Below are 62,778 nucleotides of genomic sequence, written 5' to 3' on the forward strand. Positions count from 1 at the left end.
AAGGAAGTATTGTGGATGAAGTTGAATAGTCTCGAGTTAAAAACTCTTAGAAAATTAGAAAATCAACATATTTTAAATGCTAGAAAGATTGAAATGTGATAATGGTGAAAATATCTAAATTTGGAGAGTAATCCAATGTTTTAATCATTTTCATCTAAATTATAGTTTGAATTAATTTTGGAAAAAAAGGAAAGAAACACTAGCCTACTTATTTCTGAATAGAAATGTATCTTTTATGGATATTAAGTTCTCAGGAGGTCCTCTTTTGGGTAGGTTCATTGATTCAAGATTCAATCCCTCCTCATCTTTCAATTAGTTCTTGCATTCTAATTACCTACATTTAAGTTATCAGATTTACCTACATTTCATATTTCCAATGAGCAGAATATTAAACTATTAAACTGAGTATGTCCGGTAGGCTCCACATGAGTTAGAGTCCATCACTTCCCAAAGAAGGAAAGCATGGAGAGGTAAATTTAAACTTTGGGGCTGGCCATCCCATTAATATTTGGTGACCATGAAATTTTGTGATCTTTGATTAGTGAGTGCATTTCCGCCTTATAGCTATGGAACACATACCATATATTCCACTTACATATGGATTCACTGAGTCACATGGGGTCAACCTGAATGATTTGGTTTCCACTTGCCCATTAAGCACAATCCACCCCATTCCTGAGATCTAGTAGCATGCATCACAACTTATGATTCACTCAGTAAATCATGCAAGACCCAGTTTACTTAAAACAGATATAAATAAATCTTCAACACACACATACACATGTCGTAAATGAAATAAAAATATTTTCATATATTAAATACTAAAAATCTATAAATTTATAAATATAGAAAAAACATCTTCACTCAAGGAAAATCTTGGATGACTCTTAAGACTCATTTTGTTCTAATGGTTTATTTTTTATTATCTAAAATATTAAAAAATAAGAAACATATTGCACATGCTTGAATATTATACATATTAAGATAACATGAGATCATATTTAACTCCTCTCTCTCTCTCTTATGCATACAATGATGGTTTAAGACATAGGATAGATCTGCACATTATCATTCCCAAAACTAACTCAATGCTAGTTCCAAGTCAAAATATCTAGATTTACAAAAAGGATTGATATCCCACTATCTGGGACAGATTTTTTTACTTGTTCCAAACTATAAATAAATATAAATATTTATAATTGGAAGCCTTTGCCTCGATCAAAATTTGATATTTTTTAACAGTGGCCAGCCACGTTAGTCTATAAGAACTTGAATTCATTTCATTTTAAGTCAAACTATTGACTTAAAAATTCAGTTGCAAAATATTGCCTAGATATGTATTAGAATAAAGGACACGGGCCATTGAAAAAAAACAAGGTCAGTTTGATCATAGTTTTTATCCAAAAAATAAACTGCAAAAATATGACTCCTAAAATATTTGAATTTGGACTGGTTCGATTAAAGTATTAAGTCATTATGGATAATCATAGAGACATTGAAAATGATATTTTCCCTTGTGAGGCACATAATCAAGCCCAATTTTTCAAATGGGCCCAATTATTCTACCTCTAACTCTCATTTTCCTTCTATATGTCTCTTGCTCGTTCACTTTGTCTCTCTCTCTACCATAACTCTTTGTCCTCACCACATAAACATGAAACCCTCCATTTCATAATGTGGCAAGGAGATGTTCTAGTTTTACTATTGAAAAGAACAAACAATAATTAGATGTGAAAATGAAAGATAAAGTTGTGACAACAAGGAGCATAAGACAATTTTTTACAAGTATTGTAAAAACCAGCCTAATCACTAAAAATATTTGGAAATTGGATTGGCAAAATCATTTGTTCCCATCAAGTAGGCGAATCCCTGTACTAAACTGATGTAGAGGAAATTTTTAGAACTTGAAGAAAGCACCGTGGTTGAAAAAATTCATACCGAGTTCGTCATTCTTCCTTTCATCTCAAATGAAAGATCAACAATCTTATCAGAAGTCGAATCAAGTTCTAAGGATAATTCACTTTATTAGGGAGAATATTTTTTGAGGTGATATTTTAATGAAAAGCACTAGATCAATCAACAACATAGCAGACCTGCTAACCAAGCCCCTTGCTCACGATTTTTGTGATCATCAATACAAACAATTTGGGTGCTGACTAAGGTTGATTAGCTTTAATCGAAGTGGGAGATTAATGAATATTATGTGGTCCTCAAGCCAATCACACTAAAAGTATTTTATTTAGGTTCTTTAAATAGATATATATATTTTTTTATTCTTGTGTGATGTTTATAGTAAGTCCTTAAATGCACTTAATGACTTTGTGAATTATGACGATATCATAATACTGTGATCGGTAGTCTTGAAGCATATATTCTAGATACTCCTACTTGTTGGATACTCAAGATGGACATTGAGTTATATGGATAGAATAACACTATCGGATATTATTAATATGATAAGTATGGCTGGTCCTATGGTCATTAATGTGGAGACACTAAGGATATACAATGTGTGCTCTAAAGGGAAAGAGTTCCATGAAGTAATACATATGAATAACTTACTTCATAAATAAATTAAGGTATTCAATATTATTCAGGTATTCCAATGGATCAATTAAGTGATCTTAATTTATTTTAAACACTCTCCCGAGGAGCTAGTCAAAGGTGAAAATTTTACTATCATAGGATCAAAAGATTAGTTGTTTAGAAATCATTTAGGAATCAATTTCATCTTCCGCTGCATGAAAATTAATTTCAAGATTCTATGCATACCCCAAGAATCCAACAATGATTTTATCCTCCATTAGTCCACTTCAAAAACTAGAGGATTTATTAAATATTTAGATTTATGAACATGTGCATATTGTGTACGAGAGAGGTATGTGCAAAAAAATCGCTAGAGAGGAAAGATTGTGGCACAAGATCTAGGTTAAAAAGATTTATATGACAATTCCAATCAATTCTTTCATTAGATTTCATGCCCATGGACATTGAGCCAATGGTCTGCTATTGTGTCTACGGTGTCAAGATTATCATTTTTTTTTGTCTTTGAATTTTATGGCTATGAGACTTTTTTATCATTTGTGCCCATGCTAGCTTGCATGATGCATCTTCTTGATAAGTGAAAGGATAAATATTTTTTGAAAATGGGAGGCACACAAATTGAAGAAGAAGGAAGACATATCAAACGATTCAGAGCACTAAGTCAATAATAGAGCCAAAAGAAGAATTTTTCATGTATTGCATCATATATTTAAGGTTTATGATAAGCCAAAAATAAGGGTGAAATTATCCAATTAAAATTCCTTGTCGTTGTTAATCTTAGCTTAAAAAATACAACTTATAAAACTCTAACCTAAGATTTATAGTGATAAGTATAGGTATCGTTCAAGGGAAGCTAGTAACGAATTCAATTAGTGCTCTACTTGAATAATTTGAACCTAATTAGTGTTAATTTAATCTTAAATGAAGATCAGATCACCCTAATTGGATGAAGAATTTAAAGAGGAGGGTAGAGGAGATGGGAAGAATAGAAGAAGGAGCTCTAGATTGACTTCTTTGATCTGATAAAAGGATCAAAGGAGTCAAGTAGACGGGTTCGAAAGGAGATTTGATTTTATCTTGTTTTTGGGGGAATTGGGTATTCAAATTTTCTAACTACTATCTCATAAACACAATCTAATCTTTCTAGAAATGAAACTTTTTTATAACTTATTTGTTCATAATTTGCAATTGGAATAGTTAGATCAATTCAATGCTCACTCCTAATCCTAGTAAGAACATGGACATTCCGCTCAAGCCTACAAATTTAGAAATTCAGACCAAGATCAAGAAGAATAATCAAAAAAATTTCACAAACACTTAATCGAAATTACACTAAAATCCAAATACAATGAAGTAAAAAGTACCAAGTACAGTTGATCCAGGCTAGTTCTCCTCTCTGTCTTTCAGCTGTGAAAGAGCCCCTTCCAGAATGATCTCCTCAACTCAAATTTCTGCTTTTATATTTAGGTTAAATTGTAAAAATTACCATTTTACCCCCAATAGGTAATTAATTTTTATCCATTGATGTAGGCTTTACCTGAATGATCAAACCATACATGTAGAAAGAGGAGTTTGAGAAGAACAAATCCATACAATTTTGAGCTCAATCCAACTGCAGTATTAAAAGTTATTAATAAGTGAATATTGACCAATCAAAGCCATTGGATTTAATTTAAATATCTTATTACACTCAATGGCATGTCGATCCCTGATTGGTTGATGAATTTTAAAGGCATTTGGTGCCTCCTCTCTTGCACGCCACGTAGCACTCGGCTGAAATAAGAAAAAATGAAAAAAAACCAAAAATACAGTTTAAAACGCACTTACCTATGTGTTACTAGCGCCGCCCAATGAGAAGCTGTCACGTCATCTCCTGTGTATGTGCTTTGTATGCACAGCACGGACGGTGTACATACCGCCCAAGAGAGATATTTCTCCTGACGTTTTCAATCCGATGGATTCTTTTCCAACAGACGAGATTGTGCTACGTGTCCCATCGAAATCAAGGTCTTGGAGTTTTGCGCAAAAGTCCCTGCACGCACGCAAATTGACGCCGCCCAGAAGTAATTGTAAATATGCCCCTCCGTTTTCTCTCTTCTCTATTTTCCCTAAAAACATACAAAAATCCCAATTAATTCAACAAAACCCTGTAAATATTTTAATTGGATCTTTACACCTGCAATGGGTGACCAAAAGCTGTTTTAAGGGCATTTTGTAATCGGAAAAGTCCCTCCACCTTTAGAAATTAATTTAAAATACTATTTTCTTTATAATTGTATGTTTTCCATTTCAAAAATCATTTATTCTTCGAATAAATTCCCAGAAAATCAATTAAATTCCATTAAAAAATCTATAAAATTCAGGAATTCAGCCCCACTTTAATTAGCATTAAAATTAATTTTTAGACCTACCCTTTCCATTAAATAAAGTTATTCCATAAAATTCATAAATTAACAGAAAAATAAGGGAAAATCAGAATTTACTTGAAAAATTAATTAACATGTAAATATATGGTATCAACCCTATTTTATTCTCTTTAAATGGATCAAATTGTGTTAATTACTTGAGTTAATCACAGACTTTTGAATTAAGCAAGCACTAACGAGTGGGGGAAGCGGGTGCTGACAAGCGGCAACACGGGTGTAGTGGAGCGGCAATGTCTGCGTGGCGACAGCAGACCAGCGACGGTGAGCGTGGCGGTGGTGGGCATGGTGCCGGAGCTACAACGGGAGCAGCAACAGGGTACGGCGGCAGGTGCAGCTGCCACGGGATGTGGTGGCGTAGCGGAAAAGTTGGCAGCGGCTAGTGACCAGGGGGTTGCGGTTGCGATTGGCGATGGCGGCAACGGCCACGGTTGCAGTTGCAACCGCGGCTGGCACTCGGGGCCGCGGCTAGTAGTTGGCGGCTGCTACTGCGGTGGCGTCTTCCGACGCGGTAGCGGCTTTGGTCGCGACTGGGGGTGCGGCGGTGGGGTGGGCGACCCGGGGAGCTGTGGTCGCAAGCGTGAGGCTGATAGCGGCGATAGTCGGAGCTATGGTAAATGCGGTGGCGGTTTTCGGTGAGTCAAAGCTAGGGTTTCTGACTTCAAATTTGTGATGGCATTTAAATAATCATGTGTAAAACCTAAAAAAACTAAATAAACACCTAAATTTATGGTAAAAATCCATAAAAAGTTCACATTTTTTTCAAAATTCTTTTTCTCCCTCTTCCTATGGGTGCCCCCAGTCTTATAGGGGGTAAATATGGGCCTTCGCGCTTAGAAATAAAGGGGAGAAAGCCCAATTAAAGGTCCTAGGGGCCCCTAATAGGAGAGAGACCCACTAACACACCCACACGCAGGCTCACACACACACACAAACACGTAGGTCCGTATAGCATCCCAAAGAAGTGTGAACAAACAAATACAAACACATACGCTATCGACATACAAGCCTACTAAGAAAGGAAAAATAAGTGAAAGATAATGTCAAACCTATGGGACACGTTGTCGACGCCGAGAACTTTGATGGCCAGATCTCACGCCTCAGCCCTTGCTTGACGAAGTGGATAAGACTCGGTCTTCGAAGCTAGATGGTCCCCTATCAGTTTGTTTGGGTGGTGATACCGCCTTATTATCTATGATGATTTTCCTTCAATCAAGGGTAGCACTTCAGTTGGTGATGCCGACATGTCATCCATAATAAGAATATAAAGAACCACCAGATGATAGATGTGGGAAGGACTCTTTTCACCACAATAAATCCATTAAATTAAATGATATAAAATCAGTAATGTAGATGCTTTGTGGGTTCACCCTTGAATTTGTAACAAGTGTGAAGCATTTTCTGTTTGGATGGGATGAATATCTCCATAGTCTGGTTGGTCAAGACCAGACTAAAAAGTAACATTATGGATAATTTCATTCTCATCATGATCAATCCATATTCTACCATAAAGCAAGTGATAGCATGCCATTAACTTTATTAGATGAGAAAAATGGATGGACTTTCCTTGTTCAAATTGCTACCATTATGCTTTAAATCAAGAGGGTTGGATTGATGGATCAGGAGCATACCTGAAGGAACCATTATTGAAAGAACAAGGAATCACTCCTTGGATCATCTATGATGGAATGTAATGACTCTAGCAAGATGATAAGTTCACTCTTTAGTTCAAAACCCTGGATTATCAAGGAAGCAGCTTGTAAGATAGACTCATAGAGAATATAATGAAGAAAGCCAAGTGTCTATTAGTTGATTTTCCACCAATGCTTGTAGTCTGGGTTCGCAACTATATTTCCATATGGATCTGCATTAGAGATCGGAGGAGATATTCCTTCAATAAAGTGAATTAAATCATATCCCTTGAGTAGAGGCGTAATGCACCTCTTCCAGGATTGGTTACATTTTAGTTAAGCATGATAGACCTTACATTCCCTGTGGGAACAGCAGCTGGGATTGGCCCATACCGGATCATTGTATTAGACTAGAGGAATCTCATTGTTGATGTTGGGACTTTAGGTTTTTTGTCATAACTTTGTTCAGACATGGCTCGATGCTGGCTCTGATACCATGTAAAAATTTTAATCCACATCATCTAATGGCTAGAGTTGATTTGTATTTACACTCAATCGTGGCTATCAATGATACCTCATTACTACGGGTAACTGTTTAGGCATCATTTTTTTTGTTAAACTAGATTTTTTTGGTTTATCATTTCATTGGCATGACAGATGACTAGAACTTCTCTTAAGTTTATCACTATCTTGTGTGCTCTAGGCTCACATCTAATTTAGACGGAGTACACAAATTCACAATATTTGTCTCTACATCAATCATTCAATTTCAAAAACAATATTTTCTTTTTTATGAACATTAATTTATATCCTTTTGTCAGGTAGTGAGAAATAAATAACAGTCAGCTCATGAAAATTAATCACATAAATATCAGCTCCCACACTTCCCTTACTTAAACTATTGATTATGAATTAAGAAATAATAACTCTTTTGATGATAAATTTATCTTAAATATTTTATTTCTGCGTATGGAATGATATTATTAAAGTATTTTGTAAATTCATTTTTATATAAAAATAAAGGAAATAATGGACAAAAAAGCATACGCAAATACATCAGTTAATTTCATGAGATTATTCATCATGTATATTTTTATAATTATGCCTGCTCTATGTGCAATTTTGAAAAATTATGATGGCCTTGCAAAATTTCAAAATGAGACAAGATGATTTTTCTGGAGTATTTTTTTGGATGTCATACTGCCTAAATATATGAATGATAGTGTGATCTACGGGAACTATTTTAAGAATACACATGATCATTTATATGATACAAATACACAAGTGTGTTTTCATTAAATTCTAAATCTTCAAAAACTTCCTTGTTAAACTCGATCCTAAGTACATTTTAATCTTTGTCCTATCAATTTAAAAACAAAAAAATTGTTTCTATAATTTGGGATGAATATGAATGAAGGGGTAATCGATATATTTAAAGAAATTACTAGGATATATCTCCAATCATGACATTGCATCCCCATTAAAATGTTTCAAGTTGGTTTTAGGCCTAAAAGTAACAATCATCATATAATGTTTCTTTATCCATGTCTAATTTTTGTGATTTGAAAATCATGGAGTAAGATAGTGATAAAAATATTTGTGGTCGGCAAGCCAATCACACATTCCATATGTCGTTCTATTTTCATTATAGTACACGTGTGATGCTTATAATGAAGTCCATGAATACATGATTGAACTTAGTGAATTATGATGAGATTGTAATACGGAGATAACCAATCTTTAAGCATGTATTCTACATATTCATTTTCAAAGGGTATTTGAGAAGGACATAGAAGTATCTAAATAGAATAACACCATATAGCCTCACTCATATGATGAGTATGGCCGGTCTCGTAGCCATTAGTATGGAGACATTAATGATAGATAGTGGGTGCTCTTTAGTGAAAAGGGTTCATTGAATTGATCCGCACAAATTCCAGAATAACATTATAGCCAACTTTCAATCAAGTTGATTCACGTCAAAGTATGTACGTGGTCCTTAGACCTGAGACACCAAAGATGTCTTGTGGATGGACAATTTTACTTTGACTATGACATACAAGTCTCTAGTCATGGGATTCTAACTAGTCTTAGTTCGGGTGCATCAAGAAGCTTACGAAGATGATTGAGTGGTCAATATAGGATCGTCCATCCTCAGTAAAAGAGGTGGCAGCTCAAGGAAGATAATACAATGAAGTCCTTGGCCAAACCATTGAAATATCGGGAGAAGAGTTCTTCGATAATTTTGGAACGCATCAGTACTAACTCGGATGACCGATTAGGGTTTGATAGTTGATCCTACCCTAACTCGGATGATAGATTAGGGTTTGAGAGTTGACAATACCCTAAGTCATCCTAGGAGCATCAACTGGATGAGGGACTATACGTACACGATAACCGATGATGAATAGGTACCATGAGTGAGTCAATACATAGTCCTTTGTATCTTCTAGAGCACGAGGTGTAGCTTGACACCCCGCATGTGGGAGACTTAACTTATCGAATGGGCTAAATTGATACGACACTAACTAATCTATATGATGATATAGTTAATTAATTTTGAAGGCCAATAAAAGTTATTGGGCTGCTGGAGTAATTAAATGGACTAATACATGGGCCTATATGGTCACACACAAAATGTCTTTTGGGGGTCGAAAGGTATACTTAAGTTTTGGGGGTTTTATGAAAAATACCCACTTACCATAAATAGGGGAAGGCCTTGAACTAAATTCAACCAGGCCAAAATTATTCAAGGGCCTTCCCCTTCTTCTCCCTTTTCCCAATGACTCCTCTCCACTCCCAATGCGATCAGGACAGCGTAATGATGATGAGAGCAGTTAAATGGGGCTTGTTAATGAGAAGGAGAAGATTCAATGTGCCGAGGATCATGTGGATAAATCTAGATGCTGCACACTTGAGCAACTTGACTCGTCTCACTCCGAGATCCAAGAAATCACAGATGTGATTCATCCATACGTTCTTCATTTAATGATTTTGTCAATGTCATTAGGATTTCCTTATGAGTTTTTCACTACGTGAAATCATCTTCTTCATCCAAATCTAGGCCTCTAGAACCAAACAAAGATGACATCAGGGCAGTTGAGGATATGCATTGCATGCAAACATGAAAGTTATTTCATTCGTTGACAAAGTATAATCCCGTTGAGGAGACCAAACACATGAAGGGACAACAATAAGGTCTCTGAAATGCCTAGTGGAACGGGAAATCATCCACATGATGGAACACTAATGATGGGAAATCATCCATCGGTCTCCAAAAGGGGCAGTTTTTTGCCACTAGACGATAAAACCATCCTGTTAAGGGGCCTTGGATGAATGACATGACATATACTTATCTGCAGAGTGGGACCCTTAAAAAGGCTTTAGATCTTCTAAAAGGGGGCACTAATGGGCTATGTGGTGTAACTTGGCCCAAATCTCTCCCATCCAATTGGTCCAATATCTAGAGCATGTCCTATAAATGATTTAGAGTCCTTTGTAAAAGACATCTTGATTTTTCATTTGGCATTTTAGTGAAAGGGTGAGAAGATTCTTTTCCTGCTCTCTCTCTCCAGAGTTCTGAGAGTTAGTGAGGGCCAAGTGGAAGGTGAGCTGACAAGGCCTAGTTGGGAGAGAGAAGTCCTCTCTCTAATCCCTCTCCCAAGGGTTCCCTCCTCTCTCTCTCTCTCTCTGCATTGGAGCTACCAAAAGATACAAGAAGTGAGAAGCGTCCAGGGATTGCAGAGTTGGAGGAAGTGGCCTACCAGCCAAGTGAGCCAATTCTTTGTTTCTCTATCCCTCTCCTTCTTGACTAATCTTGATTTCTTCTGGTATAAATCAAGATTAGTGGTTTACTGTCATAATTCATTGTCGTTTACACTATATTTAATCAAAATAAAACTGAGTATAATTCCTAAAATTCTTACACCCCTGTTTTTAGCTTAAATCACCTCAGATTTGGTCGAGTGCTCTCTGTGAATGACTTCTTACCCTCTATCAGTGAGGAATATAAATTTATTTCTTAATCAAGAGAACTCCTCACTCAACCTAGGTTAATGATACTTAGTATCAATAACCTATAACCCTAATTCCCAAATTAGCACTGAGAAGGAAAATTAAGCACGAGCCGAGATCCCAAGAGGGAAAATAGAGCAAGGAATTGAGTGTGAGCCGAGCAAGAGCCAAGAGGAAAAGTCAAGAAGAGAAGCCAAGCCATCATAAAGGTGACCTATTTTTTCCATCCCAAACATGCAACAAGAACATCTCAGATGGAATGATAACATCTCAGACAAGATGGTTTCTAGAGGGAATGGGATGTGGATGAATTTAATGAGAAGTCACATTTACCATGCTTATATCCAGATATTATCTTCCCCTGCCACTCATTTTTGTTACCTTCTCCTACTACACTACTGCCATTGAACAATGAGTACATACCCATGGATTGGACAAATATAATATAAAATCTAGAAAAATATTTCAGACCTGAGTTAAATTGCTTTGTCCTTGGGCAGATGCAGTACCAGACAACAAGTTTGTGCTCTATTCCTTTTGATGAGAAAAGGTGGTAAAAGCTAAAAACTCTATTTCCTCACAAGATAGAGTACATATGCCCTTGAATGCAGCATCTCACGGGCATTTTCATTAATTTGCTTCACCTAAATCTACTTAACTCTACGTTAGTGGGCCTTATATGGGATATGGAGACTTTAGAAAGTAATACTCTAGGGAAGATTTAATGGACATTGTTAAGGAACTAACAATGACTTCATTTGGGGTATTTGAGAACATCAAATTAGATCAATAAAATAATACCTTTTATACTTCTTTTTTACCACATATTTTAAATTTTCACTTGCATTATGCTCCATTTAAGGATAAAATGAGAAATTTATGATTTATTTTCCTAAGCTCTATTTTTATATATTTTATTGATTTTTGAGACTAACCATACTTTATATATTTCTCACATCTTCTTAGAGTTTTATCTAAAAAACATGACTCAGTTAAATACGGAAGGATTGATGGCGCGGCACCGTCCGACACCGCAGGGCCGTCACTCGAGGAGCCAGCACCGTCATCGAGCCCGTCATCGACACGTGTCCAGCCGACACAACGAGCCGTAGCATCGACACGCAACCCCGGGTTCAGATATTCGGCATCACGACACGCCACCTTCGGATCGTTTTACTTGTTTCTTATTTTCTTTTCATAGCTTTTCGTCTTTATCATTTTGTCGTTGTAGTGAGGGGAAGAACCCATATGAGGATATCTTCCCCTCCCATCTACCTAGTGGGCCTTATGAGCCTTTTATTTTCTTTTTTCCTTTGTAGTTTAAGGGGCCCATTTCATCCTTCCTATATAAAGAGGGGTGACCGCTCCCAGACTACTCTTGAATTTTCTATGAAGTTTTAACGTTTAAGAAGTTGAAGAGTCACGTTCGTGGAGGAGAGAAAGAAGAAGAAAGGAGAAGAAGAAGGAAGAAGAAGAAGGAAGAAGAAGGAAGAAGGGGAAGAAGAAGAAGAGGAAAGGGAGAAGAGAAGAGAGGGAGGAGAGAAAGCCGCCGGCTCTGCCGCCCTCCCGCCAGAGCGACGCTGCGCCGCCGTTTCTGCACGCCACCAACACCGAGCCGCTCTACCACGCCACCTCCGCACTACCTCGGTCACGCCAGATCCTGCAGGTTGCGCCCGGCGCTGTCCCACTGCTCCCCGCGCCGTCTCGGTGCCCCGCCATCGCGTGCCACGCCCCGTGTCGCCGGTCGCCCTCCGCGCTGCCTCGGCCGGGCCCTCGCCTCCTGGTCGTGCCCGGCGCCTCCTAGCCGCACCCCGTGCCGACTCAGTGTGCCCCACCATCACGCCGCGCCCTGGGTCGTCCCTGTCGCCCCCCGCGCTGCCTCGGCCACGCCCTCGCCTCCTAGTCGTGCCCAGCGCCACCTTGCCGCGCCCCGCGCGGACTCAGTGTGTCCCGTCGTCGCGCCGCGCCCTGGGTTGCCCGGTCACGCCTTGCGCCTCCTCGACCACGCCTGCATCTTCAGGCCGCGCCCGACGCCGTCTCGGCGCGCCTGCCGTCGCGCCGCACCCCACAACTTCTAGGCCGCGCCCGCACCGCCTCAGCCACGCCCGCGCTTCCCGGCCGTGCCCCGCGCCGTTCGGCCTCGCCCGCGCCAGTGCCAAGCCAAGCTCTACCTCGTGCCCATTCTCGGTGCTTCGCCCGCGTCCCTGAACCCCGCCGCTCGGCTCCTGACACGCCCACACATACACGGCCGTGCCCGCGCCCACGACGACGTCTCTACCCTGCTCCTGAATTACGAGATAGCTGTCGCCGGACGCGACAAAAGGTACCTTTTACTCCCGCTCTTTACGTCTCTTACTTTCTTCAGTGCACTTTCGATTTGCCTCCTCCACGCTCGGGTTAGACATAGGTGAGAGTGACACAGGTTGAGAAAACGACGACGACAATCTATTTGAGAGTCTTACCTGCCTGGTACGAGTCGGGTCCTCCCGACGCATGTGAGCATATTAGCAAGGTATTCCCGTTTGATGACGTACTCGCCCTCGACCCTCTCGGGCGAGGTTCGGGAGATCTGTTTGACCTCACAAGAAGCGATCCCGTCTATCTCTAGAACGACAACACTGCAATTCGGCACACGCACGTAATACAGTAGGACTTTCCTCGCATTTTTGTCATCATCTATACCTGATCATTCGCATTATCGGACGGCACTGATCGTCGTTGTCCGATAAAGTCCCTCATTCGACATCGAGCCGTAAACCCCGGTGACGACCGGACGATGTCTTGACGACGTCCAGCATCACACTGGTGAATTTGGGATAAATATGGGAGGAAATCAGAAACATAGGCTATCTAATAGATCATAAGAAGAGGCCCAATACACAAGAAGCCCACTCTAGAAGCACATTCAAACCTCCGTAAGGATTGAGATAACTAAATGCAAGAATTGTGGAACTAACACACAATTTGAATTTGAAAGGCCTGTTTTCAAATACTGAAAGGAGGGAATGTAGATCAAGGCTTTAAATCAAGTAATCCTAGTCCTCCAAACTCTTGGAATTAAAGAAATGGCTAGGAGAATTAGGGCACTTATATTTAATCTCTTCTCCCCTCTCTTTGTCTCTCGTCTTGGATTTCTGCACTAACCTTGTTGTTGGAAACCTAATGCATCAGATTTTTTTATCCATTCTTGTTTTGAAACATTTTATGACAGAGAGTGATCAAGATTCTTGTAGAAATAACACCACTTGGCCGTTGGGGGAAGTGACAACAAGGTTCATGTGATCTCCTACATGCTTGCTTTGAATTTTCTCACCTTTTTCTCTACATAAACATTCTAGTGAATAGCGCCTGGACTTCAAGCTTTCTAACGCATTAAACCACACTAAAAAATTTCTCCTAAAGCTAAGGCTACAATGTTTTCAGACTACTACCCTTTAGTGCCCAAATCTTCCACCCAACGGAGTGCCACCCACTGCAAATCATGGCCAAAGGTTCTCATTCATTTTAAATCTTTGCCCTTAAAAGTCCCCAAATTTTTCTAAAAATTACATTTAATTATTAAAACTTATCTAAACCAAAATAAATATGTATTTCATTTATTTAAAATTTTTTACTCTTTTTTATTTATTTCATGATTTTCTTATAAAAAATACTAAAAATCCAAAAAATATAAAATATCCTAAAAGTTATTTTAAAATATATATGAATTGATATTTTCACTCTCATTACTTTATCCTTGAGGAATTTTTCCTTAATTACCCTATTGTAATTAAGCAAAATTCTATACATATTGTTGCCTAAACAACTTATTTAACCCAAATTATGGTTTATCAAAATTCAGTTTTCATATTATTTTCTGAAATTTATATGTTAATAAATGATTGAGATAAACGATAGTTGTGATATAAATATAATAGGTTTTAGATAATGTATGAAATAACACTAGATCTGGAAAGTCAGCATAAAAATGAATCAATTTTGTGAAGTCATATCAAAGTTTTAAACTTGGCCTTGCAAACGATGTGCAATGAGTTGAATGAAATATGGATAATTTTCAATTGAATAGGAATGGAATGAAATCAAAATCTCAAGAGTATAACTTCTGAGTGTTCACCTGTGACTCTCAAAATGAAATGACTAGAAATCATCGCTTGTTTCAAGATACAGTTGTCAAATGATGATCTCTTTAGCAGACCTCAACCAAATTTTACATAATTTATCCCCATGGACATACCATTCAATAGAACAATATAATGACAAACAAGTAAGGAGATTAAGTTAAGAAATAAAGGAGAAACCTCTAGAGAAATATGATGGAAAAAACTGCGTAGAAAGAAGGAAAATGTTGATTATTCAATCCAACCACCATTACTCATCTAAAATAAACGTAAAAATTTTTCTGTCTAGATCAAAATGCATAAGGATTACATATTTAGAACCATGAATCTAGGTATATTAGGCATTCAATTAAGTTCCAAGCTCATTACCTCATCCTTTACTTTCTAGATTTCTGGCTTATCAATGATGATTCTCCCACTTCTCTTGATAAAATGTTGACACTATTGCTAGAATTCAAGTGTTAGAAGGTCAAAAATACAAATTACTTAAATATATAGCTATATCTATGGAGAATTTTACTTGTGTCTTTTCCATTATGTGAGAGAAATATAGAGAGGTAAATAGGAAAATCAGAACTCATAGAATCTGGGCTGTCTATTTCTATGCATGAATTGGATGGTCAAGATTGCACTCTGTCATGAAAAAATAGTTGCCTTATCATGCATGTCTTGGGACCCACTACATTTAACTCATCAAAGTAGATTTGGGACATTAGATCTTCATCTTATGCTTCTGATGAAGATACACACCATTTTTCCATTAGTGATTGAGTGGCAGTTGTTGATGTTTACTTATCCTGATTAATGGCTCCAAATTTACCATTTGATTTGAGGCATTTGTTGTCCATTGAATGTGATCCCTTGTATAAAATTTCCTCATCCAACATGCCATTTCCCTCACTGCCTTTCTCAGACACAACCACTTGGTGGCGAAGCAATGTTAGCTGCCACAATGAGTCCACAGACTTTTTGGCTCATTTACATAATTTTATTTCATCAAAATTCAATAAAATCTTAGAAAATATTTAAAATTTATAAAGCCATTTCTATTTATCTGTATATCTTTATACATTTCTATGTAAAATGACGAAAAGTATGAATCTGACCGATCCAGTGTGTTATATGAGATAATGCAACAATTAGATCATAGGATGCATCGATAACATGATATGTGTGCATTAATTGAACTGAAATATGCATCTTATCAGTGTTGATATTATTTGCTTTGTATTCCATCCTGCAAACAAGAATATTGAAAATAGAGCAATATAAACAAGAAAGACTGGAATTTCCATGACTTCCATTTTCATGCTATTGATCCAGGTTTCAGTCAGAATTCATAGTTCTTACATCTTCAGCTTTGCATGAGTCTTTTTTTATTATAGCTCATCGAAAAATCTCATGCAGTTTTTTTTTTGTCATCCTAAATTTTCTTTTAAAATATGATATATCATAATTACTACATTCCTACCCCTTGTTCAATAGTTTTCAAAATCACATCCATTCTTCATATATATAATTGTGAGGTTATATTCAATTACAGATTAAAAATGTATTGAGATAGTAAATTAATGTGTGATATAGTTTGATGACTCATAAATTATGTTTACGCTCCATTAGTTTCATGAGAATCATCACAGCGATAAATTTATTTTCATCATAAATTTAAATATAGTCTGAAATAATGAGAATCACAGTATTTTTATTACTTTGAAAATAATGTATGGGAGATTTAAGAGAAGTATCATGAATGAAATTAGAAGGACAGTGCCCACATGATTAATGATTTGAATCATAAGTATCACAATTTGATATAATATCATGAGTTTCATAATATATTCCATATTGATATTAATTAATTGACTTATAAGAAAGTAACAATAAACTTTAGTGAGTATATATACAACTAGAGCATTATGTTAATGTGTTTGTTCACCAAAATATATACAAGAATATATACTAAAATTTAAGTTCACTTTATGATACGTTCTGCTCATAAGAACAACTTTTTAATAAAAAATAAGTCAGGGGTTGCATTTTTCATTTTTAAGTTATGGTTAATTGTGTGAAAATTTAAAACTCCATAGTTGAGGAACCAGTTAGTGCAAATCACAAAGATAAAATAATAAAATGGTGAATTTTATTTATCAGATTTTTTCTTTAATTTTTTTTAGATTTATAATTTGTATGCTTTTAGATAAATTAATTCCAATAAAAAATAATTTAGTTACGTTTTATAAATTGAATTAGTCTTATGCGCTTTCTATTAAACTATAGGGATTTTTTAGAGAAATAAATGAAGTAAAATACATAATATAAATCCATCCAGACTCTGTGAGCAGTAGTTGTGAACACCAGTGATAAATCCAAAATGGGTGTTTAACATGTATTTTAAGGTTATTTGGCAAAAAAACTAGGGGTTTAACACAAAAAGTTAGGAACTGAGTGCCCTCATTGTTCTCAACTCTTGGAGCTAAATCTAGGGAACTTGGGGTTGATCTGTCTTGAAGTCCAGCCCTAATGCACATTTAGTGGTTCATAGAAGTTGATTCAAGGCCTAGGAATAAATGACCAAGAGTAACCTACACAGAATTAGATTTATGAAGAATCTAGATGCATAAACACGATTAGAAGTAAATCATTAAAAGGTGGAAGTGTTCGTACACTACTCTCAGGCACACTCTTCACTTTCTACTTACAGTATTTTTACCCTTTTATTGTTTAACTCCAAGTCATTTTAATGGATTTGCTTACTAATGGGGAAGTCCAATATATGTTGTAAAAATTCACAGCTGATATATCTTTTAAGTGCCTGTGATCATTTTATGGGCCCAACTTCCAAATTGATGTTCTTTGGATCAAGGATGAAACGGATTTTTTAGGGTATTTTTTTTATTTTTGTTTCTAAAGCAATTGCCATTGAAATTTTGTCATTTTATGAAGTTAATATTATTTTTGGAAATTTAAAAACACCAGAAATAACTCCCCATTACTTTTCCATGCATTCTCCTCAATTCATCTTAAATACATTCAGAATTTTAAGATTACCTTATAAGGGGATATTTCTTGTTGTTCATGCATTCATCTTTGTTATTTTAGTCGGCTAAGGTATGACCTATGAAGGAAGGGTTAGATTATTTAAATTTTATTCTCTCTAATATAGCTAACTATGTGAAATATGTTCTACCTTTCTCAGGAATGACATAGAGGATATTGGAGACTCAGTGATTTTTAACACAGCTTAGGATAGTCCATAATGTTGTTCAAGGGGTATCTAGGTCGAGGTGATGGTGAGTCCTAACCGAGTTTGCATGAATGCCCCCAAGTAAAACACTTAGAATTAAGACATTACTAGGATACCAAGAAAATAATATGTTGTTGAAGCTCTGTAATCCTTGACCCACAGAATCGTCCACAGAGAAACGAGGCTTTACATACTTCGAAGCAGCCCCCAAAGCCTTCACTTAGTTGAGCCCCAAGGTCTACTAGGATCCGCTTAAAGTTTGTATATTTAATTAATTAAAATACTCACCGATAATGAGATAATTTCAATCAAATATATTTTGAAGGATATTCAAAGTGAAGTCACTGAATGTATTTGAAAGGCAAATAATTTGAATATTGAATCAAGTATACCAATATGGTTCAATATACATTTCTTTTACCTATCTCCTGATTATTCTCTTCTCTTCTTGACATCTCTACTTCCTCTTTTATGACGATGTATATTTTGCCTTTCTCAAGATGAAATTCACACCAGTTGAAGATGTGCTTAAATCAAGATTCATTGTTTGAAATCTTGCTAGAGCACTTCTACATGATTCTTCCTCTTGAGTGTAACTTTCAAAAGAAAGCACGAAAAGATTATGATAAAATATCTGCAGTATCAGGATAACCTAAAGAATAAGCAGAACTTTCTTTTTTTCATGATTATTTGAGTCAATCTCTCGTAAAGTTGTCTGTTTCATCTTCTTCATGATTTTGTAATGCTCAACTTTGTTCCCCTGTAACTTGTTCAATTTTGCATCAAATGGAAATATTCGAGTTGGTTTGGTATGAATCTTAAAAATAACTTTTATTTTAATAAACTAAAATAAATGGAAATATTTATTTGATAATCTTTAGAGAAAGGTTTCTCACGATGCAAATCTTAGGTCATAATATTTTCCTCCTAATTTCTTCAGTCTTGCATCAAACGGTACAATTCTAGGGACTATAGATTATTGCGGATGTTAGAATAAAATTAATCAAAAACTAAGTTTCAAAAATGATTAGAATAAATCTCAAAATGATTATTTTGAAACCAACGTCACTGAAAATGTAATTCTAGGGCACAATCTTGCTCTCCTTGCGACATCCTAAAATCAACCAAAAAACACGAATGAAAATCCAATGGCCTGGGATGTTGGTACAAAAAAACTTAATTTTGGAATGTTTCTCATAAAAAACATAGAAATTTCTGTAGAAGGCCAGATCTGATGCAGCAGAAGGCCAGATGTAGTGTGATTTTTCACCAAGAGGAGAGAGATGTGATCTAGAATTTGGGCTAGATCTTCCTACATGTTCTTAAATTTTTCACAAAGTTTTCACAAAGCCAATAGTCAAATGGATTTAATATGATAGATAACCATAGGAAACAAATAATACTTCAATTTTGAATTTTCATAGTTACAACTTTGCCATTCCCTTCATAAGCCATTAAAAGGTAAAAGCAATATTTACACATCCTACATGAATCTAACATCATAAAATTCCTACAAATATATTTTAACACATGGAAACTAGAAACATCAAAAGATCCTCGGAAAAAACATAAAATCACTTAAACTAGAAGCTGCTACCGTATCATAGATATTTCTTGGCAAACCTACCTACTTAACTATTACTCAACAAAAATATATTTATATAGTTAGATTCCTTATGTAATACATGGTTGAACCTCATCAGGTTCATTGGGATGGGGTCCCACTAGTACTTGCATATATCTAACGAGCTCATCCCGATAAACTCATCGACAAGTATCATGGTAATCTTCATGATAGATGAATAAATCGACATCCGAGATGATTTGGCCGTGTTCCTCATTAGATACATTGACCTCTATCTCACCATTACCCATATCTATGCATTCCAATAACCAAGATGTTATCTTTACTTTAGGTAACCCTACCTTTCGCGAGCATAAAAGCACTTTCAGATCGATAGTCTTTATGTTTGGGATAACATGGCACAATGTGATATAAAATACAGATGCAACTTGTTTTGATAAGTTGATAGATCTTTTTATGAAGAGCCTCTATGGATTATCATACAACATCTCGTTTGACAAATCAGGTGTGTTATATTGGCTCATTCTGCGTCTCTCTCTTGGGTCTATAGAAGCCCAAGCAAACTGTCATTTGCTATTTAATCTACCATTTTCTCCTTGATTTGCATAGCTAGACAAAGTCAATCATAAATATCTAAGACTAGGTTCAACTCTGATTATCACCAACTAAACACCCTAAGATGAATTCAACTAGTTCTAATATAATAGCTTTGTCTAATTTGTGATCCCTGATTGATCTTATCTACAATGCCATTTCAAATGGAAATTGAACTATTCTCAGAATCCTAGTCATTTGGAACTTTGCTAAAACTTAGGTCTTTGTGAAAACCCGTAGTTTACATTCAATAGATCAAGATATCATAGACCCCGTAAAAATAAAACAAGGAAATTAGTAAATCTTAATTTACAAAAAGTGAGGATACTGGATTGGAGGTAAGCCCTACTTCTATTGTTATTCACCTTACTTTCAAGCTGGATGCACATTAATCATCGTTTCCTTTCATTAGTTCATTCAAGTTATGCACTTTATGCAGTTCCTCGTCAATTTGGACAATCAACAAGTTTTATTATTCTTGTAAATGTTCTCCTTTTCCATGTTTGTCATGGTACTTGTCCAATTTTATTTTACTCTTCTACAATTTGTGAGACAAAGTACTGTATTATGTTACGTCTTATACATTTAATTGGGAGGGTTTTCAGACCTACTTAACTAGAGTTTCTCTGTTCAAAACCATATATCTACAAATGAAAAGTAACATGTTGATATAATTTAAAAACGATTTTACAGTATAAGTTGAGATTACTGCAGGTACACTTAAATCTTGATCTGGATCTTTAATAATATGTATTCGAATATCAACCAAATACATGATTCTTGGGACTAAAGTCTCAAAGGCATCAGACTATAGATGATAGGCAGACCCCATCTAACACAATATATTGAGGCTGCATGCCTGAATCCATCACCTAATACGTCAGATAAGACTATGTATGTCTGAAAAATTTTAAACTAACTAACTTGTGTAGAGGTGAGTGGATGGATGCATACATAGACGGATGTGTGGAATAGCGAGAAAGATAGAAGGATGGATCTGTAGATAAACAGACAAAGAGAACGAACCGCACACTAACACGAACAGGATATTTTGGCTGCACCTTTGACGAACAGCATTCATTTGACGTTGAAACATGAACGTCGCATCCATATTTAAACATCTCGTTAAAGGAAACAAAAATCTTGGAATATGGAGGGTGAAAGCACTTTTCTTTTGAAGGCGACAGTACTAACCCATGAAAGATTGAACATCGAAAACTAGAAGAAAATTCAAGCAAAGCGGAATTCACATGCATCGCACAGCAGTTTGCCAGCGAACGGCAGCATGCGCAAATCATTGGAGTAGAGGATTTTTTCCCCACCGCCAATTATGTAAGTAGACTGTTACTGTCGGACCAGTCGGTCTGGTCGTTTGTACCTTAGCGGCCCTCTCTCAAGTAATGAACTTCCAGCCTGAAGATAAGCATGCTGTCAAACGAGATGACGGAATCCGACGGGTATCCGACGGGTAACATCATCCATCCGTCGTTTGTTGCTTCCCGGGTGAATTATTTGTGGACGAGGTGGGGCCACGTGTCGCCCTACGGTCTGTTTCCTCCCTCCCTTCTAATGCCGACCAGGTACCTCTCTCTCTCTCTCCCTCTCTCTCTATCTCTCTCCTTCTCTCTATCTATGTATCTATCTATATATATAAATCTCTATCTCTCTCTATATCTCTCTATGTTTAAATCTCTATCTATAGCTACATCTATCTCTCTCTCTCTATCTATCTATCTCTCTCTATGTATAAATCTCTATCTATAGCTATATCTATCTCTCTGTATATCTATATCTATAGCTATAGCTATAGCTATAGTTATATCGACATCTATATCTATATCAATATCCATATCCATATCCATATCCATACCCATATCTATATCCATATCCATATCCATATCCATATCCATATCTATATCTATATCTATATCTATATCCATATCTACGTCATCTACATCTCTGTCTCCGTCTATGTCTACATCTCTATCTCCGTCTACATCTACATCAATCTCTATCTATATATATATCCATCTCTATCTCTCTTTATATAGATCTCTATATTTATCTATATCTATCTCTATCTCTTTTCTCTATATATAAATCTATTTTCTCTCTCTTTGTGTGTGTATATATATCTCTCTCTTTCTCTCTCTACATATATCTTCCATCTCTTTCACTATATATATCTATATCTATCTATCTATATATACATCTATGTCTATCTCAATCTCTTTCTCTACATATCTATATCTATCCATCTCTAAATATATCTACATCTACGTCTATCTCTATCTCTACCTCTATATATCTATATCTATCTATCTCTATATATATCTACATCTACGTCTATCTCTATCTCTATCTGTATCATTCTCTTTCTCTTCCCCAGTCTATGAGGAAATTTATAGACTGCCGATGTCGAGATTGGAGGCCCACCCTTGAGACAACGCTCAGAGATTTCGTGAAGGGATTGGCCGCCTGCGAGTGGAAGGTGGGGGAGTGGGGCCGGGCCTGTCCGCACTGACTTTTCCCGTCCATCTCTACCTCCCTCAATAAGGGCAAAATGGGGATTTTCCCCCCTCTCTGATAAATCTACGCCGGCGGAGCGGGGCAGATAACGCTTCCTCGACCCCTCTTTCTTCCGATGAGGCGCTGAGAGCATGCAGGAGAAGGGCAGCTGCCGGTGGCGCCTGGCGAGGGGATGGCGCAGCCGGTTGTACAACCATTACCTGGGCTCGAAGAAGCTGAGAGAGACCTGGTGGAGGAAGTTCCTGGTGCTCTGGGTGACCGGCTGGGGCCTGCTCGCGCTCTGGATCTTCTGCTTCATGAACCTCCAGGCCGCCGAGAAGAGGAAGGAGACCCTCGCCAGCATGTGCGACGAGCGCGCCAGTATGCTGCAGGACCAGTTTAACGTTAGCATGAACCACCTCCAAGCCCTCGCCATCCTCATCTCCACCTTCCACCACTCCAAGCACCCCTCCGCCATCGACCAGGTTTTTTTATTATAATTAATCAAACCCAGTGAAAATTCCCGTTGACGGATGACGGGACGGCTGATTGCGCAGGCCACCTTCGCGGGGTACACCGAGCGGACCGCGTTCGAGCGGCCGTTGACGAGCGGAGTGGCGTACGCGGTCAAGGTCCTGCACCGCGAGAGGGAGGAGTTTGAGCGAAGGCAAGGGTGGAGCATCAAGCGGATGGACGCTCAGGATTCGGCCACGGAGGCTCAGGAGGAGTACGCCCCCGTGATCTTCGCTCAGGACACCATTAAGCATGTCGTCTCCTTGGACATGTTCTCCGGGAAGGTGGGTGTCTCCGCCTTCTAAATTTCTTCCCAGATTCCTGCTATAGTTCCGGATCGCCCAGGACGTGGACGAAGGACGGAATGGGACGAATTTCGTCCCGTCCTACGTCCGATGTTAGCTCAGGGATGAAAGACGGGACGGTTGTTCGTCCACCTACAAAAAATCGTCCCGTCCAATAATCTGGGGAAGGTTTTTCGTCCCGTCCAGTCTTCCCGGGACGAATTTTCGTCTCGAAATTCGTCCGGGACAAAAAAAACACATTTTATATTTTTTAATATATCAATATATTAAGGGAAATATGGAGAGAGAGAATGCAAATGGACATATGTACAATTAATTCTGAGCAGCGTCAGTTTGTACGTGCAAAAAAACACAAGGACCTTGACGAAAATTGTCATAACGAGGCCACATCGCAGGATCTCAACCGTTGGATGTGAATCCGGCGGTTATTCGTCCACATCCGTCCGTCCATTGTCTGAGACCTCCGAACGGACGGTTTTTTCGTCCTAATAAATTGTCATAACCAGGGGACGAAAACCGTCCCATCCGGTGGTCCCTGGGACGAATTTTCGTCCCGAAATTCGTACATATCCTTGGACGGGACGATTTTTTTGTCCCGGGATGAAAAAACCATCCCGTCTGCATCCTGAACTATAATTCCTGCTTTGTTTTGATTCTGGGTCAGTGTAGGAGGACAGAGACAACGTGCTAAGGGCCAGAGAGTCAGGCAGAGGAGTGCTCACCGCGCCGCTGAGGCTGATCAAGAGCAAACGCCTCGGCGTGATACTCACCTTTGCTGTTTACAAGTCCGAGCTCCCCTCCAACGCCTCGCCGAGAGAGAGGATCGACGCTGCAATCGGGTTCGGATTCGGGTCCTGGGAACCCAGACCTGTTTTCCTCCTGTCTCATCTGTTTTCCCTTGGTCAGGTACTTGGGCGGGGTGTTCGACATTGAGGCCTTGGTCGATAAGCTGCTCCACCAGCTCGCTTGTAAGCACTCCATTGCTGTAGACGTCTACGACACCACTGACCCGTCGTACCCGATAAGCATGTACAGCGCCAATGACACCGCCGTCGGCGACGGGATGTTTCACCATAGCAGCTTAAACTTTGGCGATCCCCTCCGGAGGCATGAGATGCACTGCAGGTAGACGTGGTCGTCCGGTTCTTTTTGTGCGAATTTGTGCGAATTGTTAGTTCTGTTCAGTTTTCGAACAGAACAAAAAAGAATTCGAACAGAACACCGCACAGACCCTTGTGCGGTTCTTTTATTCTAATTTTGTTCGAATGTGAGAATTTTGTTCGTTTTTGAAAAAAAAAGAACAGAACAAAGAACAAGGCCCTGTGTGGTTCTTTGGTGCAAATTTCTTGTTCCTTTCAAACCAACAGAACAGAACAACCATGTCTGACTGCAGTGCTGGCTGAATCTCGATTTATCGAAGATTTGTATGTTGATTTTTTTGGGAGTCTGATTTTCTTCGGCAGGTTTACCCGGAAGCCTCCTTTGCCGTGGATTGCGGTGACCACTTCGATCGGAACGTGGGTGATCACTTTGCTTGTTGGGTACATCTTCAACGCCACGGTGAATCGAATCGCCAAGGTCGAGGACGATTACAGGCAGATGACGGAGCTGAAGAAGCGCGCGGAAATGGCGGACATTGCGAAATCGCAGGCACGCCCTTGCTCCTGTGAAATCATGGCAGAATTTTTTTTTTTTTTGAAATAAAATCTTGGCAGAAATCTCGGATGGTTGCTGGAGTTTTCATTTTGGTATGCTTGTTTCTTGGCAGTTCTTGGCGACTGTCTCGCATGAGATCCGGACCCCCATGAACGGCGTTCTCGGTAAAAATATCAGCTTTATTTGCCATGACGGACCCAGGGTTTTATTTTGTTATCGGTTTTGTTTCTGCCCAGGGATGCTGCAGATGCTGATGGACACAGATCTGGATTTGACTCAGCAAGACTTTGTGAGGACCGCCCAGGCCAGCGGCAAGGCTTTGGTGTCTCTCATCAACGAAGTGCTTGACCAGGCTAAGATTGAGTCCGGCAAGCTGGAGCTCGAGGCCGTCCGATTCGATCTGAGGGCAGTTCTAGACGATGTGCTTTCTCTCTTCTCCGGCAAGTCCCAAGAGAAAGGCATCGAGGTAACTTGTCAGTTTTACCTCTTTTTTCTCCTCTTCTTTCCAATCTGATATGCTTTTACTTGTTTGTTTCAGCTGGCTGTCTATGTCACTGATAAGGTCCCAGAAATCCTCATCGGTGACCCAGGGAGAATGAGGCAGATCATCACAAATCTTGTGGGGAATTCCATCAAAGTGAGAGAGATCTAACCTGCAAACACCCATCACCCACATGAATGTTCTAACTTTCTTGTTGGTTTCCGCAGTTCACGGAGAAGGGTCATATCTTTCTGACTGTTCATCTCCTGGAAGAAGTCACCGAATCAGTGGAAGGAGAGGACTTGAACACCTTAAGCGGGGCTCCGGTGGCAGATAAGAAGCAAGTCTGGCAGAAATTCAGCAAAGCCCACGTCGAAACTGGATCATCCTTTGATTCTATACACATCGTCGTCTCGGTGGAGGATACCGGCGTGGGCATTCCTTTGGAAGCGCAATCCCGGGTCTTCACTCCATTCATGCAGGTTGGCCCCTCAGTCTCCCGCATCCACGGTGGCACAGGAATTGGGCTTAGCATTTGCAAGTGCTTAGTGGGTCTCATGAAGGGAGAGATAGGCTTCGTCAGCGTGCCTCGCGTCGGCTCCACCTTCTCCTTCACCGCTGCTCTCGGCCAAGGGCGCTCCAACGAGCTCAGATCCTTGGAATTTGAAGGTTTGAGAGCGCTGGTCGTCGATCCAAGGCCAGTACGAGCAGCTTTCACCAAGTACCAGCTCTGTCGCCTTGGGATCATCGTGGACATGGTTTCTGATCTCGGTGAAGCCATCTCCTTCTTAACCAAGGTAGATCTCAGCATAGTTCTTGTTGAGAAAGAGGAATGGCTCCGGGACTCTGGGAGATTTCAGCAGAATTCTTTACTCAAGAACTCCACTTGTCCAAAGATATTCATCCTCGCCAACCCATCAAACTCCTCAAAGGTGAGCTCTTTGGAGTCCTCGGAGGGGGAGCCGGCAGTGATCATCAAGCCTCTAAGGGCGAGCATCCTGGCCGTTGCTCTCCAGCAGATGATGGGAAGCCGTGCCGGAGTGAAGGAGGACAGCAACCACCGTGGAAGAGGGTCAAGCCTCCCTTCTCTGTCGGGTCTTCTCCTTGGGAAGAGCATCTTGGTAGTTGACGATAACGTGGTCAATCTACGGGTGGCCGCTGGAGCTTTAAAGAAGTATGGGGCTGAAGTTATCTGCGCTGACAGTGGTAAAAAGGCCATTGCTTTGCTGCAGCCACCCCACAAGTTCGATGCCTGCTTCATGGACATACAGATGCCGGAAATGGACGGGTGAGATTAATTACCCAGCAATCTTTAATCTTTCTTCAGGCTGATTTCTGATCGGACTGCTTCCTTGTTTGCTTCAGATTCGAGGCAACGAAGAGGATCCGGGAGATGGAGAAAGAGGCCGATGGTCAGTGGCACATACCCATTTTGGCTATGACTGCAGATGTGATCCAGGCCACCCATGAAGCGTGCATTAAGAGTGGCATGGATGGATACGTGTCGAAGCCGTTTGAAGGAGAGCAGCTGTACAGGGAAGTCGCACGCTTCTTCAAGAATCCTGGAAAAGAGAACCAGTAGCATGAGTGTTAAACCGGTAGGAAATGCCCAGATCTCTTCATCTCCAAGGTTTGGTGTTGCAGCTTCGTGGCAGGTATTCAGTCTCTTCTTGATCTGCATAGACCAAATTTCGGAATGTCTAAAACTATTCTGATGCACTGGTGGTATTTGACAGGAGCTGGACAGAGCAATCGGAAAATTTTCTCATTCTGAAGAAATTCCGAAAAATATCTGGTGTGAAGTTCTGGGGCCAGGTTCGGATACCTTCATCTCGATTGTTCCAACTTGGAGCAATATAGTATTTATGATCAAGATCCAGGCAGGGGCAAAGTTCTCTTCCATGTAAGATATTTTGGGGGCTGGGGGCGATATATTTTTTCTCGTAAGGGTACAGGAAATGTATAGGCATCCATCTCGTCATTCTTCTCGTTCATTTATTTCACTGTCGATTGTCGGTGTCCGATTCAAGTTCCTCTAATTTATTCTCCCTAATATCATCTGATTCATCAGAACAACAAGATCTGTCCTTACGGCATCTGTCATCTCCTTCGGCCAAATTTATGGGATCCTGGTCCGATCATGAATTCCGCAGCTAGTAAATGATGTACGAGGGGCAAAAAACTTCATATTGCATAATCAGGTATCTGGAACCGTTCAGGAGTAGGTAGAGGGAAACAAGTGGATCGGAGTCCTCCGATGGAGCAATTTAAAAAATGGGGATGGAATTTGGTTACCTTAATGAGCTTGGGGGCAATTCTGCCTTGATGGCAGTAGTGTCATAGTATTCAATGACAGACGGATTGCAGGAGCATAAAGAACCATGGCAGAGGCCTACCCGCCAGGCTCGTGCAAGGCATTTACGCCCCTCTGTCACGACCAGGCCGATTGGTATTTTAGAACAGATTCCCTTCTAACCCTATTGGTCGACTCATCTCCTCTACGCCTAGGTAAAACTGCTGAATATCGATAAACAGGGAAGGAATAATGAGATAATTCATTCCTTTGGCTTACCTGCTTTACTGGATTTCAACATCCCCCCCCCCCCCGTTAAAAGGCCCATCTGCCATCGCGGTGACGGATGACGTGATGAACAACTAACAGATGATGACAGTGGTGACGGATTTTTAAATGATGAACGAGAGAGATAATGAGAAGAGGAAGAGAGAGAAAGATAGACCGAGAGAGAGGAGTAAGAGAGAGAGAGCGAGAGAGTGAAAGAGGAGGGAGCCAGAGAGAAAAAAGAGGATGAGAGAGAGAGAGAGAGATTGTGAGAGAGAAAGGGAGAAAGAGAGGTCGTGAGAAGAGGAAGAGAGAGAAAGATAGACCGAGAGAGAGGGGTGAGGCAGAGAGAGTGAGTGAAAGAGAAGAGACAGCGAAGGACAAAATAGAGGAATAGAGAGAGAGACAGTGAGAGGAGGAAGAGAGAGAAAGATAAACTGAGAGAGACGGGTGAGGCAGAGAGAGAGAGTGAAAGAGAAGAGACAGCGAGAGAGAAAAAAGAGGAATAGAGATAGAGAGAGATAGTGAGAAGAGGAAGAGAGAGAAAGACCGAGAGAGGGGTGATAACACCCTAATTTCGGTCTTTATTTCATGTTATTAGCATGATTTATGCATTTAAAAGGCTTAAATTTGGGTTTTTATCATATATTTACACAAAAATAATGCTTCCAAGTAATTTCTGATTTTTCCCTAATTTTCTGTTAATTATATGAATTTTTAAGGATTTATTGAAGCTCGAAATAATTATTTTTGGATGAAAATGGCACATTCAAAAGTTTATTTCGACATTTATCAACATGGGAATTAATCAGGGAATTTTCTAGAATTTTCTAGAATTTTTTACGAATTTTTAGGAATTTTCTGGGATTTATTTCAAGAAGAAATGCATTTATTCTATGAAAAAAGGGCATATTTATAAGAGAAAAAAATGTATTTATGCAATTTCTAGACTTTTCGGGGCCTTTTTGCGTTGCAAAAGACCCTAAGATCCTATTTAAAATCATTCAGGGTTTTATTGCAATTTTTAATATATATTTTTAATGTTTTAGGAGAAATCGGAGGAGAGAGAGTGCGCTAGGGGATATACAATTAATTACTTTTTGGGGCAAAAGCAATTCCAGGCTTTTTAAGGACTTTACTGCAAAAGGAGGATTCAAAATGCGCCAGCCAATGAGAGAGCGACACGTCATTGCGTGTTTAAAAACGAAACTAATAAATAAATCAATTTTAAATCCAATGGATTAAATTGGTTTAAAATTGATTTATTAATAACTTTTGATCCTGAAGTCCGATTGAGATGATTTTTATGGATTTGTTCGTCTTGATCCTCTTTCTATCTGTATGGTTAGATCATTCAGATCTAGCCTAAATTGATAGATAAATATTAAGTACTAAACGGGGTAAAATGGTGATTTTTACCCTATAACCTAAGTATAAAGCTAAATTTCGAGAGGGGAGCTCATTCTGGATGGTGCTCTATCACAGCTGCAAGACAGGGAGGAGCTCTAGCTTGGATCAAGTTATCTGGTACTTTTTTCCTTTATTGTATTTGAACTTTTATGCATTTTGAATGAATTAGGTTAAGTTGTTTGTTTCTTCATCTCTATTCTGATCTGAACTTCTAAATCGCGCATGTACAAGCCCTGATTAGGATTGAGAGGAGAAATTGAGGGATTTACCTTGGCATTCAATTGCATTCCAAAAGAAAACTCTAAAAATTTAGTTTTAATTCTTAGGAGATTAAGATTTCCCTTTTTATTTCTGATTTAGCAAATTCTCAAAACCAACCAAAACTTAAATCAAAAATTTCTTCCAACCTCTCTAATTGAATTCTTTGATCCATCCAATTGGATCAATTAATTCAATCTAGAGCCCACATTTCTTCTTTTCATCTCATCTCTTCTACCCCCCTCTCTAAATTCTCACCTAATTAGGGTGACTTGATCCTCATTGAAGATCAAATTCACTCTAATTAGGATCTAAAACACCAAAAATAAAATCAAATTGAAATTCCTACTTGCCTCCCACTCATACTTATCACTATACATATTAAGTAGAGCTTTATAAATTTTATTGCATAAGCCAAAAATTCACAACGACAAGGGCTAAAAATTTGCGTAATTTTCACCCCTATTTTCGGCTTATCAAGGGGTGAGGGAGAGAGTGAAAGAGAAGAGACAGCAAGTGAGAAAAAAGAGGAATAGAGATAGAGAGAGAGATTGTGAGAAGAGGAAGAGAGAGAAAGACCGAGAGAGGGGTGAGGGAGAGAGAGATTGTGAGAGAGAAAGGGAGAAAGAGAGATCGTGAGTGCCAGAAAGAGAGGTCTAACGAGAGAAGAGGGAACGAGCGAGAGAGAAAGAGAGACTGAGAGAAAGAGAAGGAGAGACTGATACAGAGAAGAGGGAACCAGAGACAAAGAGAGACTGAGAGCGAGATAAAGAGAGATTGATACAGAGATGATGGAGCGAGTGAGAGAGAGAAACAAGAGAGAGAGGGAGACAGAGAGATAAAGAGAGACCGACAGAGAGAAGAGGGAGAGAGAGATAAAGAGAGACTGATAGAGAGAAGAGGGAGAGAGAGATAAAGAGAGACTGATAGAGAGAAGAGGGAGAGAGAGATAAAGAGAGACTGATGGAGAGAAGAGGGAGAGAGAGATAAAGAGAGATAGAGAGACCGAGAGAGAGACTGAGAGAGAGAGATGAAGAGACCGAGAGAGAGAGACTGAGAGAGAGATAAAGAGACCGAGAGAGAGAGAAAGATAGAAAAAGAGAGACAGGAGAGACTAAGAGATTGCAAGAGAGAGAGAGACAGATTGTTCAAAAAAAAAAGAGAGAGATACTGAGCAACACCCGAAAATAAAAATAGGAGTTCATATAACCTTTCCTCGTGTGCAACACCGTGTGGTGACAGGATGAGGACAGGGCATTGGGGCATGATGGCCCGTGACGTGTGAAGCAAATGTGACGGATTTTTGTAAAACCTTGGGAAGTGTGATGGGACGGGAGACGTGACGAACTAAATATCACAGTTCCGTCCATCACAATTGCCATCCATCCCAGATGTGCTGTTCCCCACTTCGGGTCCCTAAAATTTGTGAAAAATCTTGATTGATCCATTGTCACAGACGAATTAAAGTTGTATGTTCTCATACAAGAAATTAACAGCCACAAAAAAAAGTGAGAAACATAGGAGTTCATAAAAAAATAACATCAAAATTAGGACCAGAATTATTAGTCCCTCTTTCTTTCTTTAATATTACAATAGTTTCCCAGCATCCGTTTCATTTTTCCACGATGGTCCAGAATGGAATCTTCTACGGTTATAAAGTAGAGTCTTAAAGCAGAAAGGAACAATAAATTATTGGAAAAAGCAGAGAAACGACAATTATTTAAGTTTACCTGTGTGAGGTGCCATGGCTCCTTGTAGGATTCATCGAAAACCTGTGCCAATCTCTGGCTTATTCCAGAGCTCTGGAACTCAGAGTGAAGTTTATGGATCCGGATTCGCTGGCAAAAATGTTTCTACAACACTATTACAAGACCTTCGACACTAACCGAGGGGGCCTGGGCAACCTGTACCAAGAAAACTCCATGCTGACCTTCGAGGGGGCCAAGATCCAAGGTTCAAAAGCCATCATCGAGAAGCTCGTCAGCCTTCCATTTCAGCAATGTCTTCACAACATCTCCACCATCGATTGCCAGCCATCCGGCCCCAGTGGCGGCATGCTTGTCTTCGCCAGCGGCTCTCTTCAACTTGCTGGAGAACAGTACGCGCTCATCTTCAACCAGGTATAATCCGCCAAATTTTCTGTGAAGATTGTTCGACTCTTCCCCTGTTCTGATGTTTTCATGTAGCTTTAACCTGCTCTATCGATGATCTCCAAAGTTTGGATCAATAACTCAATTTTGATCTCAATTCTGGTTGTCTGGTCGGCTCATGCTCATCTGAGAATTTTTTCATTGGAGGCAACTGGCTCTCAGTGTTCTGTTGTTCACCAAATCGTAGCGTTCTACCTCTAACAGGATAGCGAAATTGCAGTGTTCTAGCACTGAAGAGGTTACCAAATTAAACGTTTCTGCATTTTCTTAGAGGCGACTGTATCTCAGTGTTCTGCTGTAGACGACGCTTCCAGATCCATTTGTTCTATTATTAACCTCATAATTAAATCCATTTCTCCTGATGTTTTCATGTATCCTTATTCTGCTCCATCGCTGATAGCCGAGTCTGGTTGTCCGATCGGCTTCTGTTCATCTGAGATTTTGGTCATCCGACAATTGAGTTCATATTGTTCGATCCTTCCCTCCTCCTATGCATGTACTTCCGAGTTCCTGATGTTTTCATGTAGCATTAACCTGCTCCATCGCTGATCTCCGACTTTGGATTAGAAAATTAACATTGATCTCGCTTCTGGCTGTTTGGTCGGCTGATGTTCCGGCTAGGGTCTTGTTCATCCGAAAACCCGCTGAATAATCCTTCTTCTTTGCAAGTATTTCCGATGTTATGATGTTTTCTTTGGGTGTTAACCTGCTCCATCGCTGAACTCCGAGATTGAATCAATACCTTAACATTGACCTCGCTTCTAATTGTATCGTCGGCAGATGTTTCATCTGGCGCCCACTCCCCAAGGAAGCTTCTTCGTGCTCACTCTTTACTTGATTGTGGTGTTCTGTTCTGTGCTAATTCCTCGTTCTTCCCTTATCTTCTTCGTTCTGTATTAAAAACTGGAAATTCTTGTCACTAATCTCTGGGCAGAGAAGGAAAGTTAATTGCGATGGGGGGCACGAGGGATCCTTCGATCTGGAGTTGATTTGAATCTGGGGACAGTATCTGCAGCTCCGGCAAGCTTCTGCCGCCTTTAAGAACCTTGCCGAGTAGGTTTGCGGCAGATTTGAACGGACTGGTGAGCCTGTTCTTGAGGATTAGCAGGAGAGAGACCTCCGAGAGCTGCCAAGTTCCGGTGATGACGATCATGGCGGTCAGGAGGCAGTGTGTGATCGTGTTCTGTCGCTTCAACTTCCTCAGCTCCGCCGCCAGTTCATCCGTCCGCCGCTGTTCCGCCGCCGCCCCGCCGGCGGTTGACGGCGACCCCGGCCGCATCGCCTTCAACGTCGATAGCTATTGCAGCGGAACGATTGAAATGAATGGAGTGAAGAATCAGGAAGAACAAGTCCTGTTCGATTTCGCGGTTAATTTGTCGGAAGAACGGAACGAAATCGGTTAAAAAACGATGAAGACGATGAAAATCGCAGCGATTTATAGTTTGAACTACAAATCCAAATATGTTGCTAGGATTGGAGAACACGGAAAACTGTGCGGCGATTCCAAATAGAGAAGGAAGCTCAAAAGAGGGGAAATTCGTGATTCGTGAGAAGAATCGTTCAATTGACAGAAATGAATCCAAACAAGACTATGAAGTAAAGAGCACTACCAACCGTCAGTCTCCGAAATTTCCTCTTCTTCGGAGACTTTGAGGAAAAATGTAAAACGAAGATGGAAAAATCTGGTGAAACCTGCGATAGAAAATTGGAGAGAAGACGATCCTCCTCCTCCTCGTCGAGCTCTGAGGCCTTCATCCGCTCCATTCTTCTATTCTTCCTGCGCTCCACGAGCTGTTCGATCTCTTCGTACAAATTTTCTGCATCCATTTCCATCTCTGCAAGCCTGGCGTAGCTTCCCTTCACTCTCTTTCTGAGCTCTCCACTCTTCCCACCGCCTTACTACATGGCAGCTCGTCTAGAATGACAGCTCTCGCTTGATAGATATAGCGATGGGTTGAGAGCTCTGTATTTATAAAGTCCTCAATCTTAGGCCAAGATATCTACCTGAGTCTATTATTATGAATTCAGAATACTGCGGCTTTATAAAAACTATAGAGTTCCCAAATATACAACACCTACAGTTCAGCAATCAGCTGAGTTGATTATCCCAAAGGGATTTAGAAATTCTTGAAAAATGTTGCAAAGTGCAATAGATCTAGCATGGTTATTCACATTAATCGGTATGGTGCATTTCCCACGTGCAACAAAAAATATTTTAAAATGCTTCCCAAAACATTATTGATAACACGAGTGTGTATTTAATTAGTTTACGGGTAGCATATTAAAATGTGAACAAAGAAGTAAAATTCAAGATGATAGGATCCAGATGTGTATGAATATTATAGTTAGAGGGCCCATTATTCACCTGAATAATGTCTCCAAAAAATATGGGCCAGTGAGTTATTTAAATAGTTTATTAGTGATAATGGGTTTTTATTTAAATTATTGAATTAGTTTTTAGTTATCAAGATATGAAGTGGATCCATATTCAATTTGGTAAATTAGAATACAATTATTTGTAATGAATTGTCCTTGAAGATAACACTGAGGTCGAGATTGTCCTCCATAAATGAACAAGTATCCACTAGCTTTAAATATCATGCGCTATCTATAATAGTCTTTCTCTTCTTCGATTATTCAGACCCAACTTCAGAGTAGTTCCTTTCCAATGAGTCAAGGGCCTGAATAGAATTTTTTTTCTCTTTGGACAAAAAACGTGTACACCATCTTTCTCTCTGCATAATTCAATTCTTAGAATTGATTTCCCAATTTTTCATGCACCTCCATCATTGGATAATTTTAAATTAAAACTCTGGGTACAATCTTACGCAGTATATGTCTTATTGTAAGTCATAATAAGTTCTAGTTGTTTAGGGAAAGCAAATAAAAAAATGAGATATTGGCCTACAACCTAGACAGTGTATGAAAAAATAATGAAAGATATTGAATAAAAAAATGAATAAAATGATGAATATATGTGGCCGTCCAGCCAATCACACTACCATGTTTATTTAAGTTCATTGAATAAAATATTTACGTTCACTATTATTCTGTGTGATGTTTATAATGAAGTCCATGAATACATGCGATGACTTAGTGAATTATGATGAGATCATAATATAGTGATCACTAGTTTTTAAACATGTATTCTAAATATTCCTATTCGAGGATAGTCGAGACGGACATAAAATTATCCAGATAGAATACCACTAGCTGATCCTACTTATTCGATAAGTATAGCTGATCTTGTGGCTATTAGTGTGGCGACACTAAGGACAGATAGTGGGTGCTCTTTGGAGAAAGAGTTCACTGAATTGATCCGTATGAATCCCTGAATGGTATTATACCTAAATGTCAATCAGGTTGATTCAAGTCACGGTTGTATAAGTGATCAACTGACCTTAGACACCAAGGACATCTCGTGAGTGGACAACTACATTTTGATTATGACTTACGAGCCTCTAATCATGGGATTCAAATAAGTTATAGATTGGATGTAGTAAGAAGCTTGCGGAGATGATTGAGTGGTCAAGATGGGATCATCCGCCCTCGGTATAAGAGGAGATTGACTTGAGGAAGATGATGCAGGAAAATCCCTGGCTAGGGTAGTGAGGATATTGGAAAAGGCGTTCTCCAATGATCCCCATTATGCATCAGCACTAATCGAATGACGGATTAGGGTTTGATGATAAACCATGCTCTAAGTCATTCGAGAGTCTCGTGCAGATGCTGGATTACACATATAACAGTAAACGATGACGATAAAGGTTCCACGAGAGAGTTCGAGACTGCTCGGTATCTTCTAGAGCACGAGGTGTAGCTTGGCACCCCACGGCCTGGAAACTTAACCTGTCAATTGGGTTAAATTGATCCTTATTTAATTAATCTATATGTTGATATAGTTAATTAATAAGGTTGGTCAATAAATGTTATTGGGTCACTAAAGTTATTAACTAGAACGATACATGGGCCTAGAGGGTCACACGCACAAGGTCATAAGGGCATTGCTGGATATATTTTTCTTTGGAGGATTTTTTAGAAAAACCTTAAGTGAAATATAAAGAGAGAAAAGGGGTCTCATTTTAAGCACCCATGAAAGCCTCATTTGAGAGCCCCCTCCCCTCTCCACTCTCTTCTACACTCATCCAAGGAAGAGTGTCTTCATGGTGAGGAGATCTTCTAGATTCTCAAGAAGAAGTGAAGAAAAAGACGTGGAGATCCAAGCGCCGAGTGATCGCGTGGACACTTCTAGAGGCCGGACACGTGAACGGCTTCAGAACGATCTCAGAGTGGCAAAGTCAAGGGTGGAACGAGTTCCCCAAAAGGTACTACAAATGTTTTGTTTTATAGATCGATTGAGAATCGATCGACCACACTTCTACATCCATGGAACGTATTTTTCCATGGATGAACCAAATCACAGAACCCAACATAAAATATGTTTAATTTCATGTTAGGTGAATTCTATCAAATTTGTGGTATTTCTTTTGATTATCGTCATTACCAAATGAAGTGGGTATGAATTTGGTTTTTAAATGTTTATTTATATTACTCCTTGGGCAGATGATCAATTATAAGCTCATATATTCCAAACCCATTTTGAGACCTCAAACAAAACCCCTTTCTCATCTTCAAATCTTGAAATATACTCTAGAAGGGAAATAAGGTAATATAGCAGAATAAATCATGGACAATCACATTAACTTAAGGAAGGTTCACAAGAAAACTAAGAACACAAGAGAAATCATTTAAGCTATAAGAATGTCATTGAATTACCCATACCTCTTTGGAAAACAATGGTGGAAATGAATTAAGAGTTAGAAATATGGGATAAAGATATACACAGGTGGGTACACCTGAGATTTGGATTTATGCCCCTTTGTAAATGATCCCAAAAGTATGATAAGGGGAAATAGATTATAGTAACTGATATATAAGAGGAAGTATGGATCACCAAATTAGAGATGTGTCATCTTTGAATGTTATCCAAAATTCTTATTCACATTATGTCTCACTATAAGAGAAAGAGAGAAATTAGAGGAAGATAATAGATAACAATTAAATGGACAAGATCCTCTATTTTGAATTTTTTTTGCCACCAACCATCAGAGAGTTGAACATACTTATCCAAATTCTCACATAGAGGGGGGGAACAATGAGTGCTACAGACATAACCCCAACATTGAATCCACAGCCCTGGACACCACCCTAGAAATAAACTTCCCCCAAATGAAGGTGGAAGCCTAGGCAAAACACTCGAAATTCATCAGAGTGGTAACAAGAGTCATAACCCTAATAGAGACATAAAGAACCTTTAAAATAGTCTGATCCATAGTAGATAAGATTGTCTTACTCAACATGGGTCCTCCAATTTAAGTGTTCTTGGATGTAACTATAGAAAATGTAACTCCTTTAACAAGTCAAAGCTCAATGAGAAAGAATAGATCAATAATGGACCTTAATCAAGTTTGAAGTGAGGGATACACAGATATACCATAAGAAACTACTATCCCCTTGATGACTCAAGGTTGTAAGTAGTATGTCATAAATAATAAATATGTTAATCTAGAATTTTAGGGGCATCGCTGCCACCATGTTTCCAGTTCATGTGTGAGTCGATACACAGTCCTATTGTCTCTTCTAGAGCACAAGGTCTAGGCTTAGCCTATTTGGGTTGAATCAGGCTATCATTAATTAATCTATACAATGGTATTATAAATGAATGAGGAAGTTCAAAAAAGGCTATTAGGCCATTCGCGTCGTAAACTAGTCTAATACATAGGCCTAGAGGGTCACACGTAAATGGTATTTTGGATGTCGAAACATGTATTTAAGGTTTGGGGGCTTTTTATGAAAAAATCTTACTCAGTGCAAATAAGGGAAGATGCTAAAAGAAATTCACCTAAGCCAGAACTATGCAGGGGCCTTCCCCTTCTTCTCCTTTTTCCATACTCCCCATAGCTCCTATCCATTCCCAATGTGATTGGAATGACATAATGATGATGGTGGAGCATGGACTGGGTTTGTCTTGAGGAAGGAGGATATTAAACTTGTCTCACTCGAGGCTCCAAGAAAACATGGATCTAATCTGTGCACGCATCATTTGATAATTCATTTTGTCGATGTCGTTTTGATTCTGTTCCAAGTCTTCCACTGCAGGAATCCAGTATGTCTTCATCCATATCAAGGTCATAGTACCCAAATAGTCTAACATTATAGCTCACATTTGAGGAAGAAAAGTTAATGATTTCTTTCATATGTACATCTTATATAACTAATGTGTGAAGAAGACCTTGGGATAAAAAGCTCCAAATTTATAATGCATTATATGTACCATCCTCTTTATGAGGGTACTTTAATGTGATTGGGAATAAAATGGAGTAAAATCTAGGGAATGATTTGTATTCCTTTATAAAGGAGCAATCCAACAAGGTTAGTTCACAGTTAGAGCTACTAGAACCAGTGCATGAAGGCAACCCATTTTCATCGCACAACGCAATGAAAGGTCTGGATAAAATATTTGAATAATTGAAAGAATTTTTATGAACCATCATGCATTCACCTTCCGGACTCATCAGAATGATTACCTACTTCATAATCTATCGAGCCTTGATCCCATGATTTTACGATTCTTGGACTTGATTAAAGGAATTAGGAAACCCCTATTTCCCTTTTATGATATGTGGCTAGACATCCTCAATTTTTCCATAGTTTAATTCCAGAACCTTGATAAAACACACCCAAAATGATCCCATGACAACTCTTAGTAGTGAGCTAAATACTATTAAAAGCGTGCAAAAACCTGAAACAATAACTTATTTTGGAACATCTATGTAGAGCATGATTTGAAACAAAAACTTGATAGCTAAGACTATAATCACATTCATTGATACAGTAATGGGGTTTATTTAGGAACAACTATTTGGGGAGGCTAGTCAGTACTGATAAAAAAAATAAACAAGTCAAAACTGAAAAAATAATTGATATTAAGGAAATACCAATGTGGGCTATTTTAAAGAAAATTTTAAATATATAATTTCAGCAAGGAGATAAAAGTACTAAGTATTTTAATGCTATCATTAAACAATGCATCAATAGATGTTTTATGCGAATCTAAGGAAGAAAAAATATATGATCCCAAATTAATAGCATTGGAAGACAAAAAAATCACAAATAGATTACCTGTCAAGCCACAAAACCTGATCATTCATTACTAGAGATCATCCCCACGGATTTGTTGCTGAGGATAATGAAGAGTTCTGTAACATCCCTAATATGAGGAAGATAAAATAGGTATTTTTTATGAACCACTACAGTGTCACTGACCACAATGGTTTTACACCCACAATTGTTTGGATTTTTCTGGGACAAACAATGAAAATATCTATGCACATATATTCAATAAATTTTATCACTTAAACACAAGGTTCCTCCATGGAAAATGACATTTCATTATCTGGTATCCAAGAAATCAAATATATGAACATTTATAAATTTACACCTAATTAATATTGTTGATGTGGGCGAACAATATAGATTTGGAAAAAAAAGGTAGAGCCATTTCTGAAATTTTATCCTCGTCCAATAAGTAGTACAATCAATAAACCATAAAATCAATGACCAAAATCTAATTTTCAAAGTTAATATGGAAAATGCATATGACATAATGGAATGATGATTTCTCTTTTCAGTATTACAAACGTTTTTGTTTTTCCATGGAATGGGTAAATGGATATTATACATTCACTGAAAGAAGTATATTTTATGTATTCAACGCCAATCCTCCAATAATATATGTGGTTACGACAAGGAGATTCCATCTCTTCTGTCCTAGCAGAAGATGTTCTTAGTCGTAATATATAAAAAATCACATCATCAACTCATGTGGAACCATTCTGTACAAAACAGGGACCACCTACTATTTCTCATTACTTACATATCAATGATTATTATCTTTCTTAATGCCAGGAAAAAACCAGAGCATAACACGATGCAACTTTTAGTGAAGTACGAAACTTCAGGAAAAAAATGATACATTGCCTTCTATGTAGTACATCATATCATGAAACTATGAAAATACATATAAATAATACCAAGTCCATTCTCATTGGTTCAGTTCCATTTACTTACTTGGAATGCCCATCTTCACGTGCCAACCAAAATCAATTTAATTGACTTCATAGTCACCATAATCAGAAACAGACTGAAGGATACAGAGGTAAGATTTTACTAGAGGTAAACTTATTTTTTAAAATCATGTCTTATCTACTATTCAAAATCATATGATTTCAGTTCACGATGTTTCCCAAGAAAATGATTTCCATCAACCAAATGATAGCAATTTTTATTGCAAAAAATAAGGGAGAAAATAACTATCGTTGGGCTTCATAGGAAATTATATGCTTTTTGAAAGAGGAAAGGGGGTTTGGTATAAAGAACATTCGCGGAATGAAAATTTTGTGAATAAAATGTGTTTGAAACTTTCATTTCAAAAGTAATTTATTATATAAACGTTTTAGAAGTAAATTTGGAAACCAGGATACTTTAGCTACTAATCGAAAATTCCCAAGACAAATATCAAGACAAATATCATTCATCTTGAGTTAAGATGAATGATGGCATTCATAGGACGGTTCAGAATGGCCTAATTAATGTTTTGCATATAAAGAGGGCAGGCCTTATTTTATTGAGTCAAATACTAGATATTAAAGAATCCATTGACTCTTTAAATATTAGGTATTTATTTTCAAAAACTGGGAGCATTTTTTTAGAGAAGTGTGGTGCTGTTGACGTGATTTTTAAGGAACTTTGACAAAAGAACATGCAATTGAAATGCAAGCAAGTCAAGGCAATCTGGAGCCTCCCTACGAATGGAGATTACTATATGAAATCTTCTAGGGATTAATTTATAATTGAAAACCCAAAAGATATGAAAATTACCAATAAAAAATGGCATTTCATGTGGATATTACTCAGGAATTCATTACCCCCATGCTAAAATATCCAGAACATAGGCGTTCATTTTGTATCCAAATGATTTTAAAACCACAACCAGATAATTTCAACCATATTTTGTGTCATGGGTAATAGTTCATCGTACCTTGAATTAGTTCACACAAAAATGGGCTATCAGGGAGCACATAACCTAATCTCAGTCAAGGAGAAATGGTCTATAATAAATTATTGCCTCCAACTTGATTTTATTATAGCACTTTTTGTATCAAACATATTTCCTATCTTATTGTGTTATGTCAAATATGAAAAACTAAGAAAATAAGTGGGAAGAGGACTCTTTTGGTTATTGGTAAATTATTCAAAAGTTACAATTTTGGTCAAAATTATTGAGTATCACATCAAACAAAAAATAATACCCAAATCATAAGTACCATTCCTAAAAATTGGGGCTTAGTTTTTTGGATTACTGACTATCCTATCATAATGAAATTCATTGAATGTTTCGACATAGAAGTTGAGGGTTAAAAACTAACATCAATTATACATCCAAAAAAAACCTGAAAAATACTGGTGAAGGATGCATTATAAGATATTCATATCATGACATGTTTTTTGCTTACTTCAATTTTTCTATATGAAGAGAATGTACATGGAAACAGAATTTCAGGATTTATTATATTGGCTAAAGATTTGTCACAAGGGGTAAATTTACCCAGTTCAAGAGGAGACTGACTTTGAAGCTTTGTGTCAATTCATTATCAGCAAATATTGTCAATCTTGGAAACTACAGAAGTGATGGACAAATTATTACCGTACATTATCCATATTTTATTCATTAACCATGTCTATAGGGAAGGCAATATGGTTGCCAATATGTTGACTAACTTTGCTGTTTTTTATGAATGAAAAAGCTACGTTTTTCCATCATGAAAGACATGCCACCAAAAGTCCAAGGAATTTTTTTCATGGAAATTTTTGGGGTTATATTTCATCAAGAAAAAAAGGACATTGCTACACGCAAACTGGAGCATAACCCAGTACAGAAAAACAGTAGCGGAGCATATATATATCAATGTTAACTCTTTGAAATACAAGTACATACCAGTGATAGCATGCATTCTTAGTAGCATAATTTGACCATATTTACATTTTTTTGCATTGAATTAATCGTATGTGCATTTTATCAAGCTTAAAATCATTAAATTTATTTTCATAATGATTCTCTGAATTTTCTACATTTTTACCTATTTTTGGGGAGTTTTCTGAGATTAAATTCTGCAAGAATATAATTTTTGAGTCATAATATAACTTTTCTAGGATTTTCGACACTAAATTCGTAAAGATAATAATTTTCTAAGTCAAAAAACATATTTTGGACCTTTATTTAATTTAATATTTTTTAACTCTTTTTAGTTTTGCAATACCATGTGTCGCTGTTCAACTCGTTGAACGGTGATCAATCACGATAAGGGATAATGATTAGTCGCATCCAATCATTATACCTGGTTAATGATTGGCATCAGCCAATTATTGACCTAAATCGTTGTTGCATCATGATCAGAAATGTCATAATGGCATTTAAAGCTACTGATTTTACTTTTTCTAATGCAGGGTGACGAGGACCAATAAAAGGGACTCTTTTGTGTAAACATAGTTTCACAGAGACTGAGGAACAAGGATTAAAAATTAGCTTTTATTTTCTAAGAGGCTATTAAAGAGAATGTGATAACATGGCGTGCACTGACGCGCTTCCATGTCACACGTATTTTTAATTATTTATTTCTTTTATTCCTTTTGTCATCCCTTTGTCTTTTCCTAGGGCGACACGTGATGCAATGAGAGCTGCCAATCATGGATGGCAAGGAAAAATCTTAACAAATCATTACATAAAATTTGAGGACGAGACTTAACCCTAACTGAACGATGTGATGGCGCTATGATGGGGGACCATCCAGCCTAAAAGGCGTATCTGACACATTTTTCGCACGCCCGGCGTGTATATGTACTTTTTTCCCCCAAAGTGGGCCCCTCTTTTAAACATTTGGGCCCTCTTCCCTTTTTTCTAAGGGGGAAGGCCCATATTTCCCCTATAAGAGGGGAGGGGTGTCCATCATAAGAAAGGAGGGAGCCAAGTGAAAAAGAATTGAGACAAAAATTTAGTCCTTTGTGTTTTTTTGGGTTTATTTTAGGTATTTTTTAATTGGTTTTAGAGTTTGAGGGATTTATGAAATTGCCTCTATGAGAGAGAGCAGCTAGGGTTCCTTCGTATCATTTGCCGGAGTGCCGCCGCCGCCTTCGCTGGCACCACTGTCTCTGCCGCCGCCATCAGCGTCGCCGTCGTCCGTGTAGTCTTCACGCCAGCCGCAAGCCGCATACGCCACCGTGGGCCGCGACCGCAACCGCGAGTTGCAGCCATAACTGCCTACCCGCGGCCGCCGCGAGCAGCGGGCGCCTCCGCCCGCAGCGGCCACAGCCGGCTGGAACCGCCAGAGCGACCGCAACAGCTCGCACTGGCCGCAGCCGCTGGAGCCGCCGCAGCAGCCGCACCGACCGCAGTCGGCCGCAGCGGTCACAGTCACCAGAGGGACCACAGCAACTCACAACGGCCGCAGCCACTAGAGCAACCGCAACCGCCGGAGCCGCCACATGCGCCGCAACAGCCGCACCTATCAGAGCAGGGTGTAGCCTTCTACAGCGTCCGCAGCTGCCGAAGCGGCCATAGCCACCCGTAGCGGCCACAGCCACCTGTAGCAATCGTAGTCATTGTCCACTCAGCCGCACAGCCATGCAACCGCGCAGCCGTGAGGTCATGCAGCCGTGCAGCCGTGAGGCCGTGCAGCTATGCAGCCACACAGCCATGTAGCCACGCAACCGTGCAGCCACGCAGCCGCACTGCACTGCGGGGAAGTCATGCAGCCGTGCAGCCGCAGCCACATCGCAGCCATGCAGCTGCAATAGTGCAGCCATGCCGCCACAGCCATGAAGCCACACAATGGTGCCACCACGCAACCGCGCAGCCGCAACCGCAATTGTGCAGCTGCGCAGCCAAGCCGCGACCGCCACCATGCAGTCGTGCAGTACGCCGCCAGCCTATTCTGCGCTTCGTGTCGCCAAGCCATCCTCATCACAGTGCTCGCCACCGAGCCCGTCACCGCGCCTCGTTGCGCCACCATCCTTGCTACCTAGCCCGCCTTCAAGCCCGTCACCGCGAATAGCTGCGCTGTCATTGTCCTCGCCATTGCGCTCACCTCTGAGCCTGCTTTCGTGTCTACACATACCACACGCATGCCTAATGTGCCCTAGAGTAGTTTCGAGGAAAGCAATCGCCGGACGACCCGCCACCGCCACTTGACTGCCGCGAAGTACATGTCGCCGCAAGACAAATCGCCGCCGCTGCCGCCGCCGTTGCCTATCTCCATTCGCCGATGGTTAGCTTCCAGCCCTCTTCATTATTGAAGCGACACCAGACATCGGCATCGCCACCATCCGATAGTACCTAGATGCAGCCGCCCTATGCGGTTGCGCCTTTATGCCGTCCTATGCTGCCGCTACGGTCTCCTAGAGAAACTTCAAGGGAGACGATTGCCGGATGGCATGCCGCCGCTAGTTCACCGCCGCGAAGTACATGCCGCCACAGGATATACAGTTGCCTCTCTACACCATCGATGCCAGTCTTTGTCACCTATAGCGAGCTGCAGCCAAGGCTCAACCCGTCACCGTTACCGACGCGGCCACTTCGCGTTGCCGCTCTACCGATCAGCCCTCTTACCCTTGTGGTGTAACACAAGCTGTTCGATCCCGACGCGTCGTGTTACATCATGCTGACAGGGATCAGGACAATGAAATCTTTTGATTAAAGTACGGCAAGGAATCGTCCAACTTTCAGTCTTGATATTAGACAATCCAGAACTCCCATTGAGCTAAAGTTTTAATGGTAGTTTTTTCTTTATACCCTCTATCCATCCATAAGATTTGATCTATAAATTGATCTCCCTCTTTCTGTAAACAATATCCTTACTCTCATTGCTGCCTAGAGAGGAAGATTGAAAGAAAGCAAATTTTTGAGGGTGCATCAAGGGTGTCTTGGTGTCTCTAGTGCTTGGAGAGGTTCAACAGAGAAGTGGGAGATCGATCGGCCTTAGGAAGACATCTTTATCCCTGAAAAATATAGGGATATAAGGTTTGCTTCTATCATTTAGAAGACACTTAGGTAGTTCAACTATTATCGTCATCCATCACCCTCACTAATCCACCTCCATCCCCACCCATTATCTTCCTTATCCATCCTCGTTTATCAATTATTTCATGTGTCCTCCTACACTGTTACAACCTTGTCACCTATCTCTCCTTTCGTTTAAGTAACCATACATAACTATCTCTCCCATTTTAATCATCATTCCATCATATCCTCACTACCTTGGTCACTGCATCCACTATCATCCACATTATATACCACTGCTGCCATCATGATCCCTTCTCACTTCCCACTCTCTTACGTTCTAGTAAATCCATTAGCAATTAATTATTATCATTACTTATAATCTCGTAACACTACCATTCACAATCTCATACGCTATACATAATCCTTCTCATCTTCTCAAATTCACCTGATCGAGAGAGAGTTCGTTCCCTATTATATGTATCATGTGGAGACAACCATTTATCATAATTATTTTATGAGTAAAGGTTATAAATGTTATTGATTAAACTCAAGTTTACAATTTTACCCCTAATTTTGAGTTTATCAGCAGGTAACACATACTGATACATACTTTCATCATTAAAGTGTCATCATTTTCATATTTGTATCAGAGAATGTCTTGAAATGTCCTGATCATGCAGTCCAATGCATTAACATCATCATACATAGCTACACCACATATATTTGTACCTAGTATTGTTATTAGTGTACTACAATACTTGATGTGTCATCAAAATCTACATATGTTGGCACAAAATTTTGCATCATAATTATCATTTCTGAAAACCAATTTATTATGAATCTGGTTACATTGCTTAAGTTTTATGACATATCATAAAAGTTCTATAAAAGTTGACAGGCTGGATATTTAATGATAATATTGAGATCCCAGTTGATTGATAAACACGTACAAGAGAAATGGAATTGGTAATAGGTTCTTGCCACCAATAATGGAGTAGGAGATTGTTGATCATAAATCCATTAGCTCATGATCTATAGCAGGGACAGTCACATTACACATCTTAGTGCGGGTTTTAATATCGGGGCTACTAGAAACTGAAAGGGGAAACCAAGAGTTAAATAAGGAAGACGATGATGAAAAAGGAATGAATAGTGATAAATCAATTCATGTGCTGCTCAAGCAAGGGATCATTTATCAAACAGAACACCACCACATCAGAGAGATAGAATCCAAGGAAAAAAATATTGTCATCAAGGCAGAAATATAGAATATGAGAAGCCCAAAGGAAAATTATGTACATCCATGAAAAAGTTAGTAAAAATCCGATTATTGAGATATAAAAAATCTAGGAGTAAACATCTCAATGTGATGCTCCATTATTTCAAATCATCATTGCCCAATTAACAGTCAAATCTAAAACTCCTCAAAATTTAGATCCTCAGAATTGATTCACATGTGTGAGGAATACACTATAGCTGGATTATGCTTCAAATCTCATGTTACTGTCTAGATGGTTGTAGTCACTTACCCTTTGATTGACCCTAGTGATGCCTTCATGTTATAATTCATATCTTAAAGATTTTATAATCCTAATGGGACAGGTAATCTCCATCAAGAGTCTTTCTGTTTGATTCTTTCTCACACACCATTCTCTAGAAATATATATATTAACAAAGGGGTAACATCTGGGGGAGGGGAAATACTCACTGACATCTGAAATTAAGAGAAATGTATAGCATATTCCTTTTAGGCCATGTAATCATCATAGACATTGTTTTCTTAAACTCCATCTCTTCTCGCCAGTCTGTTCCCTTCGTGAATGATTCAATCATAACATCAATCAAGGAAACAAAATGATGAGGATATACAACACAACTAAAAATGGAAATAAAAATTCAAATATCAAGGAATATCATATTCTACCAACATGTCCAACCTCTGCAGAATGCAGGACTCCCTTTGGCATCAATCTCAGTAAAAAAAAGGCTGCATAATAATTTGCTGAAAAATAATTTACAAATGAAGTCCCAACATACATGGAATTATTAATTTATATTTACTATCTATCAACACCCAAAAACGTAGTGGTAAAAACAATATACTTCAACCTTCACATCAATAAATGAAAATTTCAAAAAAAAGACTACATAGATATAAAATGGGTATATATATAGCTGATTTGGATGTTAGGGTATGGTGAATTGATGACTGATGATGAGTTGAAAGGGTTAGGACTTTGCAAGATTTGTGAAATAATTTTCATATGGGAATACCATAATGTAAACTACATGGTTGTTAAAACATGATGAGAATGTAGACATAACTAAATAGCCATAGATTATTATTTATTGTAAGGGTCATGCAAGTTTCTCTTGGAAGATTAAATATAGTGTCTCTCAGTTACCTTACATTTTAATGCTGGAACGCCAAGATCTAAAAGGATATTTCTATCACCTGTTTCACTCAAGGCACAATTAAATAAAATTCTAATACGGTTTTTTACATAGACATGGTGTATATTTATAGATCGTTTTCCTATGTATATAGGAAAGAGTTCACAGATAGACAATACCGAAGAAAGACAAACATTTCTTAAACATTTATGCTAATACTTCAGACATCACGGCCTTGATACCACCTCACTTGATCCTGCTTGTACTAGTGTATCCTCAATATTTCCCCATGTCAATGTTACACAATTTCTCCTATAATGTTTCATCATTCTTTTCCAAACCTTCCTCCAACATGATCCTAAAATTGTGTCTCGGCCTTGAGAACCCAAATAAAGGTTTTTTCCTTCATTATTTCATAACCACATTACGCATTCAGGTACATTGGTGAGACATTCTGACATCACAAGCCACTCATTCATACATTCCCTACTTGGTGCTGAACGTCATCTTTCCTCCATAGCCTCTAAAATAAATATTAGATGATATTTATAAATAGGATAGTCATAATGCATGCTTCAATCTTATTGCAACAGCTCCCATCCAGCACTCAAAGGCTTTAAGCAAGAATTTGTGTGATGGATATGGTGTGGCCTTCAAACCAGTCACGCTTCATAGTCTCATTATTATTCACATGTGATTTTTTACAATGAAATAATCAAACATATGGATCACACGGTAGCCTATGTTGAGATTATAATACAACGATCACTATTCTTTAAAATTTTGTGTTCAAATAATACTCAAGATAGAATATCATTACCAAAACTTATATGATTAACATGGTTGATCATTTTCCCATAATTGTAGATAAACCAAGGATAGATGGTGGGTTCTCTTCAGTGAAAATGTTCAGTTATTGATCCATAGGAATTCCTGCATTATATTACAACTATGAATCAGGTTGTGGATTAAATCCAACATACCTAATTATGTTCAGTAATTACTAATTTATGTCACAGTCGTGTGAGTGGTCCTAAGACACCTTGTAGATGTACAATTGTATTTTGACTATGACTTACAAATCTCTAATAATGGGATTTATATCAGCCCCATAAATTTCAAGGACTCTATGAAGGTAATTGGATGGTCGAGTTGAAATTGTCTAGCCTTGGTATAAGAGGAGATTGACTCAATTAAGAGTATGTAATCAATTCCTGGACCATGGTAGTGGAAATATTGGAGAAAGTGTTTGCAAAGGATATTCATTGTTCATCAGTACTACTGAGACTAATGAATTGGGGTATGATGATTAACCATATCTTAGTTCATTTGTGAGTCTGATTTAGCCAAAGGATTATATTTTCACTGTGATCACAGATAATAAAGGTTCCATGACATTGTTTTAGGAGATTTGGGGACAACAACAACAAATATAATAAAGATTTTCATGGCTTCTTTGGATTGAAGGTTTTGTTTGTTGTCGTTGTGTTGATGACTGTTGAACTTGGCCACTCTGTTTTTTCTGTACGTGGGATAGTTGTGGCTGTCAAGATTTTTCGTAAGATTTTGAGGCTTGTTTTCTTGCTTCGACTTCATCTTTTTCAAGCTTTGTCTTGTTGGAGGACCGGTTCATTGGAGCATGTTGGAAAGTCTTCTTCTGCATGGGCTTCTTTTGTTGGGTGCAAATATTTCTTCGTCTTTGATGAAGTTGAATTGTTTCCTTGTCTGCAAGTTCCTGAATTTGATAAAGAAAGTTTTGAAGCTCATTCACTTTATACGATGAGACGATAGCACTCATTCAATCATAGTATGAGCAGAGAACTTACACAAATATTTATGTGTATTTGAAATTATGATAGGTTAAGATGAAAAGAAATCTGAGAAAATAGTAAATCATTCTATCCAATTTAGTTCCAATATGAAATATGATGGTGACGTCCCCCAACTATCCATGTGATTTTCATACTCCTTGAACTTCAAACCATGACACAACTGAAGACTAGACATAACCACTATGGGAAAACCTGAAACTCGCAATTAATATGACACAACATGGATTGTGCCCGCAATTTAGTTGCTTCTCGCAATTTAGTTCAAAATCTCTCTTTTATTATGATTGGATGGTGAGAAGATCAGCATTTTTTAAAAAAAGGTGATGTTCAACAAAACTAAGAAAAGATATAAATTTCTGAATAATGTGTGGATACTGAAAACATGATTATTAAGATGATTATTTTCATTAAGATGATTATATCAATATTAAAATTATTAAATATTTTTTAAGGATATCATGAATTTTGAGATTTTTGGTATTTATGAAAATTTTTATATCATATTCACACAGAAAATATGTTTATAAGTCATAATATATTTTTTATAACTTCTGAATTATATTCATGGAGATATTATTTTTAAGTTAGACTATATGTTTTATATTTGTATGTATTTATCGTTTATTTTATTGGAATTATTTGATTACTTCTGTTTTTTTTTCCTATCATGTATTGCTGTTCAATTTAATCAAATGATTGATCATATTTTTTGTAAATGATTATTGCAGCTAATAGTTTTAAAATGGTGTCACTACCACCACACAAATTGATGCCATAATTCTCAATCATTATCTGAAAAAATGACTAACCACTAATTTTGGTTCCTTCATTATCCATGTTACTTCATTTGAATATATTTTTTTATAATCCTGAATTCACTCCACTGATCAAAACAATTCATATACCCATTGCCTTCCATTATACCTATTCGTAACCTTAATCCCAAATAAGTGAGTCTCATGTGAAACTTGAAAAAACCAGACATGATTTTGTGATCTTTGTGATGTAGCTCAGAGTTTAATTGACACCAAATAATTTTATATCTATTTTTTTATGTTGATAAATTGGTCCCATTGTTAGTGATTTATATGCTTTATTTGACTTGAAATAGTTTGACCCCAAATATCTAAGTTAGAAATTTCAATAATTTAAGAGACAAAAAAATGCATACATTTTTTTACAGGGATCCAGTCACTTGGAGTTAAGATGCAAAAGAGGAAAAGTGTTCAGTATTATTTTGCATCATGTGGATGGTGATTGAATTGACCTGCCACGTGGAGTTAGCCCCCCACGTGACTAGCGACCCTGTGGCTTGACCCTTCCACATGTCAATAGTCATTTCATGACAACCTATGTAGCTCCACCCACCTACATGTCAAGCATACAAAGCAGATAACAAAAACATGAAATTTTTTGGCCCTAATATGTGCCTCTTTTTTAGAGAAATTGAGGATGCGGAACCCTAGGCAGATCCAGCAGCGGCTTAGAGGGGAGAGACAATGGGATCGATGGTCCAGAGTTATCCAACTTCAAGGCACAATATTTGACAATCCATGAGGAAATTTTAGCTTAAATTTTTAGGACATTTTCATATTTCTCATACCTTATTATATATTCCCCACGATATATAAATAGAAACATAAAAAAGAGTGCACAAATGTTCATTAGTTTTTTTTCTAGATTTGTATAACTGCCGAAAGAAAATGAATTTGGTTAATCAAGTTTCTTGGTGTGATTTTTTCATTACACTTAGAATAGAAAATTGAAGCGGAGCTGCTCATTTTTACCTTGATCTTGGGAGTATAAAGATCCAAGATGAGTCTTTTATATACATACACCCAAAACATTGCATAAACATCCTTAATATGAAATCATCAGTTAGCAGTGTTGCAAGACAACAGCCATCATTATGGTTTTTTATGTTTTATCTGGTGATTTTATCTTTTTATATTTATCTTTTATGAGAGTACATTTATACACTATTATCATGATAATCTTTGGATATAGTTGTAACTTTATATTCATCTACTTGCACCCTTTATATTTCTTGATTTCAAAAATCACTTACAGATCACAAAAATGATATTGAAACTAAGATAGAATTAAAATTTAAATAATAATCGCCCAAAAAACACACAAACTAATAATCATGATTAAGATGTAATCATGTTATTAAAATAACCTCAATAAGATTACTTATTTCCTTAATAATTTGATAGAGATATACTATTCATCAATTAGAGGTCACTGGTGCTTATGTTCCTGGATACCTACAAAAAACATTTTAGAGTTAAAATATGATCCAAAGCCTCCCAGCCCATATTTAGTCTTTGGCTTCTCTACATGCTTGTATAGATTCCAAAAAACTTCTGTCATTTAAAAATTACCGAACATGATCTTCCATTTACGCAAACTTTAAATAGATGGCATCTTAGTCCCTTGTCCCGCACTAATAAAGCATCTCCATTCTACTTCATAAAAAATTTCCAATCAGAGATTCAGACCTAGGGGATTAGTTCCTTGTGATATAGATTACATCCCATAGAAAACCCAAACAGAAGGATTGATACTGAAGATAACTACAATTGAGGGCGTTAATGTTTGCTGTTGTATTTTAAAATAATGTGGTAATATTTGTAAAATTCACATTGTTCTGAAAATACAACGTGTAGAATATAAATTATTTTTCTGAAAAGACAAAATTAATTTCTAAGAGATAGAATGGAAAGGTGAGAAGGTGGAGAGCATGAACCGGTTTTTTACGTGAAGTTGGATGTAGGCATGGGCACTGGGGCATGTGTGTGTGCTGCATTGAAATTCCCAGCAGTGGCACTATAAGTGCAGTGTCACATAGATCATGGTTCTTCAAGCAATGTAGGCACTGATGGCACTGTGATGGGAAGTGTGAATGCCATTTCCCTTCCCTCACCCCCTCTCCCTCTCCCTTTCTTCCTCTCTCTCTCTCTCTCCCTTGACTTTTCTCTTCTTTATTTCTTCACTTTACATCTCTTTTTCTCTCTCCTCATTTGGACACTTCTTTTTACTCTTCTCTTACACCTATTCTATATCTTTTTTTCAACATTTCCATTCTCTCAAGCTCCCAGCATTCTTTTCTGTTGTACCATTATTTTCTCTCACTAACCCTATCTCTTCCTTTTATTATTGACAACTGCCAAATTTTACTTTTCTCCAGGTCTCTCTTCTAAATTTCTCCCATTATATGTTTGAACCTTTCCTCGTTGGCCATCTCTCCCACATTTCTCTCTGTTGCTCTCTCTTAACAGTACACTTCTCATTATCTTTTTGTAAAAACATGTTTTATTTCCCATTTAAAGGGTCAGGAGTTTGTATGCAACAATACGCATTGGCTGAAGTTTATATGAAGTGTTATTTTATTTGGAGAAGACTAACATTCTTGAGATAACAGCAATGAAAGTGACCATAGCGTCATCGGCAATCATCACGTTCTACATTGATCAGCTCCTCTTGGTTCCCTCTCTCTTTTTCTTCAATTCCTTGTCTTATTACCTTATCTTCTTCAACATGTGATCCTTAACATCATTGAAATTGCACCAATATGTTACCCCCCACTCTCCATCTCGCCTCTCATTTTGCTCCCATCTTGATAGATATCCCTTCTCTCACCTTATCCCATCTATATTATCAATTTACATTCATCCCTTCTCTTACACACTCCCCATGTTATACATGATCATCCTTACACATTAACTCGATTCTTAGACTACCATCAACATCCTAACCAAACCCATCAATCCTTGTCTTCATCTTTTCCATATTTTCCCTTCTCCTCTATAATTCTCCATCACTATTCTATTCATATCCCTACATACATGTTTGCCACACCATCCCTTTTCATTCGTCCCTTTACTGGAGCTTCAGATCAACATCAATCAAGCTATTGTCTCCCTTCACCGAGGATACTTTGTGACACCTTTATTTGAAGATAAATATTGGTTCATGATAACTATTTATTTTTTCTAAGTGTTCATGTGATCTCATGGTCCTTTATGTTTTAAACCTCGATTGGGTAGTCTTGATCTATCTACTTCCATTAAATCAGGGACATCTGAATTATTCCCTTGGTAGGTCATTGCTTAGTCCCTAGCTCATGGATTCAAGTCCCATCCTACATGATTAAATGCCATCAGATCACCCTCACAAAATATTTTATTAATATGTGATGGTATTATTTAATATTTGTACAAAATTTGCATGATGACCTTCACATCATACTGCAAATGCCCAAGCATGAGGGTACATCATGTAGTGCATGCAAGCCACAAAAACAGGACATTAACTTGCTAGAATTCTACTTTTTCTGGCAGAAAAATAGTGTTTGATTTCTGCAAAAGTATCAGAGAGATTATGATATTCTTTGAATATCAAGATGCACAAAGTCCATGCTAGGGAGTTTTGAGTTTTCAGAACAAACGTGCATACAAGATCAAATAGTGGGAAATAGGGTAGGTATTGTAATTTTTTAATATTTAGTGTATTCAAATATATATAGATGCTCATGATTAATTTATTTAAACGAGGACTTGTACATTTTGACCAAGCCTGATGATTTTCATTTAAACAAGAATCAAAGAAATCAAGGACAAAATCACTAGAATTCAACACTCAAAATGACTTCGGGAGTGCATCTTCCTTTAATCAACCTGATTATCTCAATTTTAAGGTTAAAATTCGTCGTCGGTGATTGAGATTATTCAATAACAATATATTTAACCGTAGTTGAAAATACTTAGTTATTGATGAGTACGCATCATCTCCATAGGGAACGATGATTAAAGAATTACTTTCTTATACTAGTGATGATCAACAAGAGGATTGATGAAAACAAGATTCGAGTACGTGAGCTAGTGATATCGATTAAAAATACGTAAGTTATAGGTTAATTTAACTTAAAGAGAATAGTAAGTGATTATGATGGAGATGACAATGAACGATAGTATGAACCAGGATAGTGCATGAATTTGTAGTGGTACGGTGACGAGGATGAAAAGACGAGAAAAGAGAGTAAAATGAGAGTGCAAGAATGATGATAAACCCCAATCATGTTAACTATGGCGTCAGGAAAGACACAACGTAAGGCGAAGATATTTACCTTAGATCCTTACAATGCGCCAAGATCATGGTGATTTATGAGTGCCGCTAAGCTCCCCCTTTTCTCCGATGCTTCTCCCACATGCCCAGGACACCAAGAACACTCTTGATGGATCTCAAAACTCACTATATTTCAATCAGCCCACCAAAGTAGGAAGTAAGTTAAAGATGAATTGTACAATGATCTGGCCTCTATTCATAGATCGGAGGGTATGGACAGAAAGAGGAGGGGAAGACGAAGCAATGCTGAAAATTTCAGATCAATCAGAGTCGTATCAAAAGTTATGGCCATTTGAAGTCGGAGCAATCCTAACCCTTTTTTCTCTCTCCCCGTCGACATCCTCATTTTCCATGCCCGTTAAGAAGTCAAAGCACCTTATATTCTGCGCTTTTCATATTCCATGCAACTCTCGTCATTTTTCGCGCCACGTGAGCCTGGAAAGAAGACAAAAAAGACAAAAGGGAGAAGAAGAAAAAAAGAAACACATTAAAAATGTGTTTTTTCGAAGGATGACGTGGCAGTGCGTCAGCCACATCACCCTTTTCTTTCTTATTTTTTCTTTGTTTTAAATGAGTGGCTGTGAGTGTGCCACGTCACCTTGCGCAAAAAAAAAGCAAAAAATACTTTAAAATTCATATCAAATAAAATAAAAGCCCAAAAAATACATATAAATATATATATTTTGACTCAGAAAAATCATATCTTTCCAAATTTAATGTCGAAAAATTCCATAAAAATCATATTCTATCTCAAAAATTATATTATTTTAGAATATATTGTTAGAAAAATCCCAAAAAATGTAGAAATTTCAGAAATTCCTCCTAAAAATAGATTTAATCATTTTATGTTTGATAACATGCAGATATGAGTAATTTAATGCAGAAAAAACATGTAAATATAGTCATATAAGGAAGTAGAAATGTAAGTTATCACAATCGTTTCTAAGGGAGAGCTCTGAAGAGAGAGAAAGAGAGATTGCAAGTTTTTTGCGCAGGGCTTTTGATGCTTAAAATACCCCTATCAGCCCCAAATTAGAGTGAAATCCATTGGGCCCATTGTGTACTCACTTCCCTTTATCCATTAGCCAAAGATCTTCAAATCTGTGAACATGAACATAAAATGCACTTAATCATACACTAAAAATGATAGTGCAGTGAGCTCTAGTTGAACCACATTTAACCGCACCACCAAATTTTTTAGTACTATTTTCAAAAAAATTATCTTAGATACTATATTCCATATTCTTCTCTCTCTCCCTCCTTCCCTCTCTCTCTCTCCCTCTCCCTCCCTCTCTCTCTCTCTCTCCCTCTCTCCCTCTCTCCCTCCCTCCCTCTCTCTCTTTCTCTCTCTCTCTCCCTCCCTCTCTCTCTCTCTTTCTCTCTTTCTCTCTATCTCTCTCTCTCACTCTCTCTCTCTCCTTCCTCTCCCCCATTCCCCTCCCTCTCCATATGTGTGTCTATATCTGTGTTGTGTCTAAAAAATGTTTAGGAAAGTATTGCCAAAGCTGATGTTAGTTATAAAAATTAGTGTTTTGTCTGATTGCTATTACAATAGAGAGCTTGGTATTCAAAATGGACTTGAGTTTTCAGACATTTTTTCATCTCTTAACAAATATATGGCAAGTAGGGTTGGACATTTAGGACCGAGGACAGGTTCTCCATTTGAGGGTGAACTGTTTGGTCAAATAGGTTTAGGTACAAGGGACAAGCCGGGCCGGATCCAAAAGTAAATTATCAAATATTTCTTTAATATCTTTTGTAAAATTCTTAAAGTATCAAATCCAACTCATCAGAGAGGTTTCTATTAAGTTCATCACAGCCTCCGTTAGGGATTGCCAAATGTCATCTGTCACGTCACGCGTCACCGTGACGGACACGTGATGGATAACGTGACGGTGACAGTGACGGATTGCCCGTGATGGTGACGGGGTAATCCGGACGAGTGACGTGACGAAAAGTCCGTCACGGATGACGTCCATGATGGAATTTCAATAATAATAATTATTTCCCATAATAACTGGAGAGATAAAGAGAATAATCCAAAAAACATGAAAAAAAGGGAACAAAAACTTTCTTACAATCCCAATTCGCGTGGGCAACGGATATTAGACAAAACCCAGAAGAAGAAACTTGCAAAATCCTAAACAGTGTCGTCTCTCTCGCTAAGGAGACAGTTTGGAGGCGGACTCTCTCTATGCCCATCACCTGTTAGACCTTTTGGCGCCAACAAGAAGCCACCCATCTCCTGGAGAAGCTCTCCGAGAAGAGTTCCGACGAGTAGTCCATGGCGATGCTCTTCTTCAGAGCAGAAGCAGCGAAAACCGGCCAAGAAAAGGCTCTTCTTCGACACGGGAGAGGGCGACAAAGACAGAGGTGGGTCAAGCGTTGATCCAGTTGGGTTTCTCAAAAGAAGTGGAATTTCCAACAAAATCTTCGCCCAGTTTCTCCCGAGTACCGATCGGTAATCCTATCTCTTTCTCCCCGGTAACAAATTATCGTTTAGTCTTCATAACACAGGTTAGAGTTCTCTGAAAATAATCAACAGTTCGTAGGCAATTCTTTACATCACTTGCGCTCCGGTTAGTCCATTCGGAGAAGGACCACCAGCAACAAAGCTATAGCAGATCTCCTCTCCTTTGTCATTTTTCTTCGAAGAATCTACGTCAACGTTCATGGAAGGAGGTGAAGAAGTGAGAGAATGCTCGACGATGGGCATATCCTCCGTTTCCCGGCGACTACAGATCGTTGCTTCTTTGATTGTTTCCTGTTTCAAACCACTGCATCCCATTTCTGCTGTTGTTGAAGATGACGCTATCCTTCTGGGAAGATTGCACAAATGGGTCTCTCTTCTTATCTCTCTCTCTCTCTCTCTCTCTCTCTCTCTCTCTCTCTCTCTCTCTCTCTCTCTCTCTCTCTTTCTCTCTCTCTAGAGAGAGTACTTTTCGTCACCAGTGACGGTGACGGTGACGTGACGGAATGAGGATGCATGGACGCGTGACAGGTACGCGACGGTTTTTTTTCAAAATCCTCGGACGCGTGACGTGACGGTGATGTGACGAACATGTCGTCACATCACCGTTCGTCACGGTTCATCATCTGTCCCGTCACGTCCGTGGCGTCACGTCCCGGACATGCCGTTCCCTAGCCTCCGTATATTTGGCATAACCGTGAACACAAGTTTTATACTTTGACTGTGACATTGACAGGTCAACCTGACCGGACCAAGACTGGTCGCGGCCGGACCAGAACCGAACAAGAACAGACCGGAACTTGACCGAAGTTTAGATAAGGTTTAGGACCGGGACAGTAAAGCCCTTATGGCAAGTGTCCAGGCCAGTGTTTTATTACAAGCCATTTAATTATTCAAATATTGTATATAAAAACTTAGTATACGATATCCGGACAGACACTATACATGTTCACGTCGACGATGGAGGAGAATGGCAGCTAGAGCTTGCCCGCTCGTCTTCTTCCCTGGATGTTGGCCGTCTTCTCTACAAGCAGACGGGCTCGCCTGCCTTCGCCGCGCCGTTCTCTGTCCTCTTCCTCCGCTTCCAGCGCGCCCACGGCCGGAACTCTGTCCACCCACTTCGATCGTCTGGTCGACAGAAGCTCAGCGCTCTCCTGGAACGACATCATCTCCGATCTAGCCCGCCATGGCGACTACGCCGAAGCTCTCCGCGCCTTCTCATGGATGCGCCGGCTCGGTGTTAAACCAGACAGATCAACCTTCCCGAATGCCCACAAGGCCTGCGGCTGCATGGGCCTTGTATGGGTCGGCCGACAGATCCATCTCCTTGCCCATCTCCTCGGGCTCTGCCCAGATTTGTTCGTCTCTTCCTCTCTCGTCGACATGTACTCCAAGTGCTTCGAGCTCGTCGACGCCAAGAAGCTGTTCGACGAAACGCCTGAACCAAACGCGGTCGTCTGGACCGCCATGATCGTCGGGTACGTCTTCAACAACAGGCCGAGGGACGCTCTGGGTCTGTTCAAGGAGTCTCTGGCCTTGGCGAAAGTTGAAGAGAGAGGTGGAAATATCGATGCTGTGTCCGCTGTTGCAGCTTTGTCGGCTTGTTCCAGGATGTCAGAGAGGAGGATCACCGGAGGAATTCATGGTATTCTGCTCAGATTAGGACTGAATTCTGATGTTGGAGTGGGTAATACCTTGATTGATGCTTATGCCAAGTGCGGGGATTTGAATTTGGCGAGGCAAGCGTTCGAGGTTATGAATTTGAGGGATTCCATCTCCTGGAACTCTTTGATTTCGGCTTTCGCGCAGAACGGACGATCCACCGAGGCGTTGAGTGCCTTCTGTGAGATGTTCAGTAGAGGCGTCGTCGAGAGCAGCGCAACGACCCTGTCCGCCGTCTTGTTTGCCAGTGCACAAGCTGGTACACTTGAGTTTGGGAGGTGCATCCACAGTCTGGTAAGCATATTTCCCTGATTGGATTGAAATATTATGTTTTTCTCCCTGATAGAATTCAAAACTGCTTGATCATGATTTGTTTATATCATCGTCATTTATGACATGGCATTGAATTGTATTTAATGAGACTCTTCTCCTCTTGGGTTTTTAGTTCCAAATTTGGCCTTAAGATTATCATATTCTGTTTCATACTAGTCAAAGTCACTTGATCATAATACTTTGATATGATGTAATGGATCACGATGTTCATGAGATTCTTCTTCTCTGAGGATTTTTCTTGAGTTTCAGGTGGTGAAGATGGGCATGGGGAATGATGTCTACATTGGCACTTCTCTGGTTGACATGTACTGCAAATGTGGGCAACTGGGGATGGCAAGACAAGCTTTTGACCACACAAAGAACAGGAATATAAGATCTTGGAGTGCCATGATTGGAGGATATGCCATCAACGGATGTGGGCTAGAGGCCATGGAGATCTTCAGCAGCATGAGGCGATCCGGCTTGAAGCCGAATGTCGTAACTTTTGTCTCTGTGCTCTCGGCCTGCAGTCATGCAGGGCTTGTAGACCAAGGCCGACACTGGTTCAGCGCCATGAAAGAGGAATATGGGATTGATCCAGGGTTAGAGCACCATGCTTGCATGGTTGATCTTCTGGGTCGTGCCGGGAAGCTGAGAGAAGCACATGCTTTGATCACATCCATGACTTTGGAGCCAGATGCTGTCATATGGGGGGCACTTCTCTCTGCATGCAGGGTCCATAAGGATGTCAAGCTGGGGGAGCTTTCCGCTCAAAAACTGTTTGAGCTGGACCCAAAAAACTGTGGGTACTTCGTCCTGCTCTCAAACATTTATGCCGGCGCAGGGCTATGGACCGAAGCAAAGAGGATGAGGGTTGAGATTAAGAGCAGAGGCCTGGTTAAACCGCCAGGGTATAGTTCAATTGAGCTGAGAGGAAGGGTACATCTGTTCTTAGTGGGGGATAAGGAGCACCCGGATCATGAAGAAGTGTACAGATATCTGGAGATGCTTGGGCCAAAGTTGACATCTGCAGGCTATGTCCCGGACACAGGATCTGTGTTCCACGACATTGATCAGGAAGAAAAGGAGTCTGTGCTTGGCGTGCACAGTGAGAAATTGGCCGTTGGATTTGGGATGATCAAGACACCGCCTGGGACTGTTATAAGGGTGATAAAGAATCTGAGAATATGCGGGGACTGTCACACAGTGCTTAAACTGGTGTCTGGTATAGAGGGCAGGGAACTTGTTGTCAGAGACTCGAGCCGGTTTCACCATTTCAGCAATGGGCAGTGTTCTTGTGGGGACTATTGGTGAACATTTGAATCATGGTTGTCTGGTTGGCTGATGGAAGTGCAGGCATTATGAAGTTTCTGAAAGTGAAATAATGGCGACCTGCTGATTTTGCACTCAGTGAGTGTTCGATGTACCAGACTTTGGCAATTTAAAACATTTCTACAATGAGAATCCTGCAACCTACGCCCAGAAATTGCAGTCCATGTCACAAATCTGCCTTCCTTGGGACTAAGATAATGATGAAGATGTAAATGGATCGTGAATTATCGTGTTTCTCAGTGCATAGATTACTTCCCTTGATTATTATTTTGTTTCTTAGAACGAAGAAGCAAATGTGAGTAAATTCTTACTTCCCTGGATTGCGGGTGTAGCCAAGACGGCATTTTTAATCTGGTAGATGATATTCGAAGAAAGGCCACCACCTTAGCCAGTAAGCCCGGTGTATATTTCTTCCAGTGATTCAAGTTCCGTGTTTTCACCTTTTAACAAATAGTTGAAATATGGTTTTTTTTTAACAAAAGTAGTGAGCATCTTTTTCCGACTCCTTGGAAAATAATGATTTAACTCGCCTCTCTGTGGGGAGATATTTATCATCAGGCATCTAATCCATTGCCCAGAGTGTTGTTTGCGACTCTGTTTAGCAAAAGATTGATAGAGAGAGAAGAGGTGAATTTTTTGCCACTACTTGGCATGGCATGATAATAGAGAATTATTGATCATTTGGTTTGCCTGAATATTAGGATCAAACAAGAAAAGCCTGTTTGAAACCTTTGTACCAGATTGCGTTAATTTATTTTTGTTTTGCAAATTTATGTTATAAGTAATTCCAAAATGACCTATGACTTTTCCGTGTTTGTAGGGGTTTTCTGATGTTTCTTCAAGCTTATTAATTCCATATGTTCCATTTTGAGTACTGTTTTTTTATTGCATAAAGTAAAAAAAATCTGAAGAAAAATAAAGATAAATGTTTTTCACCTGGTTGACTAGATTGAATCAAGTTAGTCTGATCGAATACTTGAAGTTTACTGAATCAATGTCGGGGTAATTGCCACAAATGATACCAATAAAATATTGATTGGTCACCAAAGCTGAATCATTATAATATGTTCGATTCTGATTCGCTTATCTAAAGAAATTAACTTACTCCATAAGTCAAAGCAAGAACCTCCAACCTAACATTAATGCAACTTTTCAAGATAACTTGAGTCAGTAAATTAGTAAATAACTTGAGTCAGGGATCATGATGACTAAATTTTGTACTATTATTCATTTCGAAGGTTTATAAAGTTGATTAAATTAGATGTGGTTAATTCATGTTTATTTTTAATTTGTGAAGGAACATACTACAGCTTTTAATTATGAGACATATTTTTCATATTAAAATGTGAAATTTTAATAAGGATCCACATCTTCTATCATATCAATACCATGTTAAAATTATTCCACCATCTGCTGTGATCCTACCGTTTATCATTTCACTTTCCCTTGGGGTGAGACATATTTTTCCGTATTAAATAAACAAAGGCCATAAATACTTTTGGTTGGCTTCTAAGGTCGAGACCTCAATCCATTAGCGAAATTATCTTAGGTCTGCGTTATATATCTTATTTACTTTGATGACAGAAACCGATCAGATATCTTGATTGCATTTTGTTGATACATAGAATTCACATTAAATTTACATACTTTTTAGCCTTATCACCTATGAAATATATATAGGGTGAGATTTTTTCCCCCTATATCACGTCTCTAATATCCTTCCTTTCTCCATCTCTTAAGTACACTGCATTGAAATTATATAATCAAGTATAAATTTCAAGAAATATCCAGAAGATTTGGAAGATAAAAGAAGCAATTGAGGTCTTCATCAATACGTTTAAATATAAATAAAATTTTGATACTTCTCACATTTTGATTTAATTTTTCTTGATTTTCAATTAAAATGTTTTTTTTAAATAATAGAAATAAATTTTAAATAAGATTTTAATTGATACCTAGGTAAGATCAATTATTCTTGTTGAGTTATAATATTTAAAAAATTCATAAGAGACTAATTCAAGTAACAAATATTGTCAACCATTAGAATGTCTGTTACCTTGAAATAAGACGTTTCTACATAGCCATACAACTAGTGCATATTTGAAATATGAATAAAAATAGGGATAAAATGCCAAAGTCTTTACAAGTCAACTTAATCACTTTCCCAGATAGTGAAATGCTTATTGGTTTCTAGGTAATATATCTATATAACAAGGGGTAAATTAGTTACTAACTAAGATTTATGAAAAATAAATATTTTTGGGGGATGTATTGAATGTGATTTATGATTGTTGCCGCTAAGTACAATCTAATACATCTCCATGGAAATATAGTGAAGGAAATGGGGTAAAAAATATTTATAAAACTATTTTTGGATTTATTTAGGATATTTTATGATCAACTTTTGAAGTGATTTATTGTGTCCGGATATTTCAATGTCCTTCTTTAATAGAAGACTTATTTGACCCGAAATGATTTGAAGGTCAAGGGGAAAGTAATCAAACAACCCAATAGTAAATATCAGAATTAGCATTC

At 38.6% G+C, this 62,778-nt stretch overlaps 4 protein-coding genes and 1 long non-coding RNA gene across 5 annotated transcripts; 4 read left to right on the forward strand and 1 right to left on the reverse strand.

Moving 5' to 3' along the window:
• The first annotated feature begins 22,750 nt into the window (after window positions 1-22,750).
• On the forward strand, window positions 22,751-27,638 carry HK3 (histidine kinase 3). The gene is made up of 11 exons (XM_078579076.1): window positions 22,751-23,146; window positions 23,219-23,458; window positions 24,149-24,318; window positions 24,386-24,604; window positions 24,943-25,129; window positions 25,248-25,299; window positions 25,372-25,601; window positions 25,674-25,772; window positions 25,844-26,904; window positions 26,982-27,271; window positions 27,353-27,638. Exons 1-10 carry the CDS (start codon window positions 22,814-22,816, stop codon window positions 27,196-27,198), a joined length of 2,808 nt encoding a protein of 935 aa, XP_078435202.1. The 5' UTR covers window positions 22,751-22,813; the 3' UTR covers window positions 27,199-27,271; window positions 27,353-27,638.
• Window positions 27,639-31,367: 3,729 nt separating this feature from the next.
• Window positions 31,368-33,827, reverse strand: LOC144705618 (uncharacterized). Its single transcript, XM_078578384.1, has 2 exons — window positions 33,687-33,827; window positions 31,368-33,291 (listed from the first exon to the last, which is right to left on the reverse strand). Exons 1-2 carry the CDS (start codon window positions 33,825-33,827, stop codon window positions 32,914-32,916), a joined length of 519 nt encoding a protein of 172 aa, XP_078434510.1. The 3' UTR covers window positions 31,368-32,913.
• LOC144705619 (nuclear transport factor 2B-like) lies at window positions 31,668-32,912 on the forward strand. Its single transcript, XM_078578385.1, has 2 exons — window positions 31,668-31,964; window positions 32,775-32,912. Exons 1-2 carry the CDS (start codon window positions 31,668-31,670, stop codon window positions 32,892-32,894), a joined length of 417 nt encoding a protein of 138 aa, XP_078434511.1. The 3' UTR covers window positions 32,895-32,912.
• A 22,739-nt stretch (window positions 33,828-56,566) lies between the features above and the next one.
• Window positions 56,567-57,273, forward strand: LOC144705891 (uncharacterized). Its single transcript, XR_013582137.1, has 2 exons — window positions 56,567-56,928; window positions 57,013-57,273. It is a non-coding gene; the product is annotated as an uncharacterized LOC144705891 (long non-coding RNA).
• A 580-nt stretch (window positions 57,274-57,853) lies between these two features.
• Window positions 57,854-60,510, forward strand: LOC144705273 (Tetratricopeptide repeat (TPR)-like superfamily protein). Its single transcript, XM_078577872.1, has 2 exons — window positions 57,854-58,893; window positions 59,182-60,510. Exons 1-2 carry the CDS (start codon window positions 57,946-57,948, stop codon window positions 60,223-60,225), a joined length of 1,992 nt encoding a protein of 663 aa, XP_078433998.1. The 5' UTR covers window positions 57,854-57,945; the 3' UTR covers window positions 60,226-60,510.
• Window positions 60,511-62,778: the final 2,268 nt, after the last annotated feature.

Source organism: Wolffia australiana, chromosome 7 (assembly GCF_029677425.1).
Source record: "Wolffia australiana isolate 7733 chromosome 7, ASM2967742v1".
Classification (NCBI taxonomy): Eukaryota; Viridiplantae; Streptophyta; class Magnoliopsida; order Alismatales; family Araceae; genus Wolffia; species Wolffia australiana.

Bases quoted from the DNA above. Each gene is read 5' to 3' on its own strand.
- HK3 (XM_078579076.1), top strand. From the start codon at position 22,814: ATGCAGGAGAAGGGCAGCTGCCGGTGGCGCCTGGCGAGGGGATGGCGC. The intron at 23,147-23,218 runs GTTTTTTTATTA...CTGATTGCGCAG, and splicing joins ACCCCTCCGCCATCGACCAG to GCCACCTTCGCGGGGTACAC. The intron at 25,300-25,371 runs GTAAAAATATCA...GTTTCTGCCCAG, and splicing joins CCCCATGAACGGCGTTCTCG to GGATGCTGCAGATGCTGATG.
- LOC144705619 (XM_078578385.1), top strand. From the start codon at position 31,668: ATGGATCCGGATTCGCTGGCAAAAATGTTTCTACAACACTATTACAAG. The intron at 31,965-32,774 runs GTATAATCCGCC...TATCGTCGGCAG, and splicing joins ACGCGCTCATCTTCAACCAG to ATGTTTCATCTGGCGCCCAC.
- LOC144705618 (XM_078578384.1), bottom strand. From the start codon at position 33,827: ATGGAAATGGATGCAGAAAATTTGTACGAAGAGATCGAACAGCTCGTG. The intron at 33,292-33,686 runs GTTTCACCAGAT...CCGCTGCAATAG, and splicing joins TCTCCAATTTTCTATCGCAG to CTATCGACGTTGAAGGCGAT.
- LOC144705273 (XM_078577872.1), top strand. From the start codon at position 57,946: ATGTTGGCCGTCTTCTCTACAAGCAGACGGGCTCGCCTGCCTTCGCCG. The intron at 58,894-59,181 runs GTAAGCATATTT...CTTGAGTTTCAG, and splicing joins GGAGGTGCATCCACAGTCTG to GTGGTGAAGATGGGCATGGG.